This window comes from Odocoileus virginianus, chromosome 11 (genome assembly GCF_023699985.2).
Source record: "Odocoileus virginianus isolate 20LAN1187 ecotype Illinois chromosome 11, Ovbor_1.2, whole genome shotgun sequence".
Lineage (NCBI taxonomy): Eukaryota > Metazoa > Chordata > Mammalia > Artiodactyla > Cervidae > Odocoileus > Odocoileus virginianus.
Window position 1 is genome coordinate 67,749,724 of NC_069684.1, and position 72,089 is coordinate 67,821,812.

Genomic DNA, 72,089 nt, shown 5'->3' on the forward strand with positions numbered 1-72,089 from the left:
TTTGTGTTTGGTGTACATATTTTGCATTTGTTTATGATATTGAGCAATTTTTGTGAAATGTCTCATATATGTATGTACACAATTTACTTGCAAATATGAAATGAGGAATATCATAAACATCTGAACTCTGTATTCAGGGGAAATAATGTCTATTTAAAAGAAAAATAAAAAGAACAGTTTCACAAATGTTTCAAGGACTTCAGATTGTCTTACCGTATTTTGCAGAGTCGACAGTTAAAACGTATGTGTATGAATGTGGAGTATTATTTACATGCTCTCAATGTCATAGAAAGAAAAAGAAAGCGAGGGAGGGAGAGAAGAAAAGAGAGACGTAGAGGCTACTCTTATACTGAAGGAAAACCATTATATTTGTTTGCAGATTCTTCAGTTCAGTTCAGTTCAGTCGCTCAGTCGTGTCCGACTCTTTGCGACCCCATGAATCGCAGCACACCAGGCCTCCCTATTCATCACCAACTCCTGGAGTTTACTCAAACTCATGTCCATCAAGTCGGTGATTCCATACAGACATCTCATCCTCTGTTGTCCCCTTCCCCTCCTGCCCTCGATCCCTCCCAGCATCAGGGTCTTTTCCAGTGAGTCAACTCTTAGCATCAGGTCGCCAAAGTATTGGAGTTTCAGCTTCAGCACCAGTCCTTCCAATGAACACCCAGGACTGATCTCCTTTAGATTGGACTGATTGGATCTTCTTGCAGATTATAGTTTGCTATTAATAAAGTTATGATAATTAGGAAGCACTGAGACATAAAAAGAGTCTTGAGATTTCTAGAAATAGCCAGTTGCTATAAATTATTTATTTAACTAAGACCTTAAAGTGTGTGGAAATTTTTAATGATTTTAATTCACCAAGGGAACTTTCTTTTTATAATTTTGATTATGCTGAGAATTTAGGCTGCCTATATCAAATATACCCTTGTATTCTTTCCAAGAAATTCTTGCTCAGAAGGATTCGACTACAAACCAGTAAAAAACTTCATTGCTTACTTTGGGAACTTCCTAAAAGTCAATTTATCTAACTGTTCAAATAACCTATTTTCAGAGCAAGTAGTTGATGCTGTGGACAAACAAACTACTGCTAGGAAGAACAGATCACTTACCTGGGCAAACTATTGTCTTCCAAAAAGCAATTTATTTAAACAAGAGTCACGTTTAAGCCCCCTACATCATGATGCCCATTAGCCCTAAACTCTTAGTAATGTAAAATGAAGTTGCCTGCCATTCCAGTCTACAAGGATCAAGACATTAGCCACTGCAGTTGCCCATGGACAATGCACCCTGAGGGAATTCAGGATGGAAATATATATATATATATATATATATATATATATATATATATATATATATGTATATATACATATATATATGTATGTATGTATCCCAACTCTTTTCTTATCTTTTAGGAGCACTTCCTAATGGTTTTCTGAGAGCCTATAACTCCTAGGCTATAGTCCTCACTAAGGTCCCTAAATAAAGTTTAACTCACAACTTTTGTGTTGTGTGTTTTTATCTCATTCACAGTAGCAAAGTCTTTCATCATAATCACATTCCCATATTAAAATAACATGACTAAAACCACCCATACATTGAACCTAAACCCTGTAATGTGTATTGCTGACATTTCCTTCAGATTCACCATGACACTCTGTCAGGTTAATGGTGTTTTGTACAGCAGAAGGTAAACTCAGATTTTCCTGATTAACTGTAGTTTTGCCATCTGTTAAGGAATCAACAATTGAGAAAGTCAGGGTGGTATTTGTACAGTAATATAGTATGGGCAGAGGAACAGGACAGGCTACAGACCATGAAATTGTGAAGAGTCAGACACAACTATGCAACTAACTTTCACTTTTTTCACTTTCATAATATTTAAGTCTCTGGTGGCTCAGATGGAAATGCAGGAAACCCTAATTCAATCCCTGGGTCAGGAAGATCCTCTGGAGGAGGAAATGGCAACCCACTTCCTGCCTGGGAAATCCCATGAACAGGGAGGAGCCTGGTCGGCTACAGTTCATGGAGATGCAAAGAGTCGGACATGACTGAGTGACTAACACTTTCACTTTCATACTATTTATATATATTTGTCTCTATGGTTTTTACTATTATTTGTTGTGAAGGATCAATGCTCTTGAAATACACTTTAAAATTATCAGTCATTCATCACTGAATTATGTTTCTAATATAAAAGTTAGGAATCAAATCCCCTTACTCATAATACATTTCAAAATTGTGACATTCACTGATGCAGTTGCCTTATGCTCAGGAAAAAAACTTACCGAAGTTTAAGCACAATTACAATTAGGACAAGAAAACTGTTATCAAAAAGTCAAATGAAAGTCTTGTGGATTATGACTCATTTTATGTAATGAAGGAAACTTTAAGCTCCCTCTATAATGTAGGGAAACTCTACCTCATGCTTAGATTTTGGGAAATATATGGCAGTTGAGAAATTGTGTAGAAAACAAGAATAAAAAACTGTGAATACAGAAAGAGAAATTAATGAAACAATACCATTCACCATTGCAACAAAAGGAATAAAATACTTAGGAGTATATCTACCTAAAGAAACAAAAGACCTATACATAGAAAACTATAAAACACTGATGAAAGAAATCAAAGAGGACACAAACAGATGGAGAAATATACCATGTTCATGGATTGGAAGGATCAATATTGTCAAAATGGTTATTCTACCCAAAGCAATCTATAGGTTCAATGCAATCCTTATCAAGCTACCAAGGGTATTTTTCACAGAACTAGAACAAATAATTTCACAATTTGCATGGAAATACAAAAAACCTTGAATAGCCAAAGTAATTTTGAGAAAGCAGAATGGAACTAGAGGAATCAACCTGCCTGACTTCAGGCTCTACTACAAAGCCACAGTCATCAAGACAGTATGGTACTGGCACAAAGACAGAAATATAGATCAATGGAACAGAATAGAAAGCTCAGAGATAAATTCATGAACCTATGGACACCTTATCTTCGACAAAGGAGGCAAGACTATACAATGGAAAAAAGACAACCTCTTTAACAAGTGGTGCTGGGAAAACTGGTCAACCACCTGTAAAAGAATGAAACTAGAATGCTTTCTAACACCATACACAAAAATAAACTCAAAATGGATTAAAGATCTTAATGTAAGACCAGAAACTATAAAACTCCTAGAGGAGAACATAGGCAAAGCACTCTCCGACATAAATCACAGCAGGATCCTCAATGACCCATCTCCCAGAATTTTAGAAATAAAAGCAAAAATAAACAAATGGGACCTAATGAAACTTAAAAGCTTTTGCAAAACAAAGGAAACTATTAGCAAGGTGAAAAGACAGCCCTCAGATTGGGAGAAAATAATAGCAAACGAAGCAACAGACAAAGGATTAATCTCAAAAACATACAAGCAACTCCTGAAGCTCAATTCCAAAAAAATAAATGGCCCAATCAAAAAATGGGCCAAAGAACTAAACAGACATTTCTCCAAAGAAGACATACAGATGGCTAACAAACACATGAAAAGATGTTCAACATCACTCATTATCAGAGAAATGCAAATCAAAACCACAATGAGGTACCATTACATGCCAGTCAGGATGGCTGCTATCCAAGTCTACAAGCAATAAATGCTGGAGAGGGTGTGGAGAAAAGGGAACCCTCTTACACTGTTGGTGGGAATGCAAACTAGTACAGCCACTATGGAGAACAGTGTGGAGATTTCTTAAAAAACTGGGATTAGAACTGCCATATGACCCAGCAATCCCACTTCTGGGCATACACACTGAGGAACCCAGATCTGAAAGAGATACGTGCACCCCAATGTTCATCACAGCACTGTTTATAATAGCCAGGACATGGAAGCAACCTAGATGCCCATTAGCAGATGAATGGATAAGGAAGCCATGGTACATATACACCATGGAATATTACTCAGCCATTAAAAAGAATTCATTTGAATCAGTTCTAGTGAGATGGATGAAACTGGAGCCCATTGTACAGAGTGAAGTAAGCCAGAAAGATAAAGACCATTACAGTATACTAACACATATATATGGAATTTAGAAAGATGGTAATGATAACCCTATATGCAAAACAGAAGAAGAGACACAGATGTACAGAACAGACTTTTGGACTCTGTGGGAGAAGGCGAGGGTGGGATGTTTCGAGAGAACAGCATTGAAACATGTATATTTTCTAGGGTGAAACAGATCACCAGCCCAGGTGGGATGCATGAGACAAGTGCTCGGGCCTGGTGCACTGGGAAGACCCAGAGGGATCAGGTAGAGAGGGAGGTGGGAGGGGGAATCGGGATGGGGAATACATGTAAATCCATGGCTGATTCATATCAGTGTATGACGAAAACCACTGCAATATTGTAGAGTGATTAGCCTCCAACTAGTGAAAATAAATGGGAAAAAAACAAAACAAACAAACAAACAAACAAACAAAAAAAACTGTGAGTACATAGAAATTGAAGGCATCTTTATGAAAATGCATTTTAGGGAAGAAATTTAGTACGTGTAAATGATGTTATGTAGTGCTTGAGGTTACTAATTTGAACTTAAAATACGTGTTAACAATGTCAGCTCCACTACATCTAAACATGACCACCTTAAAGTTCCTTGTAGCATAACTAAGAGGAATCTGAATTTCAAACAGATTTCTTCCTGACAATCAACCTGACTTCCTTTCCTTAGAGCACTACTTCAAAACACTTTCAGTTGTAGTATTTTGTTGTCGTTTTGAAAAGTGAATCGCCTTCCTGCCCCACATGGTTTTAAAACACTTGTTTTCCTCAGTGGCCTGGAAGTCACTCCTTTAATATGTAATCTTACAGTCTTTGTGGTAGGGTAAGACCCTAGAATCTATAAACCACAATTGCAGATAAGGATGGCTTGTCACAGACAAAAAGATTTGCAAACTCAGGAATAATAGTAAGATTAATGACAAGTCAGTGATTTTATTTTGTTGAGTTGATAAAACTCTGCAAGTGGAAATTTTCTAAAACAAATACAACCCGTAGAAAATAAAAACTCTGCTAGTCTTGGATTTCTTAGAAATCCAAGCTAAAATTCACAATATTCTAAAATTAATGAGTAATCAAAAATTAAGATTACTCATTAATCACTGCATCCCCAGGAAACAGTAGATGAAGGAATTGGATTGTATAACTTTTCATATCATGTGTGCATGTTCAGTCACTCAGTCCTGTCCACTTCTTTGCCACCCCATGAACTGTAGCCTGCCAGGTTCCTCTGTCAATGAATTTTCCAGGCAAGAATTCTGAAACAGTTTGCTATTTCCTCCTCCAGGGGATCTTCCTGACCCAGGGATCAAACCCAAGTCTCTGGCATTGGCAGGAGTGCTCTTTACTACTGAGCCACCTGGGAAGTCACAACATTTCACATAAATTCACCATAAGTACATTTCCCTCTTTCCAAACTTACCCTGGAAGTTCTCTTTTATTTTTCTTAAAACTGTCCTACTTCTCCCCTTCCTGACTCTGTTTCTAACTCCAATACCCTCATCTCAGTTCATTGGGAACAATTACTTATAACGTGAGTGCTTTGTTATGTAAATTTTAAAAATGTGCCACCATGCCTTTCCTTTATTTTACTGATGAGACCAGCAAGGCGTAAGAGTTAAAGACAATCAATATCCATCTAGGAAGACTTTAGACTCACAACACTGTGAATAATTGTTCTTAATAGTTATTACTATATCAGATGAATAATTTTTCCTTATAGAATATGCACTGAAAACTTTTTTATGAATAATATTATTCACATTTATGGTACTAAAGTTAGTTAATGGATTACAGTATTAACACCTCTTTCTTTGATAGTATCATAAAAAAAGGGACACCAAATTTAGGGAGCAATTCTGGCTGTAAGGAAGAAAAATTGATAATTAAAAGACTGAGAGAATAAATATGGATAAGACTGTATGTTGTTTATATTAATCAGTTTAGATTTTCTCTTACCATAATGTTCCTAAGCTTCTAGTGTCTCATGACCACCAATCTTTCTTCATTGCAAAGCATCTTCTGAACTCCTGACAATGATATTTCTAAGCAACACTCTAATACCATGGTTTTTCTTTATAAAACAAGTTATGATGATCAAGATGATAGATACTTTAAAATTCACATTTAACAGAATAGTTATTAGAGGTTAATATGTTGTAATATAAATTAGATAACTAAAAAAGCAAGATGACTATAGTATGTTTAATATGATGACAATTTTGCATAGTAAGAAATGCATGTAAAAATACAAAAAAAAATTCATAGCAGTCACTTTGCTTAGCATATTTTGAGTGATATTTATGTTACTCTTTATTCACAAGTGTACTTTCAAAATTTTTTACAGTGATAATATGTTTATGACCAGAAATTTCCTTTTCACAGACAGTCAAAATCTCAGTACACACTATTAAAATGAAGTAATACTAAAGCAAATCAACCAAAAACCAAACAGAAATTTTGCTGACAATGAGAAAACAAATATGGAAGCATAAGTGCTTTAAAAAGCTGGTTAAAATGTCTTGTATTCATACAGAGTGTGTACTTCTAAACTATAGGTTTTAAAACTCTCACATGGCACTGGATATAAACAGAGTCATATCAAAAATAGTTATATGTGCATATGTAGTGGAAATAAATAAAGACAACCAATATGAGAAAAAAATAAGCTGCATATTCAGAATTTACTATGGAAAAACCACAGTCATAGTCACTGTCATTTGTATTTGGCAAGAAGTCAAAGATGGACAAGAAGTGAAATAATTTTACATAGAAAAAAATCAAAGAAGAAATGACTTTGGATATGATCTGATTGGAAGTTGCTGGCCTGGGAAAGACAGAGGTAGGCTAATTATAAGGGGATCATCTTATGTGATTAGTTTGGTGAGCTTATTTGAACTTTCCTGTTTGGGTCTGAGTTGGACCCAGGGGCAAAAATTAAGGAAGCTGGCATCAGTAAGTCCTCACCATTTCAGTCATTTCCTGCAGAGGAAGTGAATCACAGTTCTATGGTCATATGTCACCTGCCATTGTCTGTTTGTGTATTCAGTCTTTCCATCTCTTCTTCTGTTCATTCACTGTCTTATGAGATGTTTCTTGAGATCCAGATCTTTGCTACTTGGGAACTGTTTAGCTGTCTTCATAGTCAATTATGTTACAGATCTTGTTTTTGTTATTGTGACATCATGACAATCATCTGATGAAAGAGTGGATGAAAGAGGCACAGAAGCATTTAAAATTTTGAATTGAATTAAATAGATGAATATCATGATCACTAAGACAAAAACAAGAACAACTAAGTCCCTATAGGATACCTCAGAATCAGGAACATTTTCATAATATAGGTGTACAGAATAAATCCCAGTGTCCACAGTCCCTGAAGATCACACTTAGAGAACAAATTATCTTTGTCTTTAAGATAATATACAGTCTGTTCCACCTTGGCTGTTTCATTGATCCCAATATGGAAAGAAGTATGAACAATGAATGACATAAACACCATGATTAGCCAATAAGAAATACACAGCATTGGGTTGGTAATTTACTACTCAAGCCAATGAATTGATACTGAATTGTATTCCTCCTGTGGCAGAAGTGGTATTGTTAATAAATACATCTAGATTTAGTGATAAGTTTCTCACAGTCCTTTCTACTTATTCACACTAATGGGAACACCACTCTGATTGTTACCAGTAATTCCCCTAGTGGAGTGCATGAATAAGAGTGGCTTCATTTTGGGGCTTATGTCAAAATAGACTTTGTAGCTTTGGTGACATAAAATTTCTCTACTGTGTAAATAAAAGTCTTTAAATAATATCCACAAAGTGCACAGTGTATCTGTCTGAGGCAAACAGGATCACACATCCTGACCACAAAGAAAAATAGCAGTGGTAGAGGTAAATGGAAGTTCAAGGGGGAAAGGAGTTGTTTACAACACAAGGTTGGAATCAAGGCCTTGAATTAGGTAGGTTACATATTTGAAACAATATTAGTATTTTTAACACTGCAAATGTTTGACCCATGATTCTATGAAGGTTGTTGAATTCAAATGTAGAATTATTTAGGGTTTGATTAATAGATTGTAATGGTTGGTTCCTTCTCTGATAGAGAACAAAAGCTTTTTCTTTTTTTTTTTTTTTTGAGGTGATTTGGTCATGTAGGTACAAATGGGAACTCCATTGCTTATTATTCTCTATGGGCTCATTTGATGAATTAGATTTATCCAGAGGTTTTTATCAGAGGATCTAGTGATGGATGGCTTATCTAGCTAACAGTAAAATTAAAGCAGTGAATGTTGTTTGCATTAATCTAAGAATGTGGTAGAACAAGAATGCTCTGCAATAATTATGAGAAGGAACAAAAAGGGTCATTCTAGATGGGCAAAGACAAGGGGTCTGTAGAAAATGAGAAGGGTTATTATAACATGCAGATAAAAAAGCAAAACAAGTATTGGGCTGGGGTCATGGTCCTATGTCTTGGACAGAAGCTGTCTACTTGAGGCCATCCTCTTGTTCCAAAGATCTTGTGTCAGTTGTCCACTTCTGTAAATTGGCTGCTTCTAGAAGAACTCATGGAGAAGACAACAGCAACCCACTCCAGTATTCTTGCCTGGAAAACCCCATTGGCAGAGGAGCTTGGTGGGCTGCAGTCCATGGGGTCGTGAAGAGTGGGACATGACTGAGCGACTTCACTTTCACTTTCATGCATTGGAGAAAGAAATGGCAGCCCACTCCAGCGCTCTTACCTGGAGAATCCCAGGGAAAGCAGAGCCTGGTGGGCTGCCATCTATGGATCGCACAGAGTCAGACACGACTGAAGTGACTTAGCAGCAGCAGCAGCAGCAGAGGAACTCAGAGAATTCTCAGCCTGAGGTCCTCAACTGGATGGCCTTTTTGTTGTGTGTAATTATAAATTGCTTCTTTAGTTTCAAAACGTGAACCCAGGGACTGACTCCCTGAAATCATAGTGCTGTATTAGTTATAAGACTTAATAAAGTCCCTTACAGTGAATTTCAAGAGCAGATTTTTAAAAATGTTATTTTAATAGGCAAAATCTTGCTGTTTAGAAATCTATTTTGAGAAGTCTATATTCTGTTGATGGTTAGTCTGAGGTTTTGCAATATTTTGCCACATCTACATGAGTGCTGACTCTAGTATTAGAGATGAAACCTGTAAGCACATGGACCTTCTACTTATCAGAAGTTCATCTGGGGACAAGTAATAGTCCCCTGAGGGGACAGACCATCTGGCCACAAGTTATAGCGGAAAATCCTTTGGCCAAGGGAATTCATGGGTTTCTGAACATTTTGATAATCATAATTTTAAGATAATGGCTTTTCTTTCTTTTTCTTTTTCTTTTTTTTAAGATTGTGGGTGGCAAGAACACTGTAGTCTTTAAGTGGTGAAGGCTTACAGAATTTTTTATAATGGTTCCTGGCCATTTCCTCTTTTGTAATTTTTCCAGCATGTGTTGTTGACAAATGACACATGGACCTAAAATAGCCTCAGATTTCTTATTTATTTATTTGGCTATATTTGGTCTTAGTTGTGACATGCAGGGTTTTTGCTGTGTAATGTGGGATCTTTGGTTGCAGCAAATAGATTCTCCAGTTGTGGTGTACAGGCTCAGCAGTTGTGGTGCTAGGGTTTAGTTGCTCTGCAGGATCCAGGATCTTAGTGCCCTGACCGTGGATCGAACCTGTATCCCTTACATTGCAAAGCAGATTCTTAACCACTGGACCACCAGGGAAGTCCCTTCAGATATCTTATTACTGTTTCTCTGCCAATGTTTATTTAAGATAGTTTGATCAATTTGTATATACTGTATTAAGGAGTGTCATGAGGAAATTAAGATAACGTACATTTGAAATCTATTGGTGCCACCAAGCAGCCATCTTGGAAGTGCCGGAGATTACCTATGTGAAGTGTTCAATGGGATCTTTTCCATTCTTCCTTCTCAAATTCAAGGGATAAGCATTGATATATTTTAATGATATCTTTGAATACACTCAGAGATTATTTGTCCTTTTATGGCTTACATAGAATCGTGATTTTGGTTTCAGCTACTAGTTTGGCGTAATTATCTGCTAGAGCATTTTTTGAGGGGCCTGGGTCTCAGTATGTATAATCACTTTCTATTGGTGTTATGTCTAGTATTGCTTCTGAAAGTTTCTTAGCTTGTCTAGCTTTGATGGGAGTTCCTGCAAAAGTAAGGAACCCCCTATGTTTCCAAAGTATTCCAAAGTTCTGTAATACTCTGAAGGTAAATCTGGTATCTATATACATTTTTGGTCCTTTAATGGACTGGAACCTGGTAGTCCAGAGCCGACAACGAGAAAGTGAAAGAAGGAAAGAGGCTAATATTCCCTGGGTTATGCTTGTCAGCTTTCACGTTCCAGGGAATCAGCCAGAAATAGATAAAGAGAGGAAGAGAAAGAAAGAAAGAAAGACATGGGGACCAAAACTCTGATGGAGCAAAGGTGTTTAATCAACATGGCATGGGCATATATATTGTCTTACAAGGTAGTTATTCTCAACAAAGATAAAGATTAAAATTCCAGACTTACAAAACACAAGGTGATCCCTAGTAAAGAGAGAAGAGGGTACTTATCACCATAATGAGAAACTAACAAAGGAAATGCCTGGATTCCTCAGCCCCAGGAAAGGCATGCCTCTCCTCTTAATTCCTGAATGTTCAGGAATTAATAAGGGCCAAAGTTTCCTGACAGATCCAAAACAGCACACAGGAAGGCTCCTGTTAAATGCTTCCTGACAATATATTGGTCATCTAAAACTGCCAAAACAAAACGCCAAGCACTGGGTGATTTAAGCAACAGAAATTTATTTTCCCATAGGTCTAGAGGCTGGGCATCCATTCAGTGTCAGCATGGTTTCTCCTGAGGCTTTTGTGTGTGGCTTGTAGATGGCTGAGTCCTCTTAGGATCTTTCCTTCCTGTGCTGGATTCCCTGGTGAGTCTTCCTCTTCTTACAAGGAAATCAGTCCTGTTAGCTTAGGGCTCCACTCTTATAAGCTTAGTTAACCCCAAAGGAACCCTATTTTACCGTACAGTCACACTGAAGTTTAGGATTTCAGCATAGGAAGGAGGGGCATATTTTGGTCTATAACACTTTCTGTATGGTTGGTTTATAGTCTTTAGCTAGTTGGAAAGCTCTAGCAAATGCAATAAATTCTTCCATCTGGGCTGACTTTACCTCAGGTAGAGGACTATATTCCAAGGAGAACTTGAATGAGCCAGTTTCAGTTTTGAGGTAGGATGTACCAATAAATAACTCTTGGTCAGATTTCTCATGAGAGCCTCTAATAAAACTGAGTGCAGTGAAGAAAAATCCCTGAGATCAGAGGTTCATGACACTCCCCCCCCCCACCTCTACTGGGGGGGATAGTTCCAAGATTCACGGTGCTATGGTGATAAATGGTAATGAGGGGGAGACACTAATGATCTCATAAGAGGTTAATTAGCTGGCTGAAAATTGTTAAAGGTTCTCAGTCAGCAGAAATATCTTTACTGAATGAGGAATCCTGAGGTCAACCAGGGAACCAGAAAAGTTCAGCAGAAATATCAGCAATTTCTGCAGCAGCACTCACTGCCCAAAGATGAGGGGATTAAGGTTTTGTACCCAGGTGAGCCTGAGGATATATTAAGTGAAAGGTATTTGAAGGTATATCTGAAATTGAGTTAAAATTCCAATTCTTGGTCAGATTCCTCATGCACAAATACACAAAATAAGTTTTTGTCATGTGGGCAGACTGCAAAAAAAGAGTATTTAACACTTTTCTCCAGATTATAGAAGCCCCATTCCTGTCAGGGCTCCTAGAGGAGAGCGTTTCTTCCCTGAGGACTAGTCAATTCATACAGTAGTGTTGACATCTCAGACAAATTTGGCACCTATTGTCTGCGATATTCAGTTAAACACAGAAATATTATTAATGGGTGGTTTGTGAGGGATCTGGGATAAATTTGAATGGGCTTTAGTCTGTCAGGAGAATGTTTTCCTTTCCTTTAATAAGTCACACCCTAAATAATGATCTGTCCTGGTAAATTGTCTTTTGGGATGCATGTCGTTTTTCTTCTAAGGCTGAGAGCTAGTAAACAAAATCCTTTTTATAGATTCCCTTGTTCTTTGAAAAAAGTAGGAGATGGTGTACATACTATATCAGAACTGAATCCCCCCACAATTTGTATTTTTAATTTTTGATATGGGACCTAGGGAAAATTAAAAGGGTATTTCATTGGGCAGCTGGGTTCTGACTGTTCAGGTGTACTGCAGCTTACTCCAGGTGAAGACGGTAAGGTAGGCACACAGAAAACTCCTGAGTAAGAATTCACACATGAAGCAAGTAGCTTCAGGAATGCATGAGACAAGAGCTCGGGGCTGGAGCACTGGGATGACCCAGAGGGATGGGATAGCGAGAGAGGTGGGAGGGGGGTTCAAGATGGGGAACACATGTAAATCCATGGTTGATTCATGTCAATGTGTGGCAAAAACCACTACAATATTGTAAAATAATTAGCCTCCAACTAATAAAAATTAAAAAAAAAAAAGAATGGATGTATTAGGGTTAAGTAGTACCAGTGATTGAGAGATAATGGCTTTTCTGACAGGCCTGAGGTCTGGAGAAAAATTAGTATTCCTGTCTGTTTGGTTTCTTTCCTGGCAGGACAGTAGTATAACAAGTCCTACGCTAGATCTGAGAAGAATTTTTGATAGAATGCCTTGAAATGTGTATTTGATCCCCTCCTTTGCTTCTAACTTCAAGAGATATTATATTAGGAAGGTCTGAATAATGGTTTGGTAAGGTCCATCTGCGCAGAAGGCAATGGCACACCACTCCAGTCCTCTTGCCTGGAAAATCCCATGGACGAAGGAGCCTGGTGGGCTGCAGCCCATGGGGTCACTAAAAGTCAGACACAACTGAGCAACTTCACTTTCACTTTTCACTTCCATGCATTGGAGAAGGAAATGGCAACCCACTCCAGTGTTCTTGCCTGGAGAATCCCAGGGACGGGGGAGCCTGGTGGACTGCTGTCTATGGGGTCGCACAGAGTCGGACACGACTGAAGCAACTTAGCAGCAGCAGCAGCAGCAGCAAGGTTCATCTGACTTTTAATAAGTTCTGCTTCAATTATTTTTTCTATGCCAAAGAATTTTTAATAGAGATGAAGGTATAACTTTTCTCATTTCCTCTGCTCCCACACATGTATAACCTCCCCCCTTATGAACATCACTAACCAGAATGGTACTATTTTACCAGCAATGGACCTATATTGGTATCATAAGCACATAAAGTTCATAGTTTACCTTAGGGTTTCTCCTTGGTGTTGCACATTCTTTGGGTATGGACAAAAGTATAATGACATATACCCACCATAATAATAACATACAAAGTATTTTCACTACCCTAAAGATTCTATGTTCTGCCTATTCATTTCCCCCACACCCCAAACCTTGGAAACCACTGATCTTTTCATTGTCCCCATAGTTTTGATTTTCCAGAATGTCATATAGTTGCAATTATACAATATGTAACCTTTAAGATTGACTTCTTTCACTTATTAATAGTAATATGCACTTCAGTTTTCTTCATGTCTTTTCATGGCTTGATAAATAATTTACCACTGAATAATACTTTATTGTCTGGATGTTCTGCAGTTTGTCTTTTAACCATCTTGAAGGACAACTTGGCTGCTTCTGAGTTTTGACAATTATAAATAAAGCTTCTGTAAAAATCAGTGTGAAGCTTTTTGTGTGGAAATCATGAGTGTGTTTCATTTTGTAAGAATCCATCAAATTGTCTTCTAACCAACTGTCTTCCATTCTGCATTTTAGCTAAATTGTTTGACTTCCTGTTGGTCTAAAGCCTCACCAGCATTTCATGTTGCCAGTGTTCCAGACTCTGAACATTTCAATAGCTATGAAGAGGTATCTCACTGCAGTTTCAATTTGTATTTCCCTGATGATGTGTGATGTGGAGCATCTTTTCATATGCTTATTTGCCATCGGTAACATCTTCTTTGGTGATGTCTATATTAAGATCGTTAGTTAATTTTTTAATCAGGTTGCTTATTTTCTTCTGGTTGAATTTTAGCAGTTACTTGTATATTTTACATACCAGTCCTTTATCAGATGAGTCATTCTACCAGTCTGTGGCTTATATTCCAATTGTTGACATTCTCTTTTGCTTAGCAGAAGTTTTTAATTTTAATAAATTCCAATTCATCAATTATTTCTTTCATAGACCATGTCTTTTGTGTTGTATCTAAAAAGGAATCATGACATACAAAGTTGTTTAGATTTTCTCCATGTTAACTTCTAAGAGTTTCATAATTTTATGCATTTCATTTTGTACATAACTATATGATCCATTTTGAGTTAATTTTTGTAAAAGGTCACAATCTAGTTTCTTTCCTTTTTTTTTTTTTTTTTTTTTGCGGATGGGATGGGGCATGTGGATGTCCAGTTGTTTAAGCAACAATGGTTGCTTCAGCCATTTGTTGAAAACACATTTATTGCATTGTATTGCCACTGAACTTTATCAAAGATCAGTTGACTGTATATGTGTGCTCAGTTGCTCAGTCATGCCCAACTCTTTGCTACCCCATGGGCAATAGCCCACTAGGCTCTTCCATCCATAGAAATTTCCAGGCAAGAATAGTGGAGTGGGTTGCCATTTCCTTCTCTAGGGTGACTATATTTAGAAGGGTCTATATCTTGCCTTTCTCTTCTGTTCCATTGATCTATTTGTTTCACCAGTACCACACTGTTTTGATTAGCACACCTATATAATAAACCTTGAAGTCAGGCAGCATCAGTCTTCAAACTTTTCTCCTTCAATATTATATTGGCTTTTCTGAGTTTTCATCAATAATTCTTTTTTTTTTCTCTTTTTCTTCTTTAGTCTATAGAATGTCAGGTACACTGTCAACTTTATCTGGAGTGTGCAGCAATTATAATGAAGAAGATAATGATATATCCAAGATAGATACAACTTAGTTATGAAGAGAGAAATTACCTGGAACCTCAAAAATTGTCCCTCTGATGGCATACAGTTCCATTTGAAAAGTAAGTCTTTCTCTGTTTAAAAGTTTCAGCAATGATAACACAGAGTAGGAAGATATGTATTTCTGCCAAGACTTCAGCCTTTTCAATTAAGGGCTGTGAGATAGGAAATATCTGAGTGGTTTGAAATACCTAGAAATGCATGGTGTTTTCACTCTAAGGACGAAGCAAAGTTGGCACTGTAAAGTAGGACTAGTAGCACCCACATCTACTGGGAATTGATGAGGCTGATTTATTAAGTTGTAGTTAATTCTATATGTGTAGTTAATCAACCTTGAGTATTTAAGCATAAGGCAGGGTATTGGGCTTTTTTTTTTTTTTTTTTTTTGCATTTTTTGCATCACCCTCATTGACTTTGTTGTTCAGTTACTCAGTAGTTTCTGACTCTGGGAGACCCCATGACTGTAGCACAACAAGCTTCCCTGTCCTTCACCATCTCCCACAGCTTGCTCAAACTCATGTCCACTGAGTTACTGACTTTAATTGAGGTATTTATCTTTATTTCTTCTTTTTTAAGATGGGAAATATTTTTAAGTGTCCTTTCTCCTTAAAATATCTTTAAAAGTCTTTATCTGTAGGTGATCTGCTAAAAGGTACAGCATCTGGCTGTTGGACATCAGGACTGCAGTCTACTTGGGGCTATGTTTGATTTTATTCTTAAGCCTTTTCAAAATGTCATGCCAGCTCAACTGATGTAGTTCAGATAAAGAGGTATTTCTCATTCTAATTCTGGTTGTGAATTAGTTCTCTGATTTAAAGTGAAAATACTGACAAAATAAGATGAAAGTACTACTGGTACATTACTACTTTATTAAATTTCCAAATATTATTGGAAAATATTTTCCAGTATATCTTTAAAATGTATACTTTCAACTTTCCTATTTGCACGGTTGAACTATAGTCCAATCTATTGTCAGTGACAATCAATTACCTGAAATATATATGAAATTATAGACTGAGAGTCTAATCTGGTGCTCAGTCATTAGGTCATATCTGACTCTGTTGTGACCTCATGAACTGTAACCTGCCAGGCTCCTTTGTCCATGGAATTTCCCAGGCGAGAATACTGGAGTCGGTTGTCATTTTCTCCTGCATTGGAAGGTGGATTCTTTACCACTGAGCCACAAGGGAAGCTCCCAATCAAGGATCAGGGAAATAAAGGTTATACAATTCTGACTGTATTTTTTATGCCTTTTAATTAATCTAATATAAAATGAAATAATACTATGGTCAAATTGTACAACCTGGAGAAAACATTGAGGGGAGTTGACAGGATCTTGAAATAGACTGTTTAACTAAGAAAAGGAAGAATCAACACTTTTTTGTAGGTATTATTAATCAGATATGGATACCCTCAGCAAGGGTATCTTTTTTTTTTTCTTCTTCAGTATGCTGTAACAAATCATGGGGATGTATGTCATTTTCCCTTTTCCCTCTTCATCTCTTTGTTCTCTAGTTTACAGAATACTCTTCTCTATATTTGACCCCCAAAACTTAAAACTCTCCTGTACACTTTCCATAAGACTGATTTGTAGGCATAATATATGACAGTACTGAAAACAGCAAGGAGGAAATGGAAAGAGGAGATATTAAATGTGAATCCTTTTCATGAAATCCACACCCCACACCCAGATTATTCTTGGGTCTTTAGATAACATTTTTTTTGCTTGGCAAATTACATTTGTTACTATGCAGGTAATTAGAAAGACTTCATTGATATGTTCTAGATACTCTCTAAAACGTCAATGAATCATGCCTCTTTATGTATACCCAAATGCACTATGATGACCCTTGTAAATGTTTCCTTTTAGGGTTCAAAATAAATAAAAGAGAAGCAAAGAGGAATATGAGAGTGAATAGATTTCCTGTCTGTGTGTCATACCTATAGCTCTAGTCTCTTTCATAGCTTTCAATGGCCCATGTGCAACTCTTCATCTTCATCCTATTAGCCTAAATATTTCTCAAAATTTACATGCCCCAAATTTAAATCTTTATTTTTCCTAAAGGAATATTTAGCTCAATTTTTTCTCCTTCCCACTAAATACATGGACTCAATACACAAGTTAAAAGCTGAAAATCACAACTGGTTTCTCCTCCTGCTTCCTCCTCTATATCTAGAGATATTTGGTACCAATGGCAGGACCACCTTGGAGAAAGGACTCTGGCTTTTCTAATGATGAAGACACTTGCTTCCTTGATGAAGTAGAGACATCTGGAGTATTCTGGAGGAGAGAGTTCAATGTGATTGAGGGGAGGCACTTAGGGAGCTAGAAATAGTGATTATATATCAGCTGGTATATATGCATTATATTTTTTTAAAAAATGAATAGTTCTGGTGATAAGAACTGGATGCATGTTATGGCTAAATGTCATCTATCCAAAGCCCTCTGGCCTTACCTGTACAATACATCCTGAATCTCTACTGCTCTCCATCATTAAAGACACCACCCTGGCCAACCCCATTCTTTTCCATCCATCTTGTAATTCTCATCTGCCACATGGACAGCTAACTACAGAACAGCAAGAAGAGTCTCTTCAATCAAAAAATTGGATCATGCCATTCTCCTGATTAAAACCTTACTATGACTTTGCTTTGAAATCAGAATGAAACACAAACTTTCACCTTTGTCCAGAAAGTCTTACATTATTTGAATCTTGTTATGTTTCACATTCTGTTATTCCTCTCTTGTTCGCTATTACTCAATTATTACTATTACTCAGTAATCTTATTTCTCTTTCTAGATCAAACCAAATCCATTCTAACTTCATGACCTTCTACACTTCCCCAGGCCCTTTCATGAACTAGCTGTTTTTCAACATTGGAGTCTTAGGTAAAATGTCACTGCCCTAGAGGATATAATTCTGACCAACTCTTGAGTTATTTTCTATCATATTAAGTTGTTTATTTCATTCTTGGCATTTATCAAAATTTGATGTTTTTCTTTAGTTTTGTACTTTCATTTTTATTTTCTGTGTTTTCAAGAACATGTAGACAAATTTTTGTGAGGGGACTTGTATTATTTTTACAGTTCCACTCTTAGTATAAACACATAGTAGACCCTCAATAAACTTTTGTTTAATAAATGAAAGATCAGTATTGTCAAGAGTATGAAAAACAAATCTCATAACCAAATTACATAATAATGACATATCACCAGACAGTAAAGATTGTATATTCATTGTTTTTACTTCCATTAGAAATTCTAACAACTTTGTCTCATAAGAAAAAGTCATAATTCAGAGAAACAAAAGAATAGATATTAGCAGGGAAGAGTGGGCTGAAAATCAGGATCCCTGAAATCTATACACTCATTTCAGACTGAGTGATTGTTTATTGAATCTAGGTCTTTTTAATCTGTTTCAAACATACTGGCTTTAGAAATGATTTTGAATGTAGTTGAGACTTATGAGGAGAAAGAAAGCAAGATTTCTGTCATAATGTTCAACACACTTGCCTCACTCCTGCCTATGTTGGATTTCAAAGGAAAAGAAAAAGGATTTACCAGGTTAGAAATAAACACTTTAATCATTCTACAGCAACCAAGTGAAACATTTAAAAATCAATTGTAGTTGATTTCTTTTCTGTAAAAAAGGAGTTAATAAATTTTATAGATTGATTTTTGTATTGCTTTTGAATAATTCACAAAGGCAACATGTGGTTAGAGTTACCATATATTTAAGACTTACTTTGGGCCACTAACTTTTCTCATTTAATCCTGACAATTATTTAATGACATGGATTAGAAAATCAGTTTTACAAATGAGACCCTGAAGTAAAAAAAAATTAGGCAACTCGTTCAAGTTTATACAGCTCTGAGTAATAGTGATTGAACTTTTCTCTGATGTGTCTGAATATAAAGTCTGTGACTTATCCACAAAGAGTTGTTTCATATTTTTCCAACTACATTCACAGGGTAACAGACCCTTTAGGACTTATTTGTTAGCTTCTTCTCTCTTTTTAATATTAAGCACTACTATCATATCCTATTATTTTAAGAGAGGTTTACTATAGCTTTTCTCAAGCATTTATATTAGAATTCAAAAATGTTAAGAGTTGAAAGTGAACCTTCAAAAATAGTCTCATTACAGTCTGTTAATGGGAATATACATTGGTAGTATCTACCTGGAGAGCAATATATTTTATAAGACTTAACATATATTAACATTAACCATAGCCATGTATCTACTTCCAGAAATATAGTCTTAAGGAAAAAATGTTATGAAAAATTAAATATAATTTTATTGTATCACTCTTTCTGAAAAAGAATTATGAAAACCTGAGCAAGCTAACTAGTAGAGGGTAGGCTAAATAAATGTTAGAATGTTATGTAGCCATGGAAACTGTGTTTTCAAAGAGTAATGTTTACATGGGGAAAGAGTTAACCTAATATTTGATTAAATAGGAATACAAAATTGAACATAGGTTAAATTCCCAGCTTTAGCATTATGTATTAGAATGGAGAGAAGTAAACAAGATATATCTGTTAAGGATGATTTTTTTTTAATCCAAAAAAAGAGTATAAAGTGTAGTGTAAGTAGTTTTTGTTTGTTTTGTAGATGTAGAAAATTTACATAGAATAACAGTTTGATGGAATTTGGGTGGGGGGGGACAACATAGGAAGGCTTTAATGTTGATGTTAAGTGTACTGAGATGAAGTAGGAAAGACTTGGGGTGGACCCTCAACCAAAGAGAACTGTTGATTTACTAAGTCTATACTAAGCAGATTCTAGTGTCTTTCAACAGCTGAGATGGGGATTGGGCACTGGTGCTGTTTGGTAACATGATTCTACAATGATAAATTCTATCTCTTGGTTAAATCAAGGACAGATATACTTTCATTGGACATTTCAGCAGAAAAGTCTGCTTCAGGTAAAAGGGAAAGGAAAGATACAGTGTCCTTATCTCGTTTTCACTCTTTCTGAAACACAGAAAAAATAAACTAAAATGAGCAAGTTGAGTGTACTTCTATTCTTTTCATAACATCAAGGCATTTGGAGGCAGACATTTGAACCTCATGGAGGGTGACTACTTCTACCCACACGCATACACACATATATGACAGGAACAGGGGCTGTGCCGTTGTTTCAGTGTTTATTAGGTTCTGATGATGACAAGGCAAAACACAACGACCCCAAGATGGATGAAAGGCAGGCTTTTTTTTTTATTACTTATAGCTTTGTTGGGGAGAAGGCTGCCACATAGGGTCAGACAGGAATTTACCCCGAGGTAAGGATTAATGGAAAGTTGGGGCTGAGAAGTTGATTTATGTATGGCAAGCTGGCTTACATGTATGGAAAGATTTGTTATTTTGAATATCTCCATGGTTTAAGAAAGCAGAACCTATCTCTAGATGTTTGGTAGCTTGGATTTCTGGCAGCTAGGTGTGCATGTTTTAACCCAGGAATCAGTGTAAGGGAAGCACAGGTTTAGCAAGCTACCTGCAGAGTGGATGAGAGTTTTAGCTATGACCTCAAAACTGTCTCAAGACAGTACCTATGGAATGTGACAACAGTCTGTCCAGGAGAATATATATTTTAAAGCACAGCCAAAATTATACTAAGCATGACTTAGATTCTTAAATTCAAACTGGGCTTCCCTGGTGGTTTAGCAGTAAAGAATGAATCTGCCAATACAGGAGATGCAGGTTCGATTTCTAGGTTGGGAAGATCCCCAGGGTAAAGAATAGCAACCCACTTCAGTATTATTGCCTGGGAAATCCCATGGACAGAGGAGCCTGGCAGGTCCATTGGGTCACAAAGAATTGGACACAAGTGAGTGACTAAACAACAATACCAACAAAAGTATTGCAATTAAATTGCATCTATAGATCTGTAGATGTGTGTGTAACATTTCCTTTTTTAATTGCTTTAAATGCAGTTATCAAAAGGAAGAAAGTTGCTTTTCAAGGAAACTATTGGGAACACACAGGCAAGGATCCAGAAATGGATTATGTCAAAGCTTCTTTATAAAGACATTTCCTGATATTGTAAAAATGTTACCATTGGCCATCTTGAATAGCTTTTCTTTTTCTTTTTATACATCTTTATTATTATGAAGTTTTCTGCAGTGTACATGTTTGTTTTTTAAAATATGCCAAAATAATCATTGTAGTTGATATCAGCCAATTTAAAAATTGATAGTTATATTATAGGCAAAAATTCTTCAAAATATTAGCTTCCTATAACATTAAAATGGTAAAGTTTTCTAAAAGACTGCTCATTTTTATAGATTATTTGACATTTCACTCACCTTTATTAGCATATTCTTTATTAAACATTTCCCATTGTCATAAACCCTGTTCATATGGACAGAAAAAAAAAAAAGAAAGAAAGAAAAGAAAAGAAACTCTCTGGAGCTCACTTCCAAAAAGTTTTGACCTTTCTTTTTTTATGAAAGTTTTTATCGATCATTTGGACTTTTTCATGTGTTAACTTTTTTGTTGATCTGAATGTGTGTTGACCTTTAAGATTTTGTTGATTATAAATCCTATTTGATAACTATGTTTATGTTTCATTTTCCTGGAGAAGCACAGATATAAGTAAGACAATAGGATATGGGCAGAAGAGTGGTAAATTACATCACTTTATTTTTGAATGTTAAAATCTCAATTCTGTTATAAACCATGCCTACGTGGTGTAGTATCTTGTAATATATTGCTCAGCTTGATTTGCACATTTGGTAGGAATTATCGCATCTATTTGGGGAAGGAATATTTAACTGTAGTTGATCATGTAATATTGTCATCAGGTGATTTGGGAGTATTCATTCTTCCTCTCAGATGGCTCAGTGGTAAAGAAACTGACTGCCAAGCAGGAAATGCAGGTTCAATCACTGGGTTGGGACTATCCCCTGGAGAAGGAAATGGCAGTCCACCCCAGTATGCTTGCCTGGGAAATCACATGGACAGAGGCGCCTGGGAGGTTACAGTCCATGGTGTTGTAAAGAGTCAGACAGAACTTACTGACTAAAGAGCAGCAGCAGCTTTCTTCCTCCATTTTTTGAAAGAGTTTGTATTGAATGGTTATTTCCTTTTTAAATTTTTGTTAAAAATTTCCCATGAGATCATATGGACTCAATGATTTGTTTAGAGGAAAATGACAGCAAACTTAGAAAGTAGAAAATAATTTGGTTCAGTTTTACTGTGGATATTCACTTGTGTTGTTAGAAGAGGGTATTTGCTATGGCCAGTGTGTTCTCTTGGCAAAACTCTATTAGACTTTGCCCTGCTTCATTCTGTTCTCCAAGGCCAAATTTGCCTGTTACTCCAGGTGTTTCTTGACTTCCTACTTTGCATTCCTATAATTAAAAGGACATCATTTTGGGGTGTTATTTCCAGAAGGTCTTGAGAGACTTCATAGAACCATTCAACTTTAGCTTCTTCAGCATTACTGGTTGGGGCATAGAATTTGATTACTGTGATATTGAATGGTTTTCCTTGGAAACAAACAGAAATCATTCTGTCGTTTTTGAGATTGCATCCAAGTACTGCATTTCAGACTTTTTTGTTGATTATGATGGCTACTCCATTTCTTCTAAGGGATTCTTGCCCACAGTAGTAGATATAATGGTCATCTGAGTTAAATTCACCCATCCCAGTCCATTTTACTTTGCTGATGCCTAAAATGTCGATGTTCACTCTTGCTATCTTGTTTGACCATTCTCAATTTGCCTTGATTCATGGACCTAACAGATGCTCAATACTGAAATGAGATTGATTATATTCTTTGCAACCAAAAATGGAGAAGCTCTATACAGTCAGCAAAAACAAGACTGGGAGCTGACCATGGCTCAAATCATGAACTCCTTATTGCCAAATTCAGACTTAAATTGAAGAAAGTATGGAAAACAGCTAGACTATTCAGGTATGAATGAAATCAAATCCCTTATGATTATACAGTGGAAGTGAGAAATAGATTCAAGGGATTAGATATGATAGTTTGCCTGAAGAACTATGGATGGAGGTTCGTGACATTGTATAGAAGACAGGGATCAAGACCATCCCTAAGAAAAAGAAATGCAAAAAAGCAAAATGGCTATCTGAGGAGGCCTTACAATAGCTGTGAAAAGAAGAGAAGAGACAGGCAAAGGAGAAAAGGAAAGTTATACCCATTTGAATGCAGAGTTCCAAAGGATAGCAAGGAGAGGTAAGAAAGCCTTCCTTAGTGATCAGGACAAAGAAATAGAGGAAAATAATAGAATGGAAAAGACTAGTGATCTCTTCAAGAAAATGAGAGCTACCAAGGGAAGGTTTCATGCAAAAAAAAGGCACAATAAAGGACAGAAATGGCATAGGCCTTACAGAAGCAGAAGATATTGAGAAAAGGTGGCAAGAATACACAGAATAACTATACAAACAAGATCTTCACGACCCAGAGAATCACAATGGTATGATCACTCACCTAGAGCCAGACATACTTGAAGGTGAAGTCAAGTGGGACTTAGGAAGCATCACTACAAACAAAGCTAGTGGAGGTGATGGAATTCCAGTTGAGCTATTTCAAATCCTAAAAGGTGATAGTGCTACACTTAATATGCCAGCAAATTTGAAAAACTCAACAGTGGCCACGGGACTGGAAAAGGTCAGTTTCCATTCCAATCTCAAAGAAGGGCAATGCCAAGAATTTTCAAACTACCACACAATTGCACTCATCTCACATGCTAGCAAAGGAATGTTCAAAATTCTCCAAGCCAGGCTTCAACAGTAAGTGAACCATGAAATTCCAGTTATTCAAGTAGGATTTAGAAAAGGCAGAGGAACCAGAGATCAAATTGCCAACATCCATTGGTTCATTGAAAAAATAATAGAGTTCCAGAAAGAAAAAAAAAAAAATTCTGCTTTATTGACTATGCCAAAGCCTTTGACTGTGTAGATCACAACAAACTGTGTAAAGTTCTGAAAGAGGTGGGAATACTAGACCACTTGACCTACCTCTTGAGAAATCTGTATGCATGTCAGGAAGCAATAGTTAGAACTGGACATGGGACAACAGACTGGTTCCAAATAGGAAAAGGAGTATGTCAAGGCTGTATATTTTCACCCTGCTTATTAAACTTCTATGGAGAGTACATCATGAGAAACACTGGGCTGGATGAACCACAAGCTGGAATCAAGATTGCCAGGAGAAATATTAATAATTTCAGATATGCAGATGACACCACCCTTATCACAGAAAGTGAAGAACTAAAGAGCCTCTTGATGAAAGTGAAAGAGGAGAGTGAAAAAGTTGCCTTAAAACTCAACATTCAGAAAACTAAGAATGGTCTCATCTGGCCCCATCACTTCATGGGAAATAGACTTGGAAATAGTGACAGATTTTATTTCTGGGGGGCTCCAAAATCAATGCAAATGGTGACTGCAGCCATGAGATTAAGTAACATTTGCTCCTTGGAAGAAAAGTTATGACCAACCTAGACAGCATATTAAAAAGCAGAGACACTACTTTGCCAACAAAGTTCCATCTAGTCAAAGCTATGGTTTTTCCAGTAGTCATGTATGGATGTGAGATTTGGACTATAAAGAAAACTGAGCACCAAATAATTGATGCTTTTAAACTGTGGTGTTGGAGAAGATTCTTCAGAGTCCCTTGGACTGCAAGGAGATCCAACCAGTCCATCCTAAAGGAAATCAGTCCTGAATATTCATTGGAAGGACTGATGCTGAAGCTGAAACTCCAATACTTCACAAACTGATGGGAAGCACTGACTCATTTGAAAACACCCTGATGCTGGGAAAGACTGAAGGCAGGAGGAGACAGGGACAACAGAGGATGAGATGGTTGGATGGCACCACTGACTTGATGGTCATGATTTTGAGTGAACTCTGGGAGTTGGTGATCGACAGAGAAGCCTGGCCCGCTGCTGTCCATGGGGTCGCAAAGAGTTGGACACAACTGAACTGTACTGTGGTTATTGACAAATTTGCTGTAATTTCATAATCATTTACTGAGGATTGTAATATCTCCAAGGTACTTGGCAAAGTGCCAGACTTAAAAGAACAGTCTTTGTTCTTCAGATTTGATAGTGGCATAAAGAAACACAATTCAGATGCATATGACGATGTTTATGGGTATGGGTTTTAAGTAAGAAAGCAGTTTTAAGAAGAATAATTGGACAGTGAGAATATAGTCACCCCTCAGTATTCAAGGATTGGTTTCTGGACCCCTTGTCCAAGGATGATAAAGTCTCTTATATGTGTTTGCATAAACAGGGGTATTTTGGAGATATTTCAATTTCAGACCATCACTGCAAAATGTATATCACAATAAAGTGAGTCACAGGAAGTTTTTAGTTTTCCAGTGCATATAAACGTTATGTTTACACTATGCTGCTGCTGCTGCTAAGTCACTTCAGTCGTGTCTGACTCTGAGCGACCCCATAGAGGGCAGCCCAACAGGCTCCCCTCTCCCTGGGATGCTCCAGGCAAGAATACTGGAGTGGGTTTCCATTTCTTTCTCCAATGTTTGAAAGTAAAAGTGAAGTCGCTCAGTCGTGTCCGACTCTTAGTGACCCCATGGACTGCAGCCCACCAGGCTCCTCCCTCTATGCGATTTTCCAGGCAAGAGTACTGGAGGGGTTGCCATTGCCTTCTCCATTTACACTATACCATATTGTATTAACTGTGCAATAGCATTATGACTAAAAAAATACATATCTCATATCTTAAAAATACATGATTCATGCCAATGTATGGAAAAACCACTACAATATTGTAAAGTAATTAGCCTCCAACTAATAAAAATAAATGCAAAAGAAACTAAAGAGACCATAGCAAAAATCAACAAAGCTAAAAGCTGGTTTTTTGAAAAAATAAACAAAATTGACAAACCATTAGCAAGACTCATTAAGAAACAGAGAAGAACCAAATTAACAAAATTAGAAATGAAAATGGAGAGATCGCAACAGACAACACTGAAATACAAAGGATCATAAGAGACTACTACCAGCAGCTCTATGCCAATAAAATGGACAACTTGGAAGAAATGGACAAATTCTTAGAAAAGTATAACTTTCCAAAACTGAACCATAAAGAAATAGAAGATCTTAACAGAGCCATCACAAGCAAGGAAATCGAAACTGTAATCAGAAATCTTCCAGCAAACAAAAGCCCAGGACCAGATGGCTTCACAGCTGAATTCTACCAAAAATTTAGAAAAGAGCTAACACCTATCTTACTCAAACTCTTCCATAAAATTGCAGAAGAAGGTAAACTTCCAAACTCATTCTATGAGGCCACCATCACCCTAATTCCAAAACCAGACAAAGATGTCACACACAAAAAAAGAAAACTACAGGCCAATATCACTGATGAACATAGATGCAAAAGTCCTTAACGAAATTCTAGCAATCACAATCCAACAGACATATTAAAAAAATCATACACCATGAAAAAAAATACATACTTTTAAGTATTAAAAATACTTTATTACTAAAAATTTCTGATCATCATCTGACAATGCAGGATTGCCACTATTCAACAATTCATTTGAAAATGCAATATATTTGAAGTGCAATAAAGCAAAACTCTAGAAAATTAGGTCTGCCTGAAACCCATGCACATCCTACCATGTACCTTAAAACATCTCTATTTTTGTTCAGTTGGTCAGCTGTGTCTTGCTCTTTGCAACCCTATGGACCGTAGCCCACCACGCTACTCTGTCCTTGGGATTTTCCAGGCAAGCATACTGGAGTGGATTTTCATTTTCTCCTTCAGAGGATCTTCTCCACCCAATGATCAAACCCACATCTTTTGCACTGGTGAAAGGATTCTTTACCACTGAGCCACCAGGGAAGTCCTCTTATAATATAATGTAAATGCTAACAAACTGCTATAAATACAGTGTAAATGCTCTTTAAATAGTTGCCAGTGTGCAGCAAATTCAAGTTTTGCTTTTGGAACTTTCTGATCCCCTCTTCCCCCTCCCCCCCAGATATTTCTGACCCATACTTGGTTGAATTCACAAATGTGGCTAGGGAAGGCTAACTGCACTGGCAGACATGTAGGTAAGAAGCTGTTATAATGGACCATCTGATTTAAAATCTCCATTAGACTTTGTCCTTTTATGACACAGATATAAGGTGATTTGTTGATTATATGGTCACAGAAATCATTAGCTTAAGTTTGGCTTTGTTTACTTCAAGATTTATAAAATGCTTAGGAAGGATTTTTAAGACATATGCAAAATCAACATAAAGAAAGTTTGCAGATGAACTTAAGAGAAAAATAATCCTATTTCTGGACTAAAAATGAAACTATTCTAAGGATATTATTTACTCTTATTGTTTTTAATTTCTATTTTATTGAAGGATAATTGCTTTACAGAATATTGTTGTTTTCTATCAAACTTCAACTTGAATCAGCCATAGGTATACACATATCCCCTTGCTTTTGGACCTCCCTCCCTTCCCCCTCCCATCCCACCCATCTTGGTTGATACAGAGCCCCTGTTTGAGTTTCCTGAAACATACAGCAAGTTCTCCCTGGCTATCTATTTTACACATGGTAATGTAAGTTTCCATGCTACTCTTTCCATACATCTCACCCTCTCCTACCCTCTCCCCATGTCCATAAATCTATTTATGTCTGCTTCTCCATTGCTGCCATAAATAAATTCTTCAAAACCATTTTTCTAGATTCTGTATATGTGTGTTAGAATATGACATTTATCTTTCTGTTTCTGACTCACTTCACTCTGTATAATAGGTTCTAGGTTCATCCACCTCATCAGAACTGACTCAAATGTGTTTCTTTTTATGGATGAGTAATATTCCATTGAGTATATGTATCACAACTTCTTTATCCATTCATCTGTTGATGGGCTTCTAGGTTGCTTCCATGTTCTAGCTATTGTAAATAGTGTTGCAATGAACAATGTGTCTTTTTCAACCCTGGTTTCCTCAGGGTATATGACTAGGAGTTGGGTTGCTGGGCCATATGTTGGTTTTAATCCTATTTTTTTTTTTTTTTTTTTTTAAGGAATCTCCATACCATCTTCCATAGTGGCTATATCAATTTACATTCCCACCAAGAATGTAAGAGCATTCCCTTTTCTCCACACCCTCTCCAGCATTTATTGTTTGTAGACATTTGATGATGGCCATTCTGACCTGTGTGAGGTGATAGCTTATTGTGGTTTTGATTTGCATTTCTCTAATAATGAGGGATGTTGAATATCTTTTCATGTGTTTGTTAGCCATCTGTATGTCTTCTTTGTAGAAATGTCTGTATGAGTGTTTTCCCACTGTTGGATTGGGTTGTTTGCTTTCCTGGTAATGAGTTGTATGAGCTGCTTGTATATTTTGGAAATTAATCCTTTGTCAGTAATTTCATTTACTGTTGTTTTCTCCCATTCTGTGGGCTGTCTTTTCACCTTGCTTATAGTTTCCTTTGCTGTGCAAAAGCTTTTAAGTTTAATCAGGTCCCACTTGTTTGCTTTGTTTTTATTTCCATTACTCTAGGAGGTGGGTCATAGAGGGTCTTGCTTTGATGTATGTCATCGAGTGTTCTGCCTATGTTTTCCTCTAAGAATTTTATAGCATCTGGTCTTACATTTAGGTCTTTAATCCATTTTGAGTTTATTTTTGTGTATGGTGTTAGGATGTGTTCTAATTTCATTCTTTTACATGTAGCTGTCCAGTTTTCCCAGCACCATTTACTGAAGAGGCTGTCTTTGTCCCATTGTATATTCTTGTCTCCTTTGTAGAAAAGAAGGTACCCCTATGTGTGTGGGTTTATTTTTGGGCTTTCTATCTTGTTCCATTGGTCTATATGTCTGTTTCTGTGCCAGCCCCATACCATCTTGATGACTGTAGCTTTGTAGTATAATCTGAAGTCAGGAAGGTTGATTCCTCCAACTCCACTATTCTTTTTCAAGACAGATTTGGCTGTTCAGGGTCTTTTGTGTTTCCATATGAATTGTGAAATTTTTTGTTCTAATTCTGTGAAAAATGTCATTGGTAATTTGGTAGGGATCAGATTGAATCTGTAGATTGAATTTGGTGGTATAGTCATTTTCACAATATTGATTCTTCCTACCCAGGAACATGGAATATCTCTGTAACTGTGTATGTCCTCTTTATTCCTTTCATTAGTGTCTTATTGTTTTCTGTGTACAGTTCTTTTGTCTTTTTAGGTAAATTTATTCCTAGATATTTGATTATCTTTGTTGCAATAGTGAATGGGATTGATTCCTTGATTTCTCTTTCTGATTTTTCATTGTTAGTATATAGAAATGCAAGTGATTTCTGTGTATTGATTTTGTACCCTGCAACTTTGCTAAATTCACTGATTAGCTCTAGTAATTTTCTGATACTATCTTTAGGGTTATCTATGTACAGTATCATGTAATCTGCAAACAGTGAGAGCTTTGCTTCTTTTTTCTAATCTGGATTCTTTGTATTTCTTTTTCTTCTCTGATTGATGATGCTAGGACTTCAAGAACTATGTTGAATAATAGTGGTGAGAGTGGACACTCTTCTCATGTTCTTATTCTTAGGGGAAATGTTTTCAGTTTTTCACCATTAAGAATAAGGTTTGCTCTAGTCTAATCATATATGGTCTTTACAATGTTGAGGTTGGTTCCTTCTATGTGCATTTTTTGAAGAGTTTTATTCACAAATGAGTGCTGAATTTTGTCAAAGGCTTTTTCTGCACCTATTGAGATGATCATATGATTTTTATCTTTCAACTTGTTAATATGGTGTATCACATTCATTGATTTGCATATATTGCAGAATCCTTGCATTCATGGAATTAACCCAACTTAATCATGCTGTATGTCTTGGTGAATTTTGTTTCCTAAAGTTTTATTGAGGATTTTTGCATCCATATTCGTCAGTGATATTGTCCTATACTTTTCTTTTTTGTGTGTTGTCTTTGTTTTGTTTTGGTATCAGGGTGATGGTGGCTTCATAGAATGAGATTGGAAGTGTTCCTTCCTCTGTAATTTTTTGAAAGGGTTTTAGAAGGATAGGCATTAGCTCTTCTCTAAATGTTTGATAGAATTTTCCTGTGAAGCCATCTGGTCCTGGGCTTTTATTTTTTGGGGAGATTTTTTTTTTTTTTTATCACAGCTTCAATTTCAGTGCTTGTAATTGGGTTGATCATAATTTCTATTTCTTCCTGGTTCAATCTTAGAAGATTGAACTTTTCTAAGAATCTGTCCATTTCTTCCAGGTTATCCATTTTATCCATATAGTTGTTCTTAATAGTCTCTTGTACTTTTTTGTATTTCTGCATTGTCTATTGTAACCTGTCCTTTTTCATTTCTAATTTTGTTGATTTGATTCTTCTCTCTTTTTTATTGATGAGTCTGGCTAAGGTTTGTCAATTTTGTTTATCCTCTCAAAGATAGTTTTATTAATTTTTACTATTGTTTCTTTCATTTCTTTCTGCTCAGATCTTTATTATTTCTTTCCTTCTACTAATTTTTCAGTTTTTTTCTTCCTGTTTTTCCAGTTGCTTTAGGTGTAAAGTTTGATGTTTTTCTTTTTCTTGAGGTAGGATTTATTGCTATAAACTTCCCTCTTAAGACTGCTTTTGCTGCATCCCATAGGTTTTGAGTTGTAGTGTTTTCATTGTCATTTGTTTGTAGAAATTTTTTGATATCCCTTTTGATTTCTTCAGTTACCTGTTGGTTATTTAGAAACATGTTTAATCTCAATGTGTTTGTGTTTCTCAGTTTTTTTTCTTGTAATTGATTTCTAGTCTCATAGAATTGTGGTCAGAGAAGAGGCTTGATATGATTTCAGTTTTCTTAAATTTACTGAGGTTTTATTTGTGACCAAGATGTGGTTTATCCTGGAGAATATTCCATGTGTACTTGAGAAGAAGGTGTATTCTGCATTTGGATGGAATGTCCTGATGATATCAATGAGATCCATCTCATCTAATGTATCCTTTAAGACTTGTGTTTCCTTATTCATTTTCTGTTCTGATGATCTGTCCATTGGTGTAGGTGGGGTGTTAAAGTCTCCCACAATTATTGTGTTACTGTCAATTTCTCCTTTTATGTTTGTTAGTGTTTGTCTTCTGTACTGAGGTGTTCTCATGTTGGGTGCATAGATATTTACAATTGTTATGTCTTCCTCTTGGATTGATCCCTTGATCATTATGTAGAGTATTCCTTATCTTTTGTAATCTTCTTTATTTTAAGGTCTATTTTGTCTGACATGATGATTGCCACTCCAGCTTTCTTTTGCTTTCCATTTGCATGTCTCTTTGTTTCTTGAGGTCTAAGGTGGATTTCTTGTAGACAGCATATATATGGGTCATGTTTTTGTATCCATTCAGCCAGTCTGTGTCTTTTGATTGGAGCATTTAATCCACTTACATATAAAGTAATTATTGATATATATGTTCCTATTTTCATGTTCTTAATTGTTTGGGTTTAATTTTGTAGATTGTTTTCCTTCTCTTGCATTTTTTGACTATGTAAGTCCATTTAACATTTGTTGTAAAGCTGGTTTTGTGGTACTGAATTCTCTTAACTTTTGCTTGTCTGAAAAGCTTTTGATTTCTTCATAAATTTTGAATGAGATCCTTTTCAGGTACAGTAGTCTTGGTTGTAGATTTTTTCCTTTCAGTGCTTTAAATATATCCTGCCATTCCCTTCTGGCCTGCAGAGTTTCTTCTGAAAGATCAGCTGTTAAGGGTATGTGATTTCCCTTGTATGTTACTTGTTGCTTCTCCCCTTCTGCTTTTAATATTATTTCTTTGTGTTATTCTTTGTTAGTTTTATCAGTATGTGCCTTGGTGTGTTTCTTCTTGGGTTTACCCTGTATGGGACTCTTTGTGCCTCTTTGACTTAATTGACTATTTCCTTTTCCATGTTGGGGACATTTTCAACTATAATCTCTTCAAAAATTTTCTCATGCTCTTTCTTTTTCTCTTCTTCTTCTGAAAATTAAAATTAAAATCACTCAGTTGTGTCCAACTGTTTGAGACCCCATGAACTATACAGTGTATGAAATTCTCCAGCCCAGAATACTGGGGTGGGTAGCCTTTCTCTTCTCCAGGGGATCTTCCCAACCCAGGGGTCAAACTCAGGTTTCTGGCATTGCAGGAGGATTCTTTACAAGGGAAGCTTCTGGGACCAGAGGCTTCTTCTTCTGGGACCCCTATTATTTGAATGTTGGTGCATTTGATATTGTTCCAGAGGTCTCTGAGACTATCCTCAGTTCTTTACATTCTTTTTACTTTATTCTGCTCTTCAGAAGTTATTTCCACCATTTTATCTTCCACTGATTCATTCTTCTGCTTCATATATTCTGCTATTGATTACTTCTAGCATATTTTTAATTTCAGTAATTGTGTTGTTTGTCTCTGCATGCTTATTCTTTAATTCTTGCAGGTCTTTGTTAATTGATTCTTGCATTTTCTTCATTTCATTTCAAGGTTTTTGATCATCTTTATTATCATTATTATGAAGTCTTTTTCAGGTAGTTTGCCTATTTCCTTTTCATTTATTTGGACTTCTGTGTTTCTAGTTTGCTTCTTCATTTTTGTAGTATTTCTCTGCCTTTTCATTACTTTTTTGAACTGACTCTGTTTGAGGTCTCCTTTCCCTGGCTACAAGGTTGAATTCTTTCTTCCTTTTGGTTTCTGCCCTTTAAGGTTGGCCAGTGGTTTGTGTAAGGTTCTTATAGGGTGAGACTTGTGCTGAGTTTTTGTTGTTTGTTGTTGTTACTTTATTTTTCCTCTGATGGGAAAAGTTGAGTGAGGTAATAATCTTGTCTGCTGATGACTGGCTTTGTGTTTTTTCTTTTTATGTTTAGATGAGGCATCCTGCACAGGGAGCTATTGGTGGTTGGGTGATGCCAGGTCTTGTATTACAGTGTCAGGAAGCATTTAACAGGAGGCTTCCTGTGTGCTGTTTTGGCTCTTTCAGGAATCCTCTGGTCCTTATTAATTCCTGAATATTCAGGAATTAAGAGGAGAGGCACGCCTTTCCCAGGGCTGAGGAATCCAGGCATTTTCTTCGTTAGTTTTTCAATACAGTAAAAAGTAACTATTTAAAACCCTCTTTTCATATGGATCACCTCTTGGCCTTATGGCCTTTATTGCTCCTTGCTTCCTTGGTAAACTTGTAAAGTCTGGTCTCTTGATCTTTATCTAAAGAAGCTACTGGTATATATAGTCTTACACAATTCAATAAAGCACCTTTGCTCCATCAGAGCTTGGGTCCCAGAATCTTTCTTTCTTTCTTTCTTTCTTCCTCTCTCTCTCTCTCTCTCTCTCTCTCTCTCTTTCTCTCTCTTTCTGGCTGATTCCCTGGAACATGAAAGCCGGCTGCATAACCCAGGGAATATTAGCCTCTTTCTTTCTTTCACTCTCTCATCATCGACTCTGGACCACCAAGTTCTGGTCCAATAAAGGATCAACAAGTGGCACCTGAACAGGGACTCTGGTACATGTGGACTCAGACTGAGTTACCCCAGAGGGCCTATTGAGGCCAGTAAGTATTAAGACATGGGTCAATCGACTGGAAAGCCCCCCCACTTTTCTACTTTACTTTATCAATTATTTAAAGTTCAGGGATTTTCAGTTTCATGCCAGCAAATAGAGGCTTGCCTTCAGAAAGTGGTTGAATATAACCCTTTGCTCCCTGATGAAGATAGTTTTGATTTAGAAATTTGGCATTGAGTCAAAGAGAATGTTGAACGAGCCATCAGACAGGAAAAAAAATATTCTGATAGATTTCTGGCCCCTGTGGGCTCTCATTGAAGCTGTGATTCTGCCATTCCAACGTAATTCTAGCCCTCCTGATATTCGGCAACAGGCAGAACACTTACTACATGAATATAAATTAGATGATGAAGCCTTACAAAAGACCCAATTAGAACAACATAAGATATTTCAGAATTTTCCGACTTACCCTGACCCAGTTACTCCAAGCGCTCCTCCCCTGCCAGCAGGCACAAATTCCAAAGTGTCTAGAAACTGCTATTTCCCATACTGTATTTGAAAAAAGAAAAAAAAAAAGCTAAAAGACAATTAAAAAAATTATTTGCTTATGAAAATGCAAATCAAGTATGTCAAAAGGATATAGCTCCAATTTGTGAGACAGGGACTATTTTTAATTATTTGAAGCCTTGATGCCATATAAGATCAAAAACTCAAAAGATGCAAATGCTAGCTGAAACAATGGTTGCTGCCTTAAGAAAAGGATAATAATGGATGCTTTACATGTAGAGATAAGTACCATTTAAAAAGGGACTGCCCTAAAAAAGCTAATATAAAAATTAAAAATAAAAAACCTTCAAAAATCTGCCCTCACTGCTGTAGAGAAATACATTGGGCCAAAGAGTGTAAATCTAAATTTGATATTGAAGGGAAACCTATTCAGTGAAACTCCAAGCAGGAGACACTCCAGGTCCCCTTCAACAAAAACCAGGGGCAAATTCCATCTTTTCCATCAAACCCTCAACATCCAGCAGTGCTGCCTTCGATATACCAGCCCTAAATGACTTTCTCCTTTACCCTCAAGCAGTCCCCTCTAGAATACGTACTAGACATTTTGGGCCCCTGCCCCCACGAACCTTCAGTCTTTTATTTGGCCAATCTAGTTTGACTTAACAGGAAGTCCAGGGGTCTCCAAATGGAGAAAACAGGCTGCAAGTGTCAGATGTTTTTATATCTCTTAAGTGGCAGGAAAAAACAAATTAGTGATATATATATATATATATATATATATATATATTTTTTTTTTTTTTTTTCTTCTCTATACAAATTTAAAAGGAGGTTTCTCTTAAAATACTGTGTTGCCATAATGACACCTGGTTTCACTTGAAGTTAACTATTCTCAAACCCTGAGTTAACCAATGCATTTTTCTTATGGAAATGTTTGTCTTAAGCTATGTTAATGAACTATGTATTTATCCTAGATTCTTTCTTCAAGTTGATTCTGCCTAAGACTCAGAACCAACTTGGCAAACCGGTATGTTTTACTCATACAAATGTTCTCTTAAGCTATGTTAATGAAACTGTATTTGCTTGGAAATCTGCCTTTCTTCAAGATTCATGTCAACCATTTTGTAACCCGGGACAACTCACCTGGTGCCAAGGTTATCTCAAAATGCATGTTGTGGGTGAGGGGCCTGGTGCTGTTCTCTTCATTTTTGAGACATTTCCTTTCTCTAATTAGCAGACTGCTAGTAGTTATATGACACCTGGCTAAAGACTAACAGGGGGGCACTCTTTCTGCCCCCTTCTGATGCCTATGTCAGAAGCTTTCTCTACCTCCTTTATACTTTAATAAAAGGTTATTACAGATAAATCTCAATTTGAGAACACATTACAAAGTTCTACTGATTTCCAATTAGCTTTTCTGAAATATTTTGAAAATTTTTCATTTCATTATCCTTCTGGTAAGCTGTGGAATTTATTCAAAAACACTGAATTTATTATTTCTCACATTTCTTTTATATAGATGGGATGAAAAACGCCAAAGCTTCATTCTGGTCTCTTAAAAAATATAGAGTCTTTTACACTAAATTCCATTCTGCTCAACAAAATGAATTATATGCTCTTATTCAAGTTACTTGCTTACATCCTTACCCCATTAATATAGTCTCTGATTTTATATATTTAATTTTTGTATTAAAAAATATAGAAACCTCCACCATAAACTCCTAGTTCTATTAAAACAGACAATGGCCCTACCTATATTTCCAGACACTTAAAACAATTTTTACAATCTTTTTCTATTAAACATATTACAGGTATTCCTTTTAATCCACAGACACAAAACATAGTCAAACAAACACATCACACACTAAAGTTACAAAAAAGAAAAAAATTAAAGAAGGGGGAATATACAGGTACACTACTGTCTTCCTTATCTAAAGCAGACTAGATTCCAACATAAGATATTTTATAAACCTATAACTATTGTTAATACAACTTTATTTGTTTTAAATTTTTTAAACCTACCACAGGGATATTTTAACAAGAGCAGAAAGACATTTCGAGAAATTGAAGGACACTTCTCTTCCTCTGCCGATTTGGTATCAAGATGGGTTCAACAATCAATGAAAATCTGGGAAATTAATCTTATAGGAAAAGGGATATGCTTGTATTTCCCCAAATGGATCCAACAAACGTTTCTTCAGAAAATTCAACTCTGGGGGGCCCCAGACATTCAAAATGGAGACAAAACAACAAGAACCCCAGGAGGAAGAAATTCCAATAAGGGCCATTGCGGATCTAAAGATCTCCAGAAAATGCCGCCCTTGGCGGCATCAACCCTATGACCTCCCCTCTTGGAGAAAAATAAAAACCCTCACTAATCAAGTTAAAAATCTGATTTCTCAACAAGAAATGTCTCAGAGTCCTGAAAACTTTCCAATCGCTATGCTGACCTGCACGACCCCCACTCAAGCCAGATTAACAAATCAGACTTAACTGGGCTTACTTACCCACCCCCCCTTTATTACATGTCATAAAATGGATGGAAAAAAGACTGATCATATCAACCATTGACTCCACCCATATCCCCCCTCCCTAAAACCCTCACACCCTGGGGAGAAAGAAAAACTAATTAACATTTCTTTAGGCTATGGAGTCCTTCCATTGCCTGGACCCAGAAAAATTATGCATAAACATCAGCCGACAAACTTGGGCTTTTGTCATGCCTCCAAAAGACTTTCAGACATTGCTGCCCCTTCCGTCTGTGAACTATGTTTACTACTGAAACTTTAGGGAAAGAGAGAAAGAACAAAAAACATTATGTAAAAGGTTACTAACACTATGTTAAAACATTACCATGACAAAGGACTTCTTGGCTGGCTTGACAGTGAAATGACACCTCCTCCTCCTTAAATCGTCCTCGATCAACAAATTGGGCCTGAGCAATGGGACATTTGAAAACTTGCTGCCAATACCGAAGAACTTGGGACTTAGACCGGACATTTCACAGGGACCAGTCGTGGTCATAGTAACTATTTCTTTCACTATAATCAGTCATATTTTATACAGGCCTGTGTCCCACTTCCTTTTGTTACAGTCATAAGAAATTTACAATTTAATCTGTAATTGTATTAATTGCCAATTTTGTGTTACTCTTGTTCAATTCAATCATAGTACCTACAACTGGGAACAAATCAAATTTCATTTACATGATAATGCCTCTCTGAATGTACAATTACTGCAAAAGAAAATCTTTGAAACTTTTTCTAAATGTCTGCCCTCTTCTACTAATTTAAAAACTTTTAGCTGGACAGCTCACTGATCGATTGTCTGGGCTAGACCCACGAGGATGCTTTCAAAGTATTACCCACAGCATCAGGTCTGGAACTGTAACTTTGGTGCTTGTCTTGATAATTATATTTGTTGTTTATCATCGCCTTTCTATAAGGTTGGTTAATACTAACCAAACTCATTTGGTCAGGACTTTTTTACAAATAAAATAGGGGGAATTGTCATGAACATTTAACAGGAGGCTTCCTGTGTGCTGTTTTGGATCTGTCAGGAATCCTCTGGTCCTTATTAATTCCTGAATATTCAGGAATTAAGAGGAGAGGCACACCTTTCCCGGGGCTGAGGAATCCAGGCATTTCCTTTGTTAGTTTTTCAATGCGGTAAAAAGTAATTATTTACAGCCCTCTTTTCATATCGATCGCCTCTTGGCCTAATGGCCTCTATTGCTCCTTGCTTCCTTGGTAAACTTGTAAAGTCTGGTCTCTTGATCTTTATCTAAAGAAGCTACTGTTATATATACACTTACAGAATTCAATAAAGCACCTTTGTTCCATCAGAGCTTGGGTTCCTGTGTCTTTCTTTCTCTCTCTGTCTCTCTCTTTCTCTCTTTCTGGCTGATTCCCAGGAGTGAGAAAGCTGGCTGCATAACCCAGGGGATATTAGCCTCTTTCCTTCTTTCACTCTCTCATCGTCGACTCCAGACCACCAGGTTCCGGTCCAACTAAGGACTGACATCACAGAGGTTTCCTTTGTGTGAATTCTATTTAATACATCCTAGGCTTAGTTCCTTGGTAGTCTAGGGCCTTGGAGTCAATATTCCCACTCCAAAAGGTAACGGCTTGATCTCTGGCCAGGAACAAAGATTCCACAAGTGGTTTGTTATGGCATTAAGTGAGATTAAAACAAATATCCAAAAATGAGAAACCAAAGAAGAACCCCAGCAAATGGGAGTTACAAAATCAGGCAAATAATAATTAAAACAATGGCATATACACGTATACATATACACCCATCAGCAAAGTCAAAACAGTCAAAGAGGATATAAAGTACAATAGATTGACCCAGCTTACAAGGTAATAAAAAATTAAATTTACCAGTTAAGAACAAAACTAACTAAAGTACAAATTGGGAAACAAAACTAAAGTAAGGTGCTAAGTGGGGAATAAAGCAATGAAAACAAAACTGACAAATATGTTGAGAGGAGAGGGAAAAAAGAAAAGAAAGACAGAATAGGTATGGAAAGTTAAATAGAGGTATATGAAGAAGATTTATATGTTAAAGATGCATGCAAGGGGAAAAGAACAGTAGGAAAGGCAAACAAAGGAATAAATGTAGAAGAATATAATAGGTTTAAAAAATTAAAATTATACAAAAGAGAAAAGATTTTTTAAAAAATGGAAGAAGAAAGAAAGAAGCAAAATAAAAGGAAAACTCCACAGAACTACAAAAGCCCAATGTAGATGCAGAGGTTTATAATAACAATAAAACGTATTCCTGAATGTACACATAAATATATACACCCATAAGCAAAATCAAAGCAGTCCAACAAATATAGAATACAATAGATTGACCCGGTGAACAAAGGGAACCTAAACTTGTATCTACTAGAACAAAACTAACTAAAGAACAAACTGGAAAGCAATACTAAAGCAAGGTGCCAATTGGGGAATAAAGCATTGAAGATAAAGCTGAGAAATATATTGAGAGGAAAGGAAAGAAAGAAAAGAAAGAAAGAATAGATATTCAAAGTTAAATAGATATAGATAAGGAAGATTTATACACATATATATTAAAGATTCACTGCAAGGGGAAAAGAATAGTAGGAAAAGTAAACAAAGGAATAAATGTAGAAAACATAATAATAGGCTAAACAAACAAAACAAAACAAACAAACAAACAAAAACTCCTCAGAACTGAAAAGCCCAATATAGAGTCAGAGGTTAGTAACAACGATTAAAAAAAAAATGTAACTGAGAAAAAGAAAAGAAAAGAAAAAAGCTGAAAAGCTTAGTTAGACTTCGTAGTGCCAATAAAATCAACTACTACAACAGAGAAGGGGGGGGAAAATCCAAAAGAATCAACAGGACAAGTCAAAACATAAGAATAACAAATGTTTTTCTTGAGTCGCTGCTGTCAGGGTTCTTTCCCTCGCTGGGAGTCACAGTCCACCTCACGTCCCTAGGATGCCCTGTTACACTGTGCTGATCTCTGGACCTGCTGTCAGGGCAGCTCAGACTCTGATCTGCTCCCACTGCTCTGTGTTCTTGCCTCTAGTGTCACAGCCATCAGAACTAGTGCGTTTTCTTTTGTGGGAGCTCTCAGTGACCTCTTACATATTCCAGAGACACAGAGTCTGCCTAGTTGATCGTGTGGATTTAATCTTTAGCTTGTACACCTGGTGGGAGGGTTTGGGGTCTTCTTCCTCAGTCCCACTGCCCCTGGGTTTCAACTGTGGTTTTATTTCCACCTCTGCATGTGGGTCATGCTCTGGGGTTTGCTCCGGAGGCTGCCCTGGAGGACTTGGGTTTGCCGCAGGTGTGGAGGTGGTGCAGCTGCGTGGGTCACAGGGGTTCTGGCAGCACCACACATTCAGAGGAGTTGGCAGCTAGGGCAGCAGGAAATATAGTGCTCTCGAAGGGTATAGCAACCAGTATTGACCAATATGCTTCATTATTCTTGCCTGGAGAAACCCCTCCCTGACAGAGAAGCCTGGCAGGCTGCAGTCCACAGTCCACAGGGTTATCAAGAGTCAGACACTACAGAAGCGACCCTACACGCATAGGCACAAGACTTTTTTTGCCTGTGACAGCTCTACCCGAGTGAGAGTTGAGCGTGAAGGTGGTGCAGCTGCTTGGCTTGTGGGGACACTGGTGATGCCAAGTGTGCAGGGACACAGACTGCCTCCACCACGGGACTTACGGCCCTATCAGAGTCTTTGTTCAAGCCTCTCATAGTTTGCAATCAAAAGGACCCTTTAGCCAGTCTTTCTCCGCAGCTCTGCCCATTCATGCACTTGGAGGGCTCCCTACCAGGGGGCCTTTCTCTGTTGTTTGGCACCTCAGTCACATAGAGGGGCTCCCCGACTAAGGTCCTACTCTGTAGATCTGTACATCAGGCACTTAAAGGGTCACCCTGGGGGGGATCCTAGTCTTTATTTCAGTGCATCAGACATTTGATGGGCCAGTCTCTCTATTGTTCAGCTGCTGATGCCGTCCTGTGCAGAGAGAGAGGCTATGGTGATGGCTCCACTCCCTACGCGTGACTCAGCAGCATCGCCTTGTTTTCATGGCTGCCTGGCTTTCTTCCACAGGCATTTCCCGCCACAACCTTCTCCTTCACATCTCCTTGACCCATCTTTTCAAAGTCAACAGCCGCCCTCGCCCTGGGTCGGCTTGACAATCCCTAAACTCCAGCTCCCAGCCACTGTGCCTTCTAGGATATGTATGTCTGTGGCAAGGACTGTCTGATTCTTATTCCATTTAGGCTGCCACAGATCACCTCTTTCCCTCTCAGCCTTAAATGTTTCTCTTCTGAATCAGACAAATGCCCTGATGTGGGGGTCGGACCCCTGCTTCAGTTTTCCCACTGCCGAGGGCAGGTCCAGTCCTGCTAACACTCCTGTTTTCCCCCCAGTGCCTTCGTCCTACAGAGTTTTGCATGGGTCTATATATAGTTTCTGCTGCTCAGGTACTCCTGTGTTCTCTCAACTGGTGTTCTGGATGCACATCTGTGTCTGAAGGTGTATTCCTGATGTATCCATGGAGAGAGAAATATTCCGCGTCCACCTGCTCCTCTGCCATCTTGTTCCTCCCTCCATTGACTCTTAATTAAGATATAAATTTAACAAAATTCCACTTAGAATGCTAAACAAAAACTTTTCTTATTAACATAATATATTCATGGGAATGTTTACATAGATATTTTAAGAGATTTTAAAGCTGGCATAATTACAACCTTGTGTTTCTGGCAAATTGACAAAAAAGTAAGATTCAGTAAAAAAATGATACATGTAATATTTATTTGATCATAAAGTGGCTTATATGGTTGGCAGAAATAAGGAGAATACTAAGTACATAATATTGATTAAGAAGCTAAGCTTTGGATAAAATATCATATTCATATATCATATATTCTACAAGCCAAAATAAATTTTAATACATAAAACATGATATGTAAAAAAAAATAAGAATATTGGAAGTATATCAAATTGAATTATTACACAGGGCTTTATGAAGCCAGAATCAATATGAACCAATAGATTGATGTACATGAATATGACTCACAAACAATGACAAAACTTCCAGAATAAAATAAGTAACAGCAGAAAAAAATTCAGAGAAATTATTTATTGTATATATCACAGGTTAATTAGGAATAAAAGTAGTTATATATGGAAGCAAATAAGTAGTGGCTAAAAGGCATGGTGATGCAGTGATAAAGAATCTGCCTACCAGTGCTGGAGACATGGGTTTGATCCCTGGGTCAGAAGATCCCCTGGAGTAGGAAATGAAAACTCACTCCAGTATTGTTGCCTGGGAAAACCCATGGATAGAGAAGCCTGGTGGGCTACAGTCCATGGGTTGCAAAAAGTTAGACAGGACTTAGTGACTAAACAACAACAACAAAAGCATGTTCTTCTTGCCAGTCTGAAAACACTGGGTCAAATCTGAGCAACAGGTCTTTTTTTTTTTTTTTTAATTAGTTGGAGGCTGATTAGCAACAGGTCTTTTAATTCAGGTAATTTGCTTTATTTCTCCATGCTTAGTTTTTCTTATCTAAATCTTAGGAATTAAATTAGCTACTTTGCAAAAGTTTTTTGAGCATTAGATGTAGTTAAAAATGGCTTACAGTGTTGAGCTTATAATAAGCAGTCAATATCATCTATTAAAAAGACAAAAAAATTAAATGGGCAAAGGACATGAATTGACAATTTTTTTTAAGTAAAATAATAAGAAAGCAAATTCAGTTATTCTACTAGTCAAAAAAATATGTTTTAAGAGAAATATTATTTTTCACCTAAAATGAATAATACCTAGTTTTACTGAATTTCTGAGGATAGATAGAAATGTGAAAAGTACAAGAGAAGAGCATGTAAGGGGATGTAGCATCTGCTGTGGCAACTGTTGTTTGCTTGTCCAGAATTTCTCTCTCCTTCTCTGGGTTTCATCATGTTTTGTTTTTGTTTGTTTGTTTGTTTTTAACACAATTGCACTTTTTAAAAAGAGTATCCTGTTTGCAAACTAGTCAGGATCAGAGAACCAGAGTTCAGAGCATGAGTGAGAGTCATCTGAGCTTATCATCTGAATTCCTGGACAAGCTGCCTGTGGAATTTAAATTTAAATGCTTTATTTTTGAGAGTTAGCATAGCTCAAATCCCTGGTGGTACAGATGGTAAAGAATTTGCCTGCAATGCAAGAGACCTGGGTTTGATCCCTGGGTCAGGAAGATCCCCTGGAGAGGGGAATGGCTACTCATTCCAGTATTCTTCTTGCCTGGAGAATTCTGGACAGAGGTACCTAGTGGGTCCATGGGGTCCTAAAGAGACAGACAACGGCTAAGTGACTAACACTTTCAAATTTTCAATAGCTTAAATCAGCTTTATTGCTTTAATCAGATAGGTTGGATTTTATCACTTATTTCTAAAACATTCACAAAATATTTAGAACTTAATAGTTGAAGTTAAGGTGGAGTAATTAAAGACTAACATACTAGAATGATGAACAGAAAGAACAAAGGCCCATTGTGCGGAGGTCAGCTTAGAACATGTTAGAAGCCATCAAGGTTAAAGAGTGCACAAACACTAAGGCTTGTTTCTGAGGCAGAAATTCCCAAGTTGGGTTCCCCATAAAAAGAGAAAAAGGCAAAACAAAACAATTAAACTATGAATCAGTAAAAGAATAATTGGAGCTAGGCAATCCAAGGCTGGTATGACAGCTTTTATCTTATAATATTAATTCTTACAGTAAAACATATTATTTTGTGAGATGCATTTGAGCCATTTATTACAAACACATTTCCCTAAAACTATCAAAATTATTCACTGAAGTACCCTAAAGCAGACTTGAAACTCCATTAGGTAATATTTCATAACCACCTAATATATATCCAATATCTGTTACAATTTATTAGAACTATGATGTTTCAAATATGGTACTCTTTTAGCTAAATATTCAAAATTATACATAGCTCAATAGCTAATATTTCCTTTTACTAATTCTTTTGCTCATGTATATTGTAATGTCAGTGACAATGATATAATCACAATCAAAATGCAACTCAATTCCCAAAACATGACTTTAAAGAATAAAACAGAAGACTTGTTAAATGGCACATCTTTTAATTGGCCCTATTTAATGCCTTTTAAAATTGTATACAATAGCAATATAAATAATGTATGTATGAAAGCATAGATATTAGTACACATGGATTTAGATGTGATTGTAAGGTTTTCCTTTTATATTAGAACTCATTTTCAGATAGAAAGTTTTTTGGAGTATATTTAACCACTTGTATTTTTAACTGTTCTAAAAGTAGAATAGAGGCTTATCAAACTGCATTAAAAATCAAATTAAAAATGATAATTTTTCCTTTTCTTCTTTCTCTTGGAAAACATTTTCCAACCACATGGGCTGCCCAGCAATGTGTTTAGAATTTGCCAATAGACAAAGCTATTAACCAGGTCTCATTTAGAAAGGATTTAATGTGTGTGTTCAGAGTCTCAAACACATTAATCAGAAATATTCAACTATAAAGAAAGAAATATCTTACTGTATTCTAGAACTGAAATTGAATAGTTGACCAAAATATTTCATTTGTTTCTCTAAATGATTATCATAAAGTAAGATGATTTTAATGATGTCACTTTTAAGATGCATAATTATGAAATCTTTAAATAATCACTGTACACATTTTTAAAGCAGAAAATTGGATGTTCATTGATCATTTGCTAAGTTAGTAACAGAATGATATCTGATAGGAAAGCATTATTTCAAAGAGTTCACCTGAAGAATATGTAATACATGTTTTCATTTGGGAAAGAAGAGATGCTAATTTTCAAAATAATGGTAGTAAAGTGAAGCAAGAAAATTTGAACAGATTCAAAGAAATAATATAAAGAAACTCATATGTATTAAACAGAGGGAAGTTTAAATACTTTGGCATGAAATACAATTTTTTAAAGCATAACTTTCTTTTCTCATAAGTGTCATTCTCAGATTTTTGAAATGTAGAAGAAAAAAATAGCCCTCAAATAGTGTTCAAATAAAATTTTGTATGTTCTGAAATAGATTTATATGCTGTATGGAACAGATTAAAGTCTAATAAATTCTATAATGTTTAATGCTTCATTTTAATTTTCCCTACTCATACTTAATATTCAAAATCACCTTACTGATAAATCTCAATTTGTATAAGATAACTCATTATATAGTAATATAAATGATAGTATAATATAGCATTGTTATATCTATGAGGAAATGAAATAAAATTCATTGACTACTGATGTATTAATTGAACAGTGTACAGACAAATATTTCCAAAAGTTTACCTACCAATTACAGGGTATTGCCTGTCTCAAGAAACATCTTCTGGAAGAAGAGCTTCATGAGAAAGTCTTCCAGCCATGCACTTAAATCACTTTTTAAATTCTGTAAGACATCTTTGTAGCAGAATAGGCCATTATTCATATTTTAAGTGTTGGGGATTACAATGGGAGTTCGGTTTATTGTTCTGTACACTGCATGAGAAGAAAAAAATAAACGTTAATATGGCCAATGTATTTATTTCTTTCACCTCACATAGTAATACACTCTTTAAAGTATTTGCATGATAAAACTAGTTGTCACGGATACTTGATAGAGCTTTATGAAGGCTGCGTGCATGCTAAGTCCCTTTAGTCGTGTTCGACTGTGCGATCCTATGGACTGCAGCCGGCCAGGCTCCTCTGTCCATGGGATTCTCCAAGCAAGAGTGCTGGAGTGGGTTGCCCTCTCTTCCTCCAGGGGATCTTCCTGACCAGACTATGACTAGGTAAATCAATAGAAAGCGTTTTTATTTCATGGACATAGATTAAGACTCTAGTAAGTGTAACCCGGGCTTCCAAGACGGCGCCTGTGGTAAAGAATTCATTTGCCTGCCAGTGAAGGAGATGTGGAGAAGGAAATGGTAACACGCTCCAATAAGCTGGCCTGGAAAACCCCATGGACGGAGGAGCCTGGTGGGCTGCAGTCCATGGGGTTGCTAAGAGTCAGACAGGACTGAGCGACTTCACTTTCACTTTTCACTTTCACGCATCGGAGAAGGAAATGGCAACCCACTCCAGTGTTCTTGCCTGGAGAATCCCAGGGACGGCGGAGCCTGGTGGGCCGTCTACCAGGTCGTACAGAGTCGGACACGACTGAAGCGACTTAGCAGCAGCAGCAGCAGGAGATGTAGGAGACGCGGGTTCGATCCCTGGGTTGAGAAGATCCCTTAGAGTACAAAATGGGAACCTACTCCAGTATTCTTGCCTGAGAAATCCCATGGACAGAGGAGCCTGGCGATCTACAGTCCATGGGGCTGCAAAAAGTTAGACATGACTGAGTGACTATTTACATGATGATTTGATGAAGTTTAAGAAAATATTCATACGTTTTAGGGCATAGCCAGTAGACATATAACCTAGTTGTCGTATGTTTTTATGAAAATATAGAACCTGTGTGGATCTGGAATAATTCTAATTGATTTTTAGTCACTTAATTTTTGATGTGTTCATGGTTGGTTAATCAACAGTCATAAATCAGTGTTAATAAACAAACACCTTTTACTAAGCTCCTGACACTAATTTGTTACTTGCTATTTCCTCCAGAATGGCTTAGTTCTCACTCTTGCCAAGCAGTGTGAATGATAAATTTGGAAAGAAATGTATGCAACTTAAATTTTCTCAGTCAACCTGTTACTAATTTTTATCATGAAGCTCAGCAATTTGTTGTTCTAAAAGAGATCTTGGATAGCAAAAGAAGGTAAAATTATGTCAATCATTTAACTTTGTGTCATGAACAGATACAAAAGCATTCTTCCTGACTCTAACCATAGGATAGAAAATTTTGGTAAAATACGAAAAATGTTAAAAATTCAGTATTTTTTTTAGATTAACCTTAGCTTTAGTGAAAAGTCCATTTTATTCAAATCCAAAGCAAGACCAGATAAACTAAGAGCCCACTGTATTCATTCAATGTTGGTGGATATATTGAGTGGATTATAGAAGACTGAATAGTCTTGCCTTCATAGCCACATAATGACAGGAAAAAAATATAGAGAGAAGTTAATTCTCCTCAGTAAAGTGTCAAAAAATCTTTATTTTTTTCCAAATTATATTTAGGCTCACATGGAGCAATTTAGATTTGTGTTAGTAGGGTCTTCTCAGAGGATGACTAACTTGAATATCATAAGCTCAGTCAAAATTATTTTATTTGATTCCCTGCTTTTACTATATAACTGTGTCAATTTATCCCATATTGAAATCTTCAGGTCACATTTGACAGTTTGATTTCCTTAAAGCATCTAATTGATCATGAGTCCTGTGAGTCTAGCTTTGAATCTTAGGTCTACTATTTTTGCCTCCAATCTACCACCATTAATATACTCAACATCTTTACCCATCTTTTCATAAGACAATTTTAATAACTGTTAATATTTACTATTTTTCATTTCTTCATTGTATATTCCATATATTTTTAAAAACATAATAAACACTGGTATCAATTTGTTTGCTGTGCTCTCAAACAACATCAAAAACTTTGTGGCTTAACAAAACATTTACTAAGCTTTGACTCTGTTGATTAGTTGAGCAGTATTTCTGGTTTGGTTGTGGTAGTGATACACAGTCCTGTCCAACTCCTTGTGACCACACGTACTGTAGCCCACCAGACTTCACTGTTTATGGGAGTTTCCAAGCAATACTGGAGTGGCTTGCCATTTCCTACTTCTAGGGATCTTCCAAACTCAGGGTTTGAACATGCATCTCCTGTATTCTTTACCATGGAGCCACCAAGGAAGCTATTTCTGGTCTGGATCTGGTCAGAATTTTTGGATTCTCTCCTTCATCTGTTTAAGGTGGAAGGTCAGTTGGTAGTTCTAAGATTTAAGACGGCCTTGTTTACCTGTCTGGTGTCTAGCAGGCCATGTTGGCTTTTATCTCCTGGTATCAATTAAAAGATTCCTAAAGCAACAGAGAATAGCATCCCTACTATGCAAACATTTTCCTTTTGACCTAATTAACTCAGATGGCCCATCCAGATTCAGAGAAAGAGATGATTCAGGGAAAGAGATGATGCCAGGAGAAAGATCAACAACCTTAGATATGCAGATCATGCCACCCTAGTGACAGAAAATGAAGTGGAACTAAAGAGCCTCTTGATGAAAGTGAAAAAGCTTGCTTAAAACTCAACATTCAAAAAACCAAGATCATGTCATATGGTCCCATCACTTCATGAAAAATCAGTGGGGAAACAATGGTAATAGTGACAGATGCTATTTTTTTGGGCTGCAAAATCACTGTGGACAGTGACTGCAGCCATGAAATTAAATGATGCTTACTCCTTGGAAGAAAAGCTATGAGTAATCTAGACAGCATAGTAAAAAGCAAAGACATCACTTTGCCAACAAAGGTCCACTAGCCAAAGCTATGATTTTTCCAGGAGTCATGTACGGGTGTGAGAGTTGGACCATAAAGAATGCTGAGTGTCTATGAACCACAACTTTCTCATCCATTTATCTGCCAATGGGCATCTAGGTTGCTCCATGTCCTGGCTGTTGTAAACAGTGCTGTTATGAACATGAGGTACATGTGTCTCTTTTAATTCTGGTTTCCTCAGTGGATAAGGAAGCTGTGGTACATATACACAATAGAATATTACTCAGCTAATAAAAAGAATGCATTTTAATCAGTTCTAATGAGGTGGATGAAACTGGAGCCTATCATACAGAGTGAAGTAAGTCAGAAAGGAAAATGCCAATACAGTATATTAACACTTATATATGGAATTTATAAAGATGGTAATGATGACTCTATATGCCAGATAACAAAAGAGACACAGATGTAAAGAACAGACTTTTGGACTCTGTGGGAGAAGTCAAGGGTGGGATGATTTGAGAGTATAGCATTGAAACATGTATATTACCATATGTGAAATAGATCACCTGTCCAGGTTTGATGCATGAGACAGGGTGCTCAGGGCTGGTGCACTGGGATAACCCAGAGGGATGGGATGGGGAGAGAGCTGGGAGTTGGGAAGGAGGTTCAGGATGGGGAACACATGTACACCCATGGCTGATTCATGTCAATGTATGGCAAAAAAAAAAAAAAAAAAAACAGCAAAAACAAAAACTACAATACTGTTAGCTAATTAGCCTACAATTAAAATAAATAAATTTTTTAAAAAAAAGAAAAAAAAAGAATGCTGAGTACCAAAGAATTGATGCTTTTGAACTGTGATGCTGGAAAAGACTCTTGAGAGTCCTTTGGATAGCAAGGAGATCCCAACCAATCAATCTTAAAGGAAATCAACACTGAATACTCATTGTAAGGACTGATGCTGAAGCTGAATCTCCTATAGTTTGGGCACCTGATGTGAAGAGCCAACTCATTGTAAAAAACCTTGATGCTGGGAAAGATTGCAGGCGGGAAAAAGGGACAACAGAGGATGAGATGGTTGGATGGCATTACCAACTCAATAACATGAGTTTGAGCAAAGTCTGTAATATAGAGGACAGGGAAGCCTGGCATTCTACAGTTCATGGGGTTGAAAAGAGTTGGACATGACTCAACAACTAAACAACAACAAAAAAGTTCCAAAATTTTTTCTAGTAAAAATATTTGACTTCACTTTTTCAGATCTTTATTTTTGAAATACCATATAGTATTGGAGATACTGATTTGCTTTAATATTTCTATTTATCACCACAACCCAAAATTCAGGTTACCAACTACTTAGGACAAGAATGCTAATGTTTCATAGTCCTCAGAGCCTAGGATGGCACCTCTGATATTATATAATAAATGTTATTGAATTGGATATACTTAAAGATATTTTTAATCCTTATATTTTATAATCACAGATGACTATATTCTACCTGTGTGAAGTCAAGTCAAGTCACTAAGTCACTTCAGTCGTGTCCAACTCTTTGCAACCCCATGGACTGTATCCTGACAGGCTTCAGACCCTAAGTCCTGTCCAACTCTTTGTGATTCCACAGACTGCAGTATGCCAGGCTTCCCTGTCCTTCACTATTTTCCCAAAGTTTGCTCAAATTCATGTCCATTAGAGTCAATGATGCTATCTAACAGTCTCATCCTCTGCCACCCTCTTCCTGTTCTGCCTTCAATTTTTCCCAGCATCAGATCTTTTCCAATGAGTTGGCTCATCACATCAAGTGGCCAGTTAAGAAGCATCAGCTTTAGCATCAGTCCTACCAATGAATATCCAAGGTTTATTTCCTTCAGGATTTACTGGTTTTATCTCCTTGCTCTCCAAGAGACTCTCAAGAGTCTTCTCCAGCACTATAATTCAAAAGCATCAATGCTTTGGTGGTCAGCCTTCTTTTTGATCCAACTCTCATATTTGTACATGACCACTGGAAAAAACATAGGAGACATGTCATGCAGGGCCACCAAAGATGGATAGGTCATAGGGAAGGATTCTGACAAAATGTTGTCCACTGCAAGAAGGAATGCAAACCACTCCAGTACTCTTGTCATGCAGACTGCATGAGCAGTATGAAAAGGCACAAAAGATATTATAGCTAACCTTTACTTTTAACACATGGAGGCTATATATGTCACATACACATTTTCTTTATGCACCTTTTTTTCTTTTATAACAGTGTAAACTCTTAAGAGGAAATGAACATTTTTTTATTTTTGTGTATGACAATATAGTCTGGAAACAAGACAATTTTTCTAATAGGTTTTGAATTGAAAGTAAAATTTTACTTCTTGAAAATTGGAATTTTACATTAAGTTTCAATTTTAAGTCTTGCATCTGGTGAATAATCAATTTTATTTGGCCTTTAAAACTGTAAAAATAATTTTGTTTTCTAAATGTTACAAATATTTGATCTTAGCTCTATCCAGTTTATACAACTCTATGGAGCTCAAGTCACTTATAAAAGTCTTAAACATATTTCTTTTATGCAAAAAAGGAGATAAATATATAGTAGTAAGCTATTTTATTTTTACAATTATTAGTGTCTCATAGTCCAAATACAAGGCTGGTGAAAAATTTCAGTTCAGTTTAAGAAATAGCTGGAGTCCAAACATTTTGAATAAATGCTAGTTTTTTTAAACCCATTTTATATAAGATAATTGACCCTCGTTTATTTATCTAAAACTTGTGAAGAATTTAGTTGATCAGACCAGTAACTTGTGAGTGAAAAAAACAATAATATGCTTTGGTTGAGTGAACCTTGGGCTGCAAACTAACACAAGGCTTGACAAGATGTTTTGGATACTTTAGCCAGATTTTCTGTACAATTTCTTTACTGAAATATTTTTTTCTTTTTTCCCCTTATCATATTTGACTTCAATACTTCTTTTATGATGGACTATATTATTTACTTTGTATCAGTAAATTATAAATTACATCTCAGTGAATTGAAAATCAGATATATATGTCCCTACTCTGCTTCTACCAAATTTTTAGCAGGGAAAAAATAGTGAGGATTATCAGCATGCTATTCAAATATATACAACTCGGTGCTTGTTGAATTCTTAGTTTTGACCCAAGATGAAAAAGTCAGTCCTAAAACACACTAATGGTATATGATCTTGTCATTAAAAATATTATAATCAAGTGAGCCATATCCATGGAGACCAATAATATTTTGACATGTTAAACAACTTCTTTCTAAAGATTCTGAAGCTAAGACAAACCAACTGCCAGTTATTCCTTCAGAATAAAATAATAAAATGGTTTATTCAGGATCAACAGAGAATTGCAACTTGGGGTCTGCAATTACGGCAAGTTACATGCAGGTCTCCACATGGCAAGGGAAGGAAAATGCTTTTACAGAGGGGTAAAAGGAAGACTTTGTAAACAAAGAAGCCATGGCTTCTCATTGGCTGAGTCCTTGCCAGGAAAGGAGAGGAGTCTTTCTTCTTCCTGTTGGGCACTGCTATCTTCACAGGGTGTGAGAGTTCCCCCTTCTGGTCACCCAACTCTATCAGAGATTTCTGTTAATTGTTTTATTTTACATTTTGCAAACTGGTTACATTGAATTTCCTATATGAAAAGCATTTTAACTGCAAATCAAAACTTGGGTGGCCAAGAATCTGCATAAACTACATTCCATCTCAGACTCATCACTATTCTTGATCCATGCTTTTTTAGTTCATATGGCATGAATTTCTCATTGGAAGTCAAGCAAACCTTGCACTACTGGGTACAGCATTAAAACTGTTTAGAGGATGCTTCTCTGATTTTTTCCAAGTGCCCCCTGGGTTTCCAGAAAGAACTTTTGCAAGTCACCTAATCTATTCGCATTCATATGTAAACCTTGTGTGCCTACCTGCTTGCTCAGTCACTTAGTCTTGTCCAGTTATTTGCGATCCCATGGACTGCAGTCCTCCAGGCTTCTTCTTAGAGAGAATTCTGTATTTTTGAGATGCTCTTGAAAACTATATAATGAATATATATATATGTATATTATATGATATAAAATATTGAAAGCTATACTACCTCAAATATATACTCCTGTCTTGAAACTTTTTTTAAATTTCCCCTTCCTGAAGAATGACTACCTATTTTCAAGAGATATTTTCCAAGAGATCCAATGTGAATTTTGTAACTATCATATAGCCTATATGTTTTTAAAAATTCCTAAAATTTAATCTTCAAGATGATTTAAAATGCATATATCTATTTGCATGTAATATGGACAGGAATTTAATTTTGTTTATCAAATGGTAAATGGCAATATGCTCCAGTATTCTTGCCAGAAAATTCCATGGACAGAGGAGTGTGTCAGGCTAGAGGCCGTGGGTTGTAGAGTCAGACATGACTGAGTGACTGAGCATACATGCATATTCACTTACTATGAGATATCTAAAACAGTCAAGCTCATAGAAGAGAAACACAGAACAGTGGTTACCAGAGGCTGGGAAGAGGTAAAAATGGAGAGAGAAATTGGCAGAAAGTTTTAGTTATGCAAGATGAATAATTTCTAGAGATCTGTACAACATCATGCCTATAATTTACCTTCTTTATATTATATATTTTTTCAGACCGTCATATAATCATAAAGTATGTAGCCTTTTCAGATAGGTTTCACTCACTTAACAATATGCCTTTAAAGTTCCTCCACATCATTTTATATTTTGACAGCTCACTTATTTTTATTGCTGAATAATATTCATATATGAATATGCCACAGTCTTTATGTCTATTCATCTATTGAAATACATCTGGATTTCTTCAAAATTTTGGCAATTGTAAATAAAACTACCAAAATATCTGTACAAGTTTTTATGAGGATGTAATTTGTAACTCATTTAGAGCATAATATCAAGGAGCATAATTGCTAGATTGCATGGTAGGACTATGTTTAGCCTTATAAGGCATTGTCACATGTCTTACAAATACATATATCAATTTGCATTCTAACAGCAATGACTGAGAGCCCTATTCCTTCACACCCTTGCCAGAATTTGTTACTCTCAGTATCTTGGGTTTTAGTCTTTGTAATAGGTGAGTAGAATTACTTCACTGTGCTAATTTTCAATTTCCAATGATATACAATAATGAATATTTTATCTGTAGAGCAGTCTTTTTGATGAGATATGTGCTCAGATATTTTACCTATCTTAAATTTGATTTTTATTGTTAAATTTTAAGATTTCTTTGTCTATTTTGGATATCATTTATCAAATTTTAGAAAGGATTTTCTTAAAAAATTTTCTAGCAGTCTGTATTTGTTTATATTCTAACAGCGATCTTGCCAGACTATGTTTTTAATTTTAATAGAATCCAACTTATCATTTTTTTTCCTTTTATGGGGTAAGCTTTTGATATTTTATATAAAAAAAAATCACTAAATCCAAAGTCTCCTAAACCTTCTGTTACCTTTGTCAATTTACAAACTGGTGCTCACCGAGAGCACTTGCCTGTGATTGAACAACAACAAAGGCGTTTGCCATCTGCCTCTGTGGAGACTGAACCTTGTGCTGCTGCAGCTGCTGAAGGGAATTCATAGTAAAGAGTGAGACACCCTTTGCACCAGGGAAACTGGTGTAACAAGTCTTCAGATAGATATTTTCAGGAACTGATTTCATGATCCCAATCCTTGAATCTTTTCATAACTAGAAAAACACTAAACCCCCTATGGTGACATCAGCTCATTATGACTAAGAAAAATTTTGCAAAGTAAGCCAGTGATTTCATTGAATTCCCCCTTCAACAAGATCTTGCATATTGACCTTCCACCATTGCCGCTTTGGTGCAGTCTCTCAGAGCTATCTGAGGCGTTGTCTCCCAGGCTAGAGTCCTCTTTTTGCCCCAAAGAAAGCTTAACTCACAACTTGCACATCATGCATCTTTTTAGTCTATATCTTGCAGACATTTTACATTTCACATGTAGGTCTGTTGTCCTTATTTTAAAAGGTTTGTTTGTGCTAAAACATATATAACTTTTTGCTTGAGATTTTAGTCATTACACTGATTACATTCACATAGCTCAACCATACCCACTACTTACAAAAACACTTTTACTCTAAACAATCCAAATTGACACTTTGTACTCATTAAGAAACAAATCCTTATTTCCCCTGCTCACAGCTAGTTGTTGTTCAGTCCCTAAGTCATGCCTGACTCTTTGTGACCCCATGGACTACAACTGAACTTCTTTGTCCTTCACTAGCTCCCAGAGTTTGCTCAAATTCATGTCCATTGAGTCAGTGATGCTATCTAACCATCTCATCCTCTGTCATTCCCTTCTCCTCCTGCCTTCAGTCTTTCCCAGCATCAGAGTCTTTTCTAATGAGTCAGTTCTTCGATTCAGGTGGCCAAAGTATTGGAGCTTCAGCTTCAGCATCATTCCTACTGATAAGTATTCAGACTTAATTTCCTTTAGGACTGACAGGTTTGAACTCTCTGCAGTCCAGGGACTCTCAAAAGTCTTCTCCAGTACCACACTTCAAAAGCATCAGTTCTTTGACACTCAATCTTCTTTGTAGTCCAACTCTTACATCTGTACATGACTATTGGAAAAGCCACACCTTTTATTAAATAGAACTGATGTCTCTGCTTTTTAATACACTGTCTAGGTTTGGCATTTTTTTCCTTCCAAGGAGCAAGTGTCTTATAATTTCATGGATGCATTCCTTGTCCACAGTGATTTTGGAGCTTAAGAAAATAAAATTTGTCACTGTTTACACTTTATCCCCTTCTGTTTGCCATAAAGTGATGAGACTGGATGCCATGAACTTAGTTTTGTTGTCATTGCTGTTGAGTTTTAAGCCAACTTTTCATTCTCCTCTTTCAACTTCATCTAGAGGCTCTTTAGTTCCTCTTCCCTTTCTGCCATTAGAGTGGTATCATCTGCCTATCTGTGGTTGTTGATATTTCTCCAGGCCATCTTAATTATAGCTTGTGATTCATCCAGCCTGGCATTTCACATTATGTACTCTGGATTTTTGTTGTTGTTCTTCAGTCACTCAGTTGTGTCTGACTCTCTGTGACCCCATGCACTGCATCATGGCCAGGGTTCTCTGTCCTTCACTCTCTCCCAGAGTTTGCTCTAACTCATGTCCATCGAGTCAATGATGCCATCCAACCATCTCATCCTCCACTGTCCCCTTCTTCTACTGTCTTCAATCTTTCCCAGCATTCGAGTCTTTTCCCAATGAGTCAGCTCTTTGCATTAGGTGGCCAAAGTATTGAAGCTTCAGCTTAGCATCAGTTCTTCCAATGACTATTCAAGTTTGATTTTCTTCAGGATTTATTGGTTTAATCTCCTTGCAGTTAAGGGACTCTCAAGAGTCTTCTCCACCACCTCAATATGAAAGCATCTGTTTTTCAGTGATCAGCCTTCTTTGTGGTCCAACTGTCACATGAATGCTGGAAAAACCATAGTTTTGACCATATGAACACTTGTCAACAAAGTGATGTCTCTGCTTTTTAATATGCAGTCTAGGTTTGTCATAGCTTTTCTTCCAAAGAGCAAGTGTCTTTTAATTTCATGGCTGCAGTCACCATCTGCAGTGATTTTGGAGCCCAGGAAAATAAATTCTGTCAGTGTTTCCACTTTTCCCCTATCTATTTGCCACAAAACGATGGGACCAGATGTCATGATTTTCTTTTTTTGAATGTTGAATTTTAAGCCAGATATTTCACTCTCCCATTTCACCCTCATCAGTGGTTTCTGCTTTCTGTCACTAGGGTATCATATACTCTGCATATAAGTTAAATAAGCAGAGTGACAACATACAGCTTTGTCACACTCCTTTCCCAATTTTGAAACTGTCAGTTGCTCTAACTGTTGCTTCTTGACCTGCACACAGATTTCTCAGCAAACAGGTTGGAGGTCTGGTATTCACATCTCTTTAAAAATTTTCCAGTTTGTTGTGATCCATGAGAAGGCTTCAGCATAGTCAATAAAACAGTATCCTCTAATTTACTTCATATCTCTATCTGTTTGCCTATTCTCAGTTCAATTCAGTTGCTCAGTCATGTCCAACTCTTTGTGACCCCTTGGACTGCAACATGTCAGGCTTTGCCATGCATCACCAACTCCTGGAGCTTATTCAAATTCATGTCCATTGAACTGGTGATGCCATCCAACAGTCTCATCCTCTGTCATCCCCTTCTCCTCCCACCTTCAATCTTTCCCAGCAACAGGGTATTTTCCAATGAGTCAGTTCTTCACATCAGGTGGCCCAAATATTGGAGTTTCAGCTTCAACATCAGTCTTTCCAATGAATATTCAGGACTGATCTCCTTAAGGATGGACTGGTTGGATCTCCTTGCAGTCCAAGGGACTCTTAAGAGTCTTCTCTAACAACACAGTTCAAAAGCATCAGTTCTTCGGTGCTCAACTTTCTTCACATCCCCTCTCACATCCATACATGACTACTGGAAAAACCATAGCTTTGACTAGATGGACCATTGTTTGCAAAGCAATGTCTCTGCTTTCTAATATTCTGTCTATGTTGCTCATTCATATACCTGGGTTCATAAAACATTTATCCTTTCATTTCTAGCTTACTTCACTATGCTATTTCACTTAGCATAGTATTTTCAAGGTTCATCAATGTTGTCACATGTATCAGAGACTGAATAGTATCCCATTTCATGTTTACATCACACAGTTTATCTGTTCATCTAATGGAAATATGGGTTGTATCTATCAAAATTTGAATAATGCTTCAATAAACATTTTTATACAAGTTCAAGTTCCTCTTTTCAATTTTGGGGTTATTTGCCTAGGAGTTTCTACTGGTAATTTCTGCTGGTAATTTCATTTTAGCTTTTGCAGGAAGCAACAAACTTGTCATTAATGGCTACATTTTAAATTTTCACCAGCAATTTAAAAACGTTCTAATTTCTCTACATTCTTATTAACATTTGGTATTTTCCATCTTTTCATTATAATCCTCCTATTATCTTATGATGTTGATTTGTATTTCCCTCATAGCTAATAATGTTCAGCATTTTTAATATGCATATTGATCATTTGTATATTTTCTTCAGAAACGTCTATTTAACCCCTTTACCCATTTTTTAACATAGAGTGTTTGTCTTTTTAGTTTTTGTACTGTACAATCTCTTTATATATTCTGGCTATCTAACTCATAAGATATGTAACACAAATATTTTCTCTCATTGTATAGGTTGTCTTTTCATTTTCTTGATAATGTCAAGAAATATATAATTTAATAAAGTCAAATTTATATTTTGTTTGTTGTGCACGATTTTATGCTCCATGAAAGAATCCTTCACCACATCTAAATTTATGAAAATTTATTCTGACATTTAATTCTGAGAGTTTTACGGTGTATGTGTGTGTACTCAGTCATATTCAACTCTTTGGGACCCCATGGGTTGCACTCCACCAGGCTCCTCTGTCCATGGACCTTTCCAGGCAAGAATACTGCAGTAGGTAGCCATTTCCTTCCCCTGGGGATCTTCCTGACCCAGAAAGCAAACCCATATCTCCTATGCTTCCTTCATTAGCAGGCGGCTTCTTTACCACTGAGTCGCCTGGGAAGCCTGGTAGTTTATAGTATTTAGCTCTCATAATTAGATCACCGATTCACCTTGATTTCTATATATGATGTGAAGTAGCACTCCACTGTCCTGTTTTTCCATGTGAATATCCAGTTGTCCCACATTCTTTGCTAAAAAGACTATTCTTTCAATTTAGCATATTTGTCAAAAATTGACTATAGCTGTGAGGATTTATTTCTGGACTCACATTTTTTTTACCATTAGCCCATAGGTCTACTGCTCTGTCATTAGTACATCACTTTGGTTACTACAACTTTATGGTAAATTTTGAATCCAGTTTTGAGTTTTCTATTTTTGTTTTTATTCTTCAATATAGTTATTCAGAGCCCCTTTAAATTCCACATGAATCTGAGGACCAACTTTCTTACTGCTGCAAATGGTTTTTGGACTTTTGATATAAACAGTATTGAAGCAACAGAATGCTTTGAATACTGCTGTCATCTTAACAGTTTTAAGTATTCTTATCCATGAAACTAAATAAATTTTTCCATTTAGTTATGTCTTTTAAAATTAGTTGTTGAGAAATGTTTTGCAGTTTTCAGTATATAAGATTTTGACATTCTTGGTTAAAGTTATTTCTAAATAGTTTATTCTTTTTGCTCTTATTGCAAATGGGAGTTTTTTATTAATTCTCTTGTCAAAGAGTTTATTGCCAGTGTATAGAAACTCAACTGATTTCCAGATAAAGGTCTTGTACCCTGCAAGTTGTCTGAATTTATCAATTGGCTTGAGCTGTTTTCCTATTGATTCCTTGGACTAATCTTCATATGGGTGTTTTTTTCATCTTCATATAGGGATCATTCTTTCCTTACATTCAATTTGTGTGACTTTTATTTATTTTTCTTGTCTAATTGTTCTAATTGGAATGTCTAGTACAATGTTGCACAGCCATGGGAAAAGTAGGTACCCTTTTCCTGATCTAATGGGGTGACATTCAGTCTTTCACCGTTGGGTATGAGGCTAGCTGTGGGCTTTTAATAAATGCTCTTCATCATATTAAGGAAGCTCCTTTCTATTCCTACTTATCAGAGTGCTTTTATCACAAGGGGATGTTGGCTTTTTTAAATGCTTATTGTGCTGCAGTTGATACAGAGACAATCATGCACTGCCATTCCTCATCATTCAATTAATGCAGCATCTTATACTCACTGATTGTCTTATGTTTCTCTATCCTTACATCCCTGCAATAAATTGGTCAGGGTGTATAACCTTTTTCATATGCTACTGAATTTGGTTTCTTCATCTTTCCTTGAGAATTAGTTCACCTAAAGTCATAAGGGACATTGGCCTGTAATTTTCTTTTCTTGTGATGCCTTTGATTGGCTTTGGCTTCAGTGTAATCATGACCTGATAAAATGAACCACTACAATGTTGTAAAGTAATTAGCCTCCAACTAATAAAAATGAATGAAAAAAAAAAAAAAAGAATTGCCCCCTTTCTTGAAAGTTTGAGTGTTATTTTTCTGTTTTTCATTTAATTCACCAGAAAATCTAACTGGTCCTAGACTTTTCTTTGTTGGAAGTTTTTAATTACTTTTTTAAATTTGTTTTAGATATGTTAAGATTTTCTAACTACTAGAATTAACTTAGATCATTTGTGTGTCTTTAGGTATTTGCTTATTTCACCTAAGTTATTTAATTTGTTGGTATACAATTCTTCATAAAATTTACTAATAGTATTTGATTATTTCTGAATTGTTGCTAATAATGTTTCCACTTTTCATTTCTGATTGGAGTTATTTGTCTCTTCAGATTTTCCTTTGTCATTTCAGGTAAATGTTTGGTAATTTTGTTCACCATTTCAAAGCACCAACTTCTGATTTGATTGATTCTACTGTTTTTCTATTCATTATGCTATCTATCTCCATTCTATGCTTTATTATTTTCTTTTTTCCACTAGCTTTGAGATTATTTTGTTTTTTCCTCATCCTTCCTCAAGGTTATTGATTTGAAATATTTCAATTTAGGTGTTTATGGCTATAAATTTTCCTTAAAGCCCTAGTTTAATTCATCTCTAAATGTGCTTTATTGTCCTTGTGATTTCTTTGACTCACCGGTTGTTTAAGAATATGCTGTTTAATTTCCATTTTTTAAAAATTCATTACTTTATATTACTGATCTATAGCTTCATTCTACTGTGGTTAGAAGGATATTTAATATTATTTCAATCTTTTAAAATTTATTGAGAACTGTTTTCATATCTAACATATGGCCTAACCTGGAAAATTTTCCATGAGCACTTGAGAAGAATGTATTTTCTGCTGTAGTGTTGAATGTTCTATATTTGTCTACTTTATCTACTTGGTCTATGCTGTTGCTCACTGCTTCCTTATGTATTTTCTGTCTAGATATTCTATCCATTATCAAAATTATTTTATCAAACTGTTTAATTATTATTATAAAATTTAATATCTCCTTTCAATTCTGCCAATGTTTTCTTCATATATTTGGGAAACTTTGGTGGCTTATATATGACTATAAGTATTCTTTCTTCTTGATGAATTATTGCTGTATCAGTATATAATGCCCTTTGTCTCTTGTAACAGATTTTGACTTAAAATATATTTGTCTTATATTAACCTAGCTACTAATTCTCTTTTGTTTACTCTCATCTTCTTTCATTCTTTCTGTTTCCACTTGACTCTGTGTTTGGATTAAAATGTCTCTCCTATAGATAGCATATATTTGGACCATTTTTTCAAATCTAATCTGTCAATCTTTGTTTTTTGATTGAAGAAATTTTATTTACACTAATGAGATCATTGATAAAAAACAACTTTTGCCATTTTTTGTTTTTATGTTTTATTTTCAATTTTCATTTCTTCCATTGCAGTTTTCTTTCATGTTTACTAAAATCTTTTTGCAGTGAACTGTTTGGAATCCCCTTTCATATTTTTTTGATATATATTTTTAAAATTTTAATTGTTATAATGGAGATTGCATGATTGTATTTAGCACTTTAAATTTACAAAACCTAGTATGAATTGATACTGATTTAACTTCAATCTCAGGAAATCTCTGCTTCTCATTAACTCCAAATCATTTTCATATCTACCTTGTACAGTGAAGTAATTAAACTTTCAAGTTGATCAACTGAAGACAATTGAGTCATTTCCAGGCCACAGATCTTTTCAGACCATAAAAACTTTCAAAAGTCACTGTCTATGATGACTTACACATGAACTCAATTATCTACATAGAATTTACCCTTATAACTTAGTGAATGATGAGGCGATAGCCTCTTTTACAGATTTCAGTGACTCCAATTGCTATTATTATTGTGATAAATAATATTAATCAGGTTTCCTTATGGTTATGCTTTCATATTTCATTTTCTGTTTGTTTTTAACTTTGCTCTGATGAGACAACATTTTTGAGGCTGCCACATATTAATTAATGGATCTAAAAGTGTCATAAATTTATTAACTAATTTTTTCTGCTAGGGTGACAAACCAATTAACTAAGGAGAAACAGCATATTTTGACTAAATGATATGAATATTGCCAGGTCTTTACAATGTATCAAACAAAAAAGTTATCTATGTAGTACTTTTAGTAGCTTTATGAAATATTTACTAAAATAAAAAAGAGGAATATATCAAAAATAAAATCTATCTGTTGGTCTTTGCAAGCAAACTAAATATCAGTGTTTATAGAATCAGTATTCAATAGAATCGGAAGTCAGGATAAATATTCATCATCAACTGCATTCAGCCCGTGTTGGAACTGTTTAGCATTACTCCTGTCCATCATTGCTAGAACAGCTGGCTAGCACTGAAAGTGTATGGTCAAAATTACTTGGCAAGAGCATGACATTGTCAGTTAAATGCATTTTTAGTGACTTTCCTATGATGATTCAAGTCAAATGTATCTTTTTCCCTCACTTTTTACATTTTCATGAATTTGAATGACTTATACAATGTCAAAAAATATACTGCATCCCTAGAAAGAACTTGCATTTCCTTTATCACATTTGACTTTGTGTATGCCACACACAGACATACATATACCACCAGCGCCAATACTACCAAACCAGAAAAAATATATAAATCTGAATAATTTTTTTTAGTTTTGAGTTTTTGTAATTTGAACTTTTCTACTATTTAATAATTAAATATGTACTAGTTACCTATGAAATACTTTAAATAAGTTATATTCTTGTTAATTTTCAAGGGTTTTACTAAACCTAATTTTGAATAAAGTTATTGAATCAAATCTTTTGAGTATATGTAATTATAGAAAAATAGCATGCTCTATCTCTTTTTGCTGTAGCTACTAATTGAATATATTTCTTAAAAATAAGATCCTTAAGCATACCTAAATATTTCTATTTGATAAATTGAGGAAACAAAAGGTAAGTTTGAACAATAATCGATTTCATATCTATACTAAGGTCTGCCAGAGTCTAATATGTCTGATACAGTGTTATTAAAATGGCCCATCTCATTAAAATTACTGCTGCTACAAGAGTATCTTTAAAATTACTATATGATGCCAAACTACATAATTTGATATATAATATCAAAAATAGTTAAAAATTACAAAAGATATTAAAAAATTAAAGTATATATCTATTAAATGTTTAAATAAAATTGACAAAAATAACTGAAGATGGTGATTTTTAAGAAATGTAGATACTCCCATATAATTATATCACTACATATCAGCAAAGTAATTTGCTGATTTTATATAATTTAAATGTTTTAGCACTTAAAATCAGTAAGTAAGTAAACATCAATATTTTATATCCTATAATCTCAATCTCATAAAGTTATATTGTAAAATTACAGAATAAGGCAGATATATTTCTAATTCAGATTTAAAATCCATTGTGTCTAGCACACTTCGAATGCCAATAATGAAAACCAACGACATAAGCTTAAAATTAAAGTAGTATAGAATGTATTAATAAAAGAATTGTAAATGCAAAAGTTCAGTTGTGCCAAAAAAAGAAAAAAAAGAGCTAGAACCAGATGTGGGAAAATAATCTTCTTCACATTCCTATCTCTAGTCTTTCCATCTTCAAATGACTTCAGTTCAGTTCAGTCGCTCAGTCCTGTCTGACTGTTTGTGACCCCATGGACTGCAGCAGCCCAGATTTGCTGTCCATCTCAACTCCCAGAGCCGACACAAACTCATGTCCATCAACTCGGTGATGCCATCAAACCATCTCATATTCTGTTGTCCCCTTCTCCTCCCGCCTTTGATCTTTCCCAGCATTAGGGTCTTTTCAAATGAGTCAGTTCTTTCCATCAGGTGGCCAAACTATTGGAGTTTCAGCTTCAGTCCTTCCAACGAGTATTCAGGACTGATTTCCTTTAAGACGGACTTGGATCTCCTTGCAGTCCAAAGGATTCTCAAGAGTATTCTCTAACACCAGAGTTCAAAGCATCAATTCTTTGGAGCTCAGTTTTCTTTATAGTCCAACTCTCACATTCATACATGAATGAATGTGACTACTGGAAAAAACATAGCTTTGACTAGACGGACCTTTGCTGGCAAAGTAATGTCTCTGCTTTTTATTACACTGTTTAGGTTGGTCATAGCTTTTCTTCTGAGGAGCGGAGCAGTTCAGTTCATTTCAGTCCCTCAGTCGTGTCCAACTCTTTGCAACCCCATGAATCGCAGCATGCCAGGCTTCCCTGTCCATCACCAACTCCCGGAGTTTACTCAGACCCATGTCCATCGAGTCGGTGATGCCATCCAACCATCTCATCCTCTGTCATCCCCTTCTCCTACTGCCCCCAATGCCTCCCAGCATCAGGGGCTTTTCCAATGAATCAACTCTTCGAATGAGGTGGCCAAACTACTGGAGTTTCAGCTTCAGCATCAGTCCTTCCAATGAACACCCAGGACTGATCTCCTTAAGGATGGACTAGTTGGATCTCCTTGCAGTCCAAGGGACTCTCAAGAGTCTTCTCTAACACCATAGTTCAAAAGCATCAATTTTTCAGCACTCAGTCCAACTCTCACAGTCCAACTCTCACATCCATCCATACATGACCACTGGAAAAACCATAGCCTTGACCTTTGCTGGCAAAGTAATGTCTCTGCTTTTTAATATGCTGTCTAGGTTGGTCATAACTTTCCTTCCAAGGAGTAAGTGTCTTTTAATTTCATGGCTGCAGTCACCATCGGCAGTGATTTTGGAGTCCAGAAAATTAAAGTCTGACACTGTTGACACTGTCTCCCCATCTATTTACCATGAAGTGATGGGACCAGATGCCACGATTTTAGTTTTCTGACCATTAAGCTTTAAGCCAACTTTTTCACTCTCCTCTTTCACTTTCATCAAGAGGCTTTTTAGTTCCTCTTCACTTTCTGCCTTAAGGGTGGTGTCATCTGCATATCTGAGGTTATTGAGATTTCTCCTGGCAATCTTCATTCCAGCTTTTGCTTCTTCCAGCCCAGTGTTTCTCATGGTGTACTCTGCATATAAGTTAAATAAGCAGGTGACAACATACAGCCTTGATGTACTCCTTTTCCTATTGGGAACCAGTCTGTTGTTCCATGTCCAGTTCTAACTGTTATTTCCTGACCTGCATACAGATTTCTCAAGAGGCAGGTCAGGTGGTCTGGTATTCCCATCTCTTTCAGAATTTTCCACAGTTGATTGTGATCCACACAGTCGAAGACTTTGGCATAGTCAATAAAGCAGAAATAGATGTTTTTCTGGAACTCTCTTGCTTTTTCAATGATCCAGCAGATGTTGGCAATTGATCTCTGGTTCCTCTACCTTTTCTAAAACCAGCTTGAACATCTGGAAGTTCACAGTTCACATATTGCTGAAGCCTGGCTTGGAGAATTTTGAGCATTACTTTACTAGAATGGGAGATGAGTGCAATTGTGTGGTAGTTTGAGCATTCTTTGGGTTTGCCTTTCTTAGGGATTGGAATGAAACCTGACCTTTTCCAGTCCTTTGGCCACTGCTGAGTTTTCCAAATTTGCTGGCATATTGAGTGCAGCACTTTCACAGCATCATCTTTCAGGATTTGAAATAGCTCAACTGGAATTCCATCATATCCACTAGCTTTGTTTGTAGTGATGCTTTGCAAGCACCTTTTAATTTCATGGGTGCAGTCAGATGACCATTATATCTACTACTGTGAGCAAGAATCCTTTAGAAGAAATTGAGTAGCCCTCATAGTCAAATGACTTACTTTTTTTTCTTAGCACACTGTTTTTTGTTTCTATATATTGCCCATAGAGTGTGGTATGGCCTTACCTCTCTCCTATATCAGCCTAGATTCCTACTTGCATAAAGAAAGGACATTTGCTAAAAAGAGATTGGATTCTTTGTGGAAGCTTTTGGAATTTTAATAGGAGATTCAGAACATAGGAAAAGACACAGTCAAAGTAATAGCAGAGCTCAGTGGATCAACTGAGTTGATTTGATGAACATACCACTGCCATTTCATATAGGATTCCACACCTAACACTCTGACACCACCAGTGTTAGTGGATATTGCCATGTTCCTTTCCTATTTTGCTTCTGGTAATGGGTGTGGCAACTCCATTGTTCAAAGAATCCTTAGCTGTAAGTTCAGAATCATCATATATGCATTTCTTACTGACTGAACATCATGTAAGTAGTAGGTATAGCTGAGCTACTTAGAGAGTCTATCAAGAGTACACATAATGTTTTTTACCTTTAAGAACAAAAGATGAGGGACTTCCCTGGGGGTCCAGTGGCTAAGACTCTTCTTCCACTGTAAGTAATAAGGGTTTGATCCCTGGTTGGGAAACTATGATCACACATGCATGCAGCATGGCCAAAAAATAAGTTTTTTTTTTTCTTTTTTTAAAAAGCAATGCAAGTTGAGCTCTTTTTCCTACAAAGGCTTATAATTTGTGGAAATATTGAATCAAGGAACAGGACATAAAAACCTTCATAGACAAAGTGCTGACATAGTTGTCCGTGTTACCATGTTTGCATAAGAAATATGTAAGTGAATAGAAAAACCAACCTAGGTATTTATTTACCTAGATCCTATGCCAAATTTTTAGGGGAAGAGAGTCTGATTGGGGCTCATTTGATTAGGTGTTTATCCCTATGACATCAAGTTGCCTAAAGTCACAGGACAGGGACAGACAACATAACTATTGGCAAGACTTCCTCTGTATTAGTGAGGATGCTAAAATAAATCATCACAGATGTGGTGACTTAGAACAATAGAAATCTGCTCTCTCGTGATTTTGCAGGCCAGAAGTTTGATATTAATTTAACTCTCTGATATCCTGGTGCTATTTCACCACACTCCTAAGGACTCCAGAGAAGAATTTATTCCTTGTCTCCTTCAGCCTCTGATGGATGCTGGCATTTCTTTGTTTTGTTTGTTTGTTTGTTTTTAAAAGATTTTTATTTATTTGTCTTTGGCTGTGCTGGGTCTTCATTCCTGCACAGCCTCTACTCTAGTTACAGCAGGCGGGGACTGCTCTTTGTTGAGGTTCATGGCATTCTCAATGTGGTGACTTCTCCTATTGAGGGAGCATAGGCTGTCGGGCATGCAGGACTCAGTAGTTGCAGCTGGTGGCTCAGTAGTTGTGGCTCCCAGGATCTAGAGCACAGACTCAGTGATTGTGGCACACAAGCTTAATTGTGCCACACCATGTGAGATCCTCCAGGGCCAGGGATAGAACCTGTGTTTCCTGCTAGTAGGCAGATTCTTTACCACTGAGCCACGAGGGAAGACCCAGCGCTTCTTAATCTGCAGTCACATCACTCCAATCTCTGTCCCCGTGGTCACTCTGCCTTCTGCTTTTCATAGGTGCATGTCAAATCTTCTATTTCTTCCCTCCTTAAAGGATGAGTTTGATTGCATTCAGGGCCCACAGAGATAATCCTGGATAAGAATATCTCAAGAGCTTTGATTTAATGACACATGTATTTTTTTTTTTCCCATGTAAAGTAGGATGTGTATATCATTTGTGGAGGCTGGGAGTATGACATTCATTAGATGACCACAGGCTGACCCCAGGTCCCTGAAGATTTCTGTCTATTCCATATACAATTTAATACACTTATACATTAATACATCCATTCATACACTCAATCCAACCCAAAGTGCCCCAAAGTCTCTACCCATTAGAACATTAACTCAAAGTCCAAAATTTACTCTAAATATCAGCACAAACATCACAAGTACCATCAGCAAAATCTGCCTAGATAACTCTCTGAGTATGGGCTATTCCAAGACAATTTTGCCCCCATCAGTAAACCTAAGAAACTAAACAAGCTATTTGCTTCCAAAATACAATGGTGGAATAGGCATAGGCTAACAGTTATCGATATCCTCATTCCAAAAGGAGTAAATGGAAGCAAGAAAAGTCACTGATCTTGAGTGACTTTAAACTGTAGCAGTGAAAATTTCATGAGGTTTCAAGACATGCACATTATCCTCCTTGGCTTCACATTCTGCCCTTTCGACTCAAGCAGGATAAGCAGAGAGCAGATCCCATTGAAAGAGAAGCTGTTATGATTTGAAAGAAATCTCAAAATACATTTAACCCCAAAAGAAAATTATGGAGAATTAAAAAAAAATATTCTTAATAACATACCAGGTGCTCTTAAATTGACTTATCCAGAAAAATACCAAAAAAGCACACAATTAGTAGATTGTCTTTCAAATACAGATCTATTCAGTAACTCATACATATGAGCAATACAGAAACTAATCTTATATTGTATCTTCTTTTACTTATAGGCTTTTGTAAATTAACAATGCATTTGTAACTGCAAATGCATAAGCATATGTATTTCAGATTCTAAGTAAAGTATTTTATTTTCTTGACTGCTTATTCAATCTAGAATTTTTGAATAAGACTCTTCAAATAATTTACTATAAAACTATAAAAGATTGACATTTCCTAAAAGGATGACTTTCTTGAAAATTCAAAACAGCTTCTGTCTGAGTTCTTTTTGCAAGAAAAATAGTTTTGGCTCTCTATTTAAAATCCATTTATACATCTGTACTAGTTAAAGTGACAAATAGAATCTAGTGCCATGAAAAGAAGTTAAGCTACCAATGTGTCAAATAACACTTTGCTTGTAACTTTATATTTGCAAGACTGCCTGGTTAATGATTTGGAAAGATAAAGTTCCAATGCCCCACTTATATGCTTAGCCACTCAGTCATGTCTGACTCTTGTGACCCCATAGACTGTAGCCTGCCAGGCTCCTCTGTCCATGGATTCTCCAGGCAAGAATTCTGAAGTGGGTTGACATTTCCTTCTCCAACTGCCCCATTTGAGGCCTGGTGAAATGAAACAACATTGTCATCCTTCACTGCATATAGGCCCAACAACATATCAAATTCTGTTGAGATAAACTGCAAACCATCTACTGATCTTAACCCTTATTTTAGAAACAATTTCTTGATATCTCCTACTCTTCTCAAAGAAGGAAGACAAAATTTGCCATAACAAAATAATTCTGAAAGCATAAATATGATACTTTCATTATCTAGCATATTATATGTTTATTTTTATTTGTTTGTTTTTTAGTATCTAGTGATACTAAAAGATGGAATTCCCAGGTGGTTCAGTGGGTAAAGTATCCACCTACAATGCAGTAGACACAGGAGGCATGGGCTTGATCCTTGGGTTTGGAAGATTCCCTGGAGGAAGTCATGACTATCTACTCCCGTATTCTTGCCTGGAGAATCCCATGAACAGAGGAGCCTGACTGTCTGCAGTCCAAGAAGTCACAAAGATTCAGACCTGACTGAATTGACTGAGCACGCAGGCAAAATTCTAAAAGATATAATTTATTTAGCACTAATGGGTACTAGGGCATATATGAGCTATTCAAAAGTGAAAGTGAAAGTGAAGTCTCTCAGTCATGTCTGACTCTTTGCGACCCCATGGACTGTAGCCCACCAGGCTCCTCAGTCCATGGGATTTTCCAGGCAAGCGTACTGGAGTGGGTTGCCATTTCCTTCTCCAGGGGAATCTTCCTAACCCAGGGATCCAACCCGGGTCTCCCTCATTGCAGGCAGACACTTTACCATCAGAACCACCAGGGAAGATTGTTAAAGAAAGAGATATTCAAGGTTCACAACTATAAGATAAATAGTATCTCCCTTTTGCAGATAAAGAAACTGGAGCTGAGAAATTTAATTTTCAAAAGGCCAAACAGCTACTAACAGCTGACTAAAAATAAAGTACTATATTTCTCTGGCTGTGAGATCTATGATCATCCCATTATAATCCTGGCCTTTGTGACAATGGAGAAATGGAAAGAAATTTAGTTCCCATCTCCACCTTCATTTCTTGCTTATAAGCAGTAAAGAATTGGACCCAGAGTAAACTTCTTTGAGGGGTAAATGTAATAAACCTTCTTTTGGATCTTTTGGCACAATGGGAAATCTAAAGCCTTTGTCTTTGGCTACAACAAGATTATTAAAGACATGAAAACATAATCAATGCTAGTCCTGTGGCTCCTGGTCACTGTCCACCAGTCAAATCACACCCCTGTCTGTGAACATGAAACTATCCCTGACAAGGCACTAGTCGGAAGATGAATGAAAGAAATCTTTTTGAGGACGGAGATCTCAGTTGTATACTGGAACAGATGACACCTTGGCTGAACAACTTCATTGTTTCTGAACACATGGACTTTTCCCCAGCTATTATCTGCAACTCCTACTGTTCTCTATGTTTCTTTATGTGCATTTTTATAACCAAGGACACTGTTCCACAGTTCTGTCTCCCAAGGAGATTGCACATTTTACCTAAGAGGCTAACCACGTACTGCTTTATGCATGTGGGAATATCAATATACTCCCTCCAATCAGTTGGCTGGGTTCAGATCAGAGGCATTCTTATTAATGCCTGGTGACTAGGGAGAATAATTTACCACAACTATCCCTAAATTAAGGCAGGATATGCAGCTTTTCAGTCTTCTCACCTTTGTGAGGTAATTTCCACACTCACAGGTTCTAACTTTTTATCTACCCCTTGTAAGACTGCCTTTAATTAATTAATTTATTTATTTTTAGGCCATATATGGCAGAGTCAGACATGACTGAGTGAATGAACTGAACTGATGACAAATCACAGGTAACATAATCAGTTCAGTTCAGTTGGTCAGTCATGACACACTCTTTGTGACCCCATGGGCTGCATGCAGTACTCCAAGCTTCGCTGTCCATCACCATCTCCAAGAGCTTGCTCAAACTCATGTCCATCAACTTGGTGATGCCATCCAACCATCTCATCCTCTGTCATCCTCCTCCCCGCTTCAATCTTTCCCAGCATCAGGGTATTTTCAAATGAGTCAGTTCTTCACATCAGGTGGCCAAAGTATTGGAGTTTCAGCTTCAGCATCAGTCCTCCCAATGAATATTCAGGACTGGTTTCCTTTATAATGAACTGGTTGGATCTCCTTGCAGTCCAAGGGATGCTCAAGAATCTTCTCCAATGCCACAGTTCAAAGTGTTAATTCTTTGGTGCTCAGCTATCTTTATAGTCCATCTCTCACATCCACACAAGACTACTGGATAAACCATAGCTTTGACTAGACGGACTTTTATTAGCAAAGTAATGTCTCTTTTTTTTAATGTGCTGTCTAGGTTGGTCATAACTTTTACTCCAAGGAACAAACGTCATTTAATTTCATGGTGGAAGTTACCATCTGCAGTGATTTTGGAGCCCCACAAAATAAAGTCTCTCACTGTTTCCATTGTTGTCCCATCTATTTGCCATAAAGTGGTGGGACTGGATGTCATGATCTGATTAGTTGATCTAATTAGTTTTCTGACTGTTGAGTTTTAAGCCAAATTTTTCGCTCTTTTCTTTCACTTTCATCAAAAGGCTCTTTAGTTGTTCTTTGCTTTCTGCTATAAGGGTGGTGCCATCTGCATATCTGTGACTATTGATATTTCTTCCAGAAATCTTGATTCCAACTTCTGGTTCATCCAGCCCAGCATTTTGCATGATGTACTCTACATATAAGTTAAATAAGCAGGGTGACAATATACAGCCTTGAGATACTCCTTTCCCAGTGTGGAACCAGTCCATTGTTCCATGTCCAGTTCTAACTGTTGCTTCCTGACCTGCATACAGGTTTCTCAGAAGGCAGGTCAGGTGGTCAGGCAGTCCCATCTCTTTAAGAATTTTCCAAAATTTGTTGTGATCTACACAGCCAAAGACTTTGGCATGGCCAATAAAGCAGAAGTAGATGTTTTTATAGAACTCTCTTGTTTTTGATGATCCAGTGGATGTTGGCAATTTGATCTCTGGTTCCTCTGCCTTTTCTAAATCCAGCTTAAACATCTGGATGTTCACAGTTCATGTACTGTTGAAACCTTGCTTGGAGAAGTTTGAGCATTACTTTGCGAGAGTGTGAGATGAGTGCAATTGTCCAGTGGCTTGAACTTTCTTTGGCATTGCCTTTCTTTGGGATTGGAATGAAAACTGACCTTTTCTAGTCATGTGGCCACTGCTGAGTTTCCAAAATTTGCTGGCATATTGAGTGCAGCACTTCATAGCATCATCTTTTAGGATTTGAAATAGCTCAACCTGAATTCTATCACTCCTCCTAGCATTGTTTGTAGTGATATTTCTTAGGGTCCATTTGACTTCTCATTCCAGGATGTCTGCCTCTATGTCAGTGATCACATAATCATGATTATCTGAGACATGAAGATCTTTTTTGTATAATTCTTCTGTGTATTCTTGCCACCTCTTCTTAACATGATGTACTTCTGTTAGATCCATACCATTTCTGTTGTTTATTGTGCTCAGCTTTCCATGAAAACTTTCCTTGCAATCTCTATTTTCTTGAATCCTCAAGAAATATAATACTCAACAGTGAAAAGCTGAAAGTATTTCCTCTAAGGTTAGCAGTGAGATAAGAATGTTCACTGGCACCACTTTTATTCAGTATAGTTTTGAAGGTCTTAGCCATGGCAATCAGATAAGAAAAGAGAAGGAATCCAAATTGGAAAAGAAGAAGCAAAACTGTCACTCTTTAATGAAGTTATACTATACATAGAAAATCTTAAAGTTGGCACCAGGAAACTGCTAAAGCTCATCAAAGAATTTAGTGAAGGTGCAGGATACAAAATTAATACATAGAAATGTATTACACTTCTATATGCTAATAATGACTGATCAGAAAGAGAAATTGAGCAAATAATCCCATGTACCATCTCATCAAAAAGAATAAAATGCCAAGGAATAAAACTACCTAAGGAGGGAAAAGAACTGCAGTCCAAAAATTATAAGATGCTAGTGAAAGAAACTGAAGATGACACAGATAGATGGAAAGATATAGTATGTCCTTGGAGTATAAGAATCAATGTTGTCAAATTGAATATACTACCCAAGGTAATCCACAGATACAATGCAGATCCTACTGAAGTATAAAGTGGCATTTTTTTAAAAAACAGATCTAGAATAAAAAAAAAAAATTACAATCCATTTGGAGACATAAAAGATGCCAAAGAGCCAAAACAATTCTGAGAAAGAAAAATGGAACTGGAGGAGTCAGGCTTGCTGACTTTAGACTATAAAATTAAT

The 72,089-nt window shown here is 36.5% G+C and overlaps 1 long non-coding RNA gene across 3 annotated transcripts; it reads right to left on the bottom strand.

Moving 5' to 3' along the window:
• Positions 1 to 10,856: 10,856 nt before the first annotated feature.
• LOC110144697 (uncharacterized) lies at positions 10,857 to 38,020 on the bottom strand. Of its 3 annotated transcripts, none has more exons than XR_011490419.1 (3): positions 37,837 to 38,020; positions 33,988 to 34,067; positions 10,857 to 11,019 (listed from the first exon to the last, which is right to left on the bottom strand). It is a non-coding gene; the product is annotated as an uncharacterized lncRNA (long non-coding RNA). The 3 variants fall into 3 exon arrangements; XR_011490420.1 differs by lacking the exon at positions 10,857 to 11,019 and adding an exon at positions 15,476 to 17,336; XR_002315952.2 differs by lacking the exon at positions 33,988 to 34,067.
• Positions 38,021 to 72,089: the final 34,069 nt, after the last annotated feature.